The 72,089-nt window shown below is 43.0% G+C and overlaps 1 protein-coding gene across 2 annotated transcripts; it reads left to right on the top strand.

The window, feature by feature from the left end:
* The first annotated feature begins 36,926 nt into the window (after nucleotides 1-36,926).
* On the top strand, nucleotides 36,927-65,709 carry LOC109906048 (sodium channel subunit beta-2). Of its 2 annotated transcripts, XR_002257355.2 has the most exons (6): nucleotides 36,949-37,186; nucleotides 56,751-56,917; nucleotides 58,352-58,562; nucleotides 59,721-59,916; nucleotides 60,743-60,813; nucleotides 62,345-65,709. XR_002257355.2 is itself a non-coding variant. In XM_020503703.2 (5 exons), exons 1-5 carry the CDS (start codon nucleotides 37,102-37,104, stop codon nucleotides 62,370-62,372), a joined length of 687 nt encoding a protein of 228 aa, XP_020359292.1. In that variant the 5' UTR covers nucleotides 36,927-37,101; the 3' UTR covers nucleotides 62,373-65,709. The 2 variants fall into 2 exon arrangements, 1 of the variants encoding a protein (XP_020359292.1); XM_020503703.2 differs by lacking the exon at nucleotides 60,743-60,813 and having other exon boundaries at nucleotides 36,927-37,186.
* The last annotated feature ends 6,380 nt before the right edge of the window (nucleotides 65,710-72,089 follow it).

The raw sequence follows: 72,089 nt of genomic DNA, 5'->3' as shown, positions 1-72,089 counted from the left end.
TGATGATTATTGACAAATGAGGTATCGCTCTTCCTCCTCTCAACCACACTTGACAGTGATCACGCAACAAGAGGGTTTGAGTGGTTAATAATGTGTGTGCATATTACACACACACACACACACACACACACGATAATCATTAGTGTTTAACATACATTATCTCCCATTCACTAGGTCCTTATTCAGTGAATCAGTGTGTGTGGTTTATCTACACATAATCATCTATGCTCAGGGCTGTAATTGACACGACTTACACGCTTACACGTGGTACACAGCTCAGCCGTAAGTCGCGCGAACCGTGAGAACAGAGGAGGACAATGGGTGATGATGGATGGATGGCCCTTCAGAGGACACCATCATCCCCTTTCTTATTTCTCTGGGCGCGAGGCGAGGCTGAGACACGGTGGCAGAAGACAGAAATCATTACATAGGATCACATCTGGGTCAGGCACAAACACAAAGCCAGAGAGATGTCCTCCTCGTCTGGCCCGCCACAACCCTAATGCAAATATCTGTTCCTGAGATAAAACATATTTTTGGACAGTGATGGCTTTTTCCCATCAGGCCGCTTGGGATGCATTTAACATGGACTATTAGAGGGCATCTGCACTGCATAGTGGAGCTATAGGCTTGCGTGGACTTCACCTGGTTAAACCAACGGTCATTTGTGTTGCATTACATTCATATTCAGAAATAATTGTAATTAATTGCAAAATAAAGGAAATACGTTAATAAATGAGGGATACAAATATATTGAAAGGAGGTGCTTTGTTCCTGAGTTAATTAAGCAATTAACATCTCATCATGTTTAGGGTATAACAACGCCCAATTGCTCATAGATTTGTCCACCAGGGTTAGAAGAGGAGATCTCAGTGACTTTGAAAGAAAGGTCTCAAAGGAGCATATAGGGGCTTTAGAGTTCCTTTGTGCGTGTGCGTGCGTTACCTGTACTTATTTCAATGAATAGAACATTGTGTAATCACAAATGAATTGGTAACATTTCAGGACAAATGTTTGAATGTTTCAGGATTTCATAGCACATTTTCATATTGTCACGTTAAAGTCTTCTCCATTTATTGAAGAAAAGTGATGAAATGGAGACCGACATAGAGACTGTGATGTAACTGCTCCAAAGTGAGCACCCACGAAGGTGTAAAATTACTTCTGAGAGAGTCCACAGTGGGTGTGTATGAAAGTCCCTCAAATACTAGTCATCTACGTACATTCAGTGTACCCAGCCGATATAACAGGAACTCCGAAACACCACGCTGCATTATTTATTTAAAAAAAATATATATATTTCACCTTTATTTAACCAGGTAGGCTAGTTGAGAACAAGTTCTCATTTGCAACTGCGACCTGGCCAAGATAGAGCATAGCAGTGTGAGCAGACAACAAAGAGTTACACATGGAGTAAACAATTAACAAGTCAATAACACAGTAGAAACCAAAGGGGGAGTCTATATACAATGTGTGCAAAAGGCATGAGGAGGTAGGCAAATAATTACAATTTTGCAGATTAACACTGGAGCGATGAATGATCAGATGGTCATGTACAGGTAGAGATATTGGTGTGCAAAAGAGCAGAAAAGTAAATAAATAAAAACAGTATGGGGATGAGGTAGGTGAAAAAGGGTGGGCTATTTACCAATAGACTATGTACAGCTGCAGCGATCGGTTAGCTGCTCAGATAGCTGATGTTTGAAGTTGGTGAGGGAGATAAAAGTCTCCAACTTCAGCGATTTTTGCAATTCGTTCCAGTCACAGGCAGCAGAGTACTGGAACGAAAGGCGGCCAAATGAGGTGTTGGCTTTAGGGATGATCAGTGAGATACACCTGCTGGAGCGCGTGCTACAGATGGGTGTTGCCATCGTGACCAGTGAGCTGAGATAAGGCGGAGCTTTACCTAGCATGGACTTGTAGATGACCTGGAGCCAGTGGGTCTAGCGACGAATATGTAGCGAGGGCCAGCCGACTAGAGCATACAAGTCGCAGTGGTGGGTGGTATAAGGTGCTTTAGTGACGAAACGGATGGCACTGTGATAGACTGCATCCAGTTTGCTGAGTAGAGTGTTGGAAGCCATTTTGTAGATGACATCGCCGAAGTCGAGGATCGGTAGGATAGTCAGTTTTACTAGGGTAAGCTTGGCGGCGTGAGTGAAGGAGGCTTTGTTGCGGAATAGAAAGCCGACTCTTGATTTGATTTTCGATTGGAGATGTTTGATATGAGTCTGGAAGGAGAGTTTGCAGTCTAGCCAGACACCTAGGTACTTATAGACGTCCACATATTCTAGGTCGGAACCATCCAGGGTGGTGATGCTAGTCGGGCATGCGGGTGCAGGCAGCGACCGGTTGAAAAGCATGCATTTAGTTTTACTAGCGTTTAAGAGCAGTTGGAGGCCACGGAAGGAGTGTTGTATGGCATTGAAGCTTGTTTGGAGGTTAGATAGCACAGTGTCCAAAGACGGGCCGAAGGTATATAGAATGGTGTCGTCTGCGTAGAGGTGGATCAGGGAATCGCCCGCAGCAAGAGCAACATCATTGATATACACAGAGAAAAGAGTCGGCCCGAGAATTGAACCCTGTGGCACCCCCATAGAGACTGCCAGAGGACCAGATAGCATGCCCTCCGATTTGACGCACTGAACTCTGTCTGCAAAGTAATTGGTGAACCAGGCAAGGCAGTCATCCGAAAAACCGAGGCTCCTGAGTCTGCCGATAAGAATATGGTGATTGACATAACGAAACGACCTGTTTTGATTTGAAAAGCAACGTCTTCCAGACAACCCACGGGCAGTTGTTGTTAGCTCCATGCCAGCGCTCTCCAGACTGCCCTCCTCTCTCTGGGTTGTCTCAATATTAATCCATTCCGCTCTTTGACCTTATCTAAGACTCATTGACATTTGGATGTGCTCGGATGAGGTTCCAAAAATTTGGGTCACCAACCTGTGCGTTGCTAACGAACTGGGACCTCTTGAAACGGAGCGCTGCCATGCCACCTCATCAGTGGCCGTCTACATGGCATCGCCTGGAGCCCATTGCCCGGCGTGCACACTCTTCTGACTGGAGGGTATGCTGGCTGATCTCTAATAACCCGAGGAAAGCTGTTGATGTTACTCTTGCAAGCTAAGCATTCAAAGTAAGAAAATCTATTCTTCCTCTGAGACCAGATTTGTGTCCTCTAGATGAGATTTGGGTTAATTACAAGAAGTCGTGTCATGTTAGATGTTAACACAACAGTGCTCTAATGACCTGATGCCTCCACCAATCGTATCACTTTGCTAATCACTAAGGATGATTTAGTATCCATTTAATAAATTATTCATATTAATTCCCCTTAACCTTGGTCAGAGGCAGGTGTCTGAGGCTTTTCTGTTGTTCTCACAGGACTGATTATTCAAAACCAGAACAATGCCACGGCCCAAACTGACTTAGAGTCACAGCGGGCTGAGTTGTTCAGGGATGGTAATTCCATGTCCCACAAGACAACAGTGTCTGGAGGGCTCTGGGCCCTCATTAATTACTACAGTGTTGCTGCTGTAATCATTTAGGGCCAGCTACATTGAAACCATGTCTTCAACACCAATTTCCACTGAAATGCTTTGTGATTGAGTTGGACAGGTTTCAAAGTGCACAAACCAAACCTACGTTGGTACTTTCATCAGATCCTAATCATGGAGCAATATGGATAGATAACCGAGGAGTCTACAGTGGGCTGATGTGACTGTTAATGCTTTGAAGGCCAGCTTAGATGGAGTGGAGGCTTTCTCTTGCAGAGGGCACCTCTGTGAAGCTGGGATCAGACACTGGCTTTTACATTAGGAACCTCCATACCGCTCTTCCAGACCATCCAGGGGTGAGATAAATTGAGTGCCTCCACATTGACATGTAGGTTACACTGAGGTTACATATTTGAAGCAAGTTTCCACACTCAAATTACAGGTATCTGTAGCAATCTGTAGAAGAAATATATTAATCATAAAAAACAATGTTGTGTCATCTTTGGCTTATTTGCAACATTAAAACCTACCAGTGTCATTATTGTACAGCAAATACATCTCAACAGACTGTCAAACGTCAAATAACAAGATCATTTGAAAGAGCAGAAGAAACCATTTTTATTTTTATTTTTTATAGCAATTAAGATGGCCCTTTGAACTCTCGGGAGCTTATTTCTCACTTCCATCAAAGACGTTCTCATATGCAAATGAAAAGAAAAAGAGACTTCTCAGTCAGTTCAAACATCGTCAGACAAGTCTGAAGTTTTGTATATTTGTTCATTAGCAGAGCATCTTTCGCCTCAGGAAAGATTTGGGGAAACGCCATCGTTTTAAATATGTGGACAAAAGTCGTGCTGTCGTCAGGATTAAATGTGAATGTTATTTTGAATCTGATAGCCTCTAGTCCGCTGTGCACGGAGAGACACTGGCTGTTGAAGAGTCGAGTCCGAAAATCCGCTCATTGAGATTGCTAATCGCTGTGTTCAACAAGCTCACGACCGGCAATAGCTACCCACACTAGTGGATTTCAAATTTCTGCTACCACTTATCGATGGAGGTATTCTACCAGTTTAGGCAATACCGCCAGATCGTTACCTGCAGAAAGGTTAAAAAAATATATATGGAGGCTTGCAATTGATCTACAAAACAAAACCGGCACCACCGACCACTCCATTACGAATTTGCATTGCTTGAACACATGCTCTATTTATTGATTTAATAATGAGTGACTCAATATGCCCACCCATTATGAACAGCACATGTCCTTTCTGACCCCCACCATGAGGTCAGGCATTTTCCTGGTCATCCGCCAGAACCGTTATGTCACCATAGAAATATGCTGAACAATAAATATAAACGCAACATGTTAAGTGTTGGTCCCATGTTTCATGAGCTAAAATAAAAGATCACAGACATTCACCAAATGCACAGAAAAGTTATTTCTCTCAAATTGTGTGCACCCTGTTAGTGAGGATTTCTCATTTGCCAACATAATCCATCCACCTGACAGGTGTGGCATATCAAGAAGCTGATTAAACAGCATGATCATTACACAACTGCACCTTGTGCTGGGGATAATAAAGGCAGATCTAAAATGTGCAATTTTGTCACACAACACAATGCCACAGATGTCTGAAGTTTTGGGGGAGCATGCAATTGGTATGCTGACTGCAGGAATGTCAACCATAGCTGTTGCCAGATAATGTCATGTTAATTTCTCTAACATGGAGGTCAATGTCATTTTAGAGAATGAGTATGTCTAATCGGCCTCACAACTGCAGACCACATGTAACCACACCAGCCCAGGACCTCCACATCCAGCTTCTTCACCTGTGGGATCGTCTGTGACCAGCCACCCAGACAGCTCATGAAACCGAGGAGTCTGTAATAAAGCCCTATTTTGTGGAAAAACTCATTGTGATTGGCTGGGACTGGCTTCCCATTGGGTGTGCATGGCTTCCAAGTGGGTGGGCCTATGCACTCCCAGGCCCACCCACGCCTGTGCCCCTGCCCAGTCATGTGAAATCCAGAGATTAGGGTCTAATGAATGTATTTCAATGGACTGATTCCCTTATATGAACTGTAACACTGTAAAATCATAGAAATTGCTGTGTTTATATTTTTGTTCAGTATATTGTAGATAGAGGACTCTAGTGCCCAAAAGCCCATTTTAGCATGGGTAGAGCCATTGAGGACTTTAATCATTGTGAAGTAGTCAACTGGGTGGGCCTTCCTATAGATTAAGGGAGGATCACATGATTCCATCTGGGTCATCAGGAGGGAACAGCCAATGATTATACTCATGAGCAAACATTCAATAACTGCAGGTAGCAGTAAATCACCAACCTTGGCTTTGTGCCTGTTCAAACAACACACTCTATGTAGCAGTATGCAGCCTTTTCAGTTTGTTTGCCAACTCAAGTAGTAGAAGAAGAAGAAAATGTACTACTTCAAAAATGGAGATGACCTCAATGGTGCTGCCCATGCTCTCACAGATGCCAAATGGAACAGATACAATGAAGCGATGTCTATCTAAGTCTATGCCTGAAACTGACCTATCCCATCCTGTCATCCCCATAATGGTTCTTTCAAGACAACTGGTGCCGCGTTCACATGCTAGTCGGAACTCTGACATTTTCGACTTGCTAACTGGTTGAATATGGAACGTGTGTAACTACAACCAGTTAGCAAGTCTGACATTTTCGAGTTTCCTAGTTCCGACTACACCTTGAACGCGACATGGGAACTTGGGAAAAAAATCATAATGTCAGTGATCTTCAGGTCAGAAAGTCAGAGCTCTAGAAAGGCCCGAGTTTCCTACTTGGAATTCCAAGTTGGATGACCATTCAAAACGATTTTCCTGAGATTTCCCAGTTCCCAGTTGTTTTGAACGGTCATAATACCTGACAGATGTCTGATGTCCTTTCCTGACATTAAATCCTCCGTGGGTAACGACCGTCGACCACTCCATAGAAACTGTATACATGTTCTGTCCTCCTTTGTATGTAGAGACTTTGGAGATAGGACATCTGTTTGTCCTCGGGTTTATTGACTGGGAAATGGTGAAACTGAACAAAAGAGATAATCACTGAAATGTAACAAAGTACACCAAAATAATAATCTGGTAAGTAGTTAATAAATAACGTTACGTAACAATGATGCTATGAAAGACATAAGACACCTGCAGATTCATGGAGATTGCAAAGGTACTGTATATAGCAGTGGGAGCTGCTGAGGGGAGGACTGCTCATAATAATGGCTGGAGTGAAGTACAACGGAGTGAATGTAACGGTATCAAACATATGAAAACCATGTTTTGGATACCATTCCATTTACTCGATTACAGCCACTGTTATGAGCCGTTCTCCCCTCAGCAGCCTCCACAGGCACATAGAATGAAATGATAATCTTCCATTACTGCACACACATCCTGTTTACTATGGTCACATGACAGGTGAGGTCAAGGTCACATGACAGGAAGAAACTGCTGGTTGAAAATCCCCAGCAGGAGGACAGGAACGTGTCCAAAAAAAATGTAGACTCCTGTAACAGAACAATAGACGTGCCATTGCAAAGCACAGGCTGACAGGAAGAAAGGATATCCCTGCTCACATGGCACATACGGACAGATGAAGGGAATAGGAGATGAATGGGCGTGTTGATCGGCACCATGCGATAACCAAATCCCTGGATGGCGCAATTAGTGAAGAGTTTGTTTAAAGCTCTGCTTCAGTACTAAGTCTTTGGCATTTCACATGTTGAACGGGTGGAATGTGGTGATGAGAGTTGAAGATTCTTTGAAATCAATTATTATCCAGCGATTGAGCGGTGGCTTTCATATAATTGTTATGATGTTGATGGATGTTGACGGTGTAACACTGATGATGATGATGAAGATAGGTATGAAAATGATGACACAATGAAAACAATTAAAAAGAGGAAATGGTGGTGATGATGATGAGAAAGATGAAATGGTGATGATGCTAGTGTTGATGTCAAAGAGCAAGATGACTCCAACAACAACAACGATCCCTTTCCCTGCTCACAAAACAACTTCAGATGCTATGACATGAAACGGTGTTATGAGCCAGACTCCGACACACAATCGATAAGCCAGCCTCCATTTCTCAGCCCCGATATCATTTGAGAGGGTTAGAGGATGTGTCTGGCACGTTCTTGTATAATATATCAACCTGTTAAGTTCGTAGGAAGGGTGGCTGTGACACAAACACTCTGATGTCATTCCCAGACTTCCCTCTTCCACCGGGCCAAGAGGACCTGGCCTTGATGTCAGTGATCCTTCACAGAGACGAGGGAGAGACGGCTCACGCCAGCATCCTGCCGGACCAGGAGGCCAGGAGGCAACTGCATTCTCCCCATCCAGGAGACTGTTCAAAAAGGACGTTCCTCACTCATGTTTGGGTATCACTTTCTGACATTGTAGATAAGGTATTTGGTTACAGTGGTAAAACTCTAGAATATATATTTTTGAAACAGTACACTTATTGATGTTTTCCTCTCTTGGCTTTGTGATGTTACACACAACAGGGTCTAAATTGAGCGTCTCTTTTCATGTCCATCTTGAGAGATGTTATGCCACAGACATGGTATCAAATAGCTTGCCCATACTGCCAACACAGCACTTGTCTTTGAAGGTCTCATCCTCAGATTTGTCGCCTTAACAGGATTCATAAAGTCTTCACGGGAGACTCGAGGCAGACACTTTCAAAAGTCAAAAGAGAAAAGGGAAAAAAGGAAGTGGTACAAAATCCCACAATCCCTTGCTCTATCTCACTGCTCTGAACATCCACACCTGCTCTCTTACATAACACAGAATACAGTATCAGTCATCCTCCTCTGAGGCTTTTTCAAGTTGCAGTGGAGGTCTTAAACCACGTGCCGATCCATCCTTTCCACAGACAGACAGCTCAGCACAGGGTCAACCAGTGCACCCACCTCGGCCTCTCACAACTAGGTGGGAGGGTCCCTCTCCTCACCCTCTCCCTTTACAATGACCAATAAAGAGCAAGCAGCTTGAGCCACTGACCAATACGTTTTGAGAAGCATGACTACTATGCCCACCCCGGGCTGAGGCCAAAACCGATGGAGGATATATGCATATGAATGAGTTTTCTTTTACGATCCTCTCATAATCTAGGGTTAATTCTGAAGTGTAACCATAGTTAACCATAGTATATAGGCAAGACTTATTGCAGTTTGCCAGAGACTCACAGATTTATTTTAGAATATGGTTCCACATTTCTGCAATCTGCAGAATATTGAAACGACTGGCAGTAATGGCTGCTACACAGACAACTGAGCTGCAATCCAATCAGAGGAGGCTGGTGGGAGGAGCTTTAGGAGGAAGGGCTCATTGTATTGGCTGGAATGGCATAAATGGAGCATGTGGTTTCCATATGTTTGATGTGTTTGATACCATTCCATTTATTCCATTACAATGGGCCCGTCCTCCTATATCTCCCCCCACCAGCCTCCTCTGGTGCCAATAAGCATGAAAACCCTGTGTGTAATCCAATGCAGAACTGACAATCAGCGTTAGTGCATACACTGTTCAAAAGTATTCCACTACAGAATAGAGGAGGACTCACTGTATCAATAAACTGCTAAATAATCCCTTGACTGTGCCTCACAGCAAGTCCATAAGCCCTTGGGTTCTGTGCATGTCCAATATTTAGCCTTTACGATGATGAGCCTGCGACTAGGGGAATGGATGGCACTGAACACACACCTCAGTCTCACACTGACTACTTACATTATACAGACCTCAGTCTCACAGTGATTACTTACATTACACACACCGCAGTCTCAGACTGATTACTTACATTACACACACCGCAGTCTCAGACTGATTACTTACATGACACACACCGCGGTCGCACACTGATTACTTACATGACACACACCGCGGTCTCACACTGATTACTTACATTACACACACCGCGGTCTCAGACTGATTACTTACATGACACACACCTCGGTCTCAGACTGATTACTTACATGACACACACCGCGGTCTCAGACTGATTACTTACATTACACACACCGCGGTCTCAGACTGATTACTTACATTACACACACCGCGGTCTCAGACTGATTACTTACATTACACACACCGCGGTCTCAGACTGATTACTTACATGACACACACCGCGGTCTCAGACTGATTATTTACATGACACACACCGCGGTCTCAGACTGATTACTTACATGACACACACCGCGGTCTCAGACTGATTACTTACATGACACACACCGCGGTCTCAGACTGATTACTTACATGACACACACCGCGGTCTCAGACTGATTACTTACATGACACACACCTCGGTCTCAGACTGATTACTTACATGACACACACCTCGGTCTCAGACTGATTACTTACATGACACACACCTCAGACTCCCAACAAAAAATATACACCTTAATATCACTTCCTTTGAATCAATGAAAAATCCCCTGTTCCTACCTTCGGCGGCATTCTCCTGCAGACTGACGTCTCTAGTGTGGCCTGAGAAGGGGATCCTCCCGTAGGTCTGTTCTCTGATGTAGATGACCACCACCCCTAGAGAAAACTGGGCTGAGGTGCCCTGGTCCATAGCCTCTGCAATCAGAGTCCTCTGGCCCCGGGTCAGTGCCTGCAGCTTCTCTGTAGCCTGGGATGAATGAATGAAGGAAAAGTATTTTAGTCTGAAGTCGACCCTGAGCAAGCCATCCACCCTGATTAATAATGTTACAAAACCTGGATGTCCCCGGTCTAGAGAGAGTGAGAGCAGGGGAGGTAGGGAAAAGAGAGGCCTGGAAATGGACGGAGTGAAAGGCACTTGCAGAGTGAAAGGTTTTGGAGGGGGAGAGAGAGGAGAGTGGTGTGATGAGAAAGAGATGACTTGCGTAGAGAGCTGGAAGTGTTGAGGAGTGGAGAGGAGAGGGAGACGGAGGGCAGGGAAAGATGGCATGTAGCCTAGACAGATGATGGTGGGGGGGGGGGACTAAGTATAGACAATGAAAGATCCTGAACAGACAAATGGTTGCATTCACCAAGCAGCGTTTTCATGAATGATGTGGTATGGGAGAGAATTGTGCTGCTATGACTTCAGGATTTAACAAAAAAAAATATAAACTGAATTGTATTGATTATTGGTGTGATTGTGTTAATAATATGAAAATCATTTATTTGAACCTTTGGGGTTAATCATATTCAGATAGATCACCCTACTGAATAACCATGAGTACTGTTTAGAGAACTCAAGTAGCAAACACTGTGCTTTGAATCTATTGAGCATTGCATTTGCAACATGGAAAATCACTTTGTCAGCTTTCTCTCTCTCTCTCTCTCACCATGGAAGCTCAGAGAAAAAAAAAAGCTGATAAGAGTGATGTGTATCCTTGATGCCAACCTCATGTCTATTACAAGCTAGGACCTAACCTTACCCTGAGGCTATACTTAGAGACATATGGTCCAACCTGGGCAATGATAATGGGTGAAATTATAAAGTGGGACGGGCTTGATTTGCGACTCCTCCGACTGCGGTCTCATGGAATATTCATGAGGTGATTAGTGGAAAGCTTATTAATTCTTGATCAATTATTAACAAATTTATGACACATGGATGAGCTCTTCCGTTTTCTTTCCCTCCCAGAGTATGATATAATACCATACTGACATCTAGTGGAATTAAATCACTACTACGTCTCCAGAATGGGAAGGAATATACTGTGATGAACAAACACAGTTCCTTTGATGACCATTATTAGTTCACTTCCTGATTATGCTTTAATTGAGGGCTCGTTATTCAGAGTTACCCTCTCTTTATAGAGTTGTTTCTATGATCTGTCCAGTCCTTTGGATCCTATTGTTTTTCTGTCTCTACCTGGTAATTCATTGACCGGTTCATTTGAATGAGTTAAAGAATTGTATTTTATGTGCCAGAGATATCATAGTCCCTGGTTAGCAATATACAGATTCCATCTCTGATATTTGATTACAATTCTAGAATGGAACCAGTATAGGCCCGCACTGTTTGAGGGCCTTAGGTTTTGCATCTGCACTGTCCCATATCTACCTGCTCAGAGTATCTTCAATTGTACTGAACAAGAAAATAAATGCAACATGCAACAATTTTAAAGATTTTACTGGGTCACAGTTCATAGAAGGAATCAGTCAATAAAAATACATTTATAAGGCACTAATCTATGGATTTTACATGACTGGGCAGGGGTGCATTACAGACAGAAATACTCCTCAGCAATTTATTGGATTTTTTATTTCAGCTTATTAAAAATGGCACTAACACTTTACATGTTGCATTTATATATTGTTCAGTATATTTGACATACTGGAAAGAGTCAACCAATAAAACTGAGCAAATTGGAATTCTATGTGGCCCTGAATAGAGTACACTGTGGCATAATACCTGACCACTGTGACTTACCCAAAATTAATCAATTCCTTGACAATGTAGAGACTCAATGAGCATAGCCTTGCTATTGAGAGAGTCTGCCATAGGCACACCTGGCTCTCTAGAAAATACCCACAAAATGAGGTGGAAACCGAGCTGCACTTCCTAAACTCCTGCCAAATGTATGACCACCTGAGAGACACATTTTTTCCCGCAGATCACACAGACCCACAAAGAATTTGAAAACTAATCAAACATTGATGATAATCTTCCATACTATATCTGTTAGGCAAACTACCGCAGTGTGCAATCACAGCAGTAAGCCCTGTGGCCTGTTGCCGTGAGAAAAGGGCAACCCAATGCACAAACATTGTAAATACCACCAACATTTCTCTTTTAATTTACCTTCCCCTAGCTATTTGCACATTGCTAAAAAAAACTGTACACAGCTGATAAAATAACACTTGAAATGTCTTTAACTATTTCAAACCTGTGAGGGCAGTGTTTACTTTTCATTTCTTCAACATATATAAATGAATTGGCGAGGGCATTAGAACAGTCTGAAGTATCACCGTACTGGACACAGAATACAAATGTCTACTGTTTGCAGATGCTCTAGTGCTTCTGTCCCCAAACATGGTGCTGCTGTAGGCCTTGCATATCTTCTACACAGATTATGTCAGACTTGGGCCCTGACAGTGAATCTCAGTAAGACAAAAATGATGGTGTTCCAAAAAAAGGTCCAGTAGCCAAGACAGCAAATACACATTCCATCTAGACATGTTTCCCTAGAGCAGGCAAAGAATTACACCTACAGTACCTCAGCCTAAACATCAACACCACAGGTAACTTCTAGAAGGCTGTGAATGATCTAAGAGACAAGGTAAGAAAAGCCTTCTATGCCATCAAAAGGAATATAAAATTCAACATCCCCAATTTGGATCTGTCTAAAAATACTTAAATCAGTTATCGAACCCATTGCCCTGTATGGTTATGAGATCTGGGGTCCACTCACCAACCAAGAGTTCACAGAATGGGACAAACACTGAATTGAGTCGACATGCAGAATTCTACAAAAATATGCTTAGTGTACAACGCATAACCCCAAACAATGCATGCAGAGTAGAATTAGGACTATAACGCTAGTGATCAAAATTCAGAAATGAGATGTTAAAATTCTACAACTACCTTAAAGGAAGCGATACCCAGACATTCCACCACAAAGCCCTCACCTACAGAGAGATGAACCTAGAGAAGAGTCCCCTCAGCCAGCTGGTTCTGAGGCTCTGCTCAAAAACACAAACAGACCTCACAGAGCCCCAGGACAGAAACACATTTAGACTCAAACAAATCGTGAGAAAGCAAAAATAAAACTATTTGGCACACTAGAAAGAATCTATGACGACACAAGGCAGGACCCAGAGGCAGACACGGGAGGCAGATGGTTTGAGCTCTGACATTTATTATAGTCCAAGGGGTAGGCAGAAGGCAGGTCGGGGACAGGCGAGAGTTCATAACCAGGTCAGAATCCAAAACGGTACAGGGTGGCAGGCAGGCTCGGGGTTATGGGCAGGCAGAGTGGTTAAGCAGGTGGGCTCAGAGTCAGGGCAGCCAATGGAGGGGGGACCAGGCGCTAGGTGAAAACCACTGGTTGACTTAGCAAACAAGACGAACTGGTCGACAGAAAACGCAGGGGAAGATGGACGTGGAGACAAGCACAGGGACAGGTGAAACAGATCAGGGTGTGACAGAATCAACCAAAAAACAGAACTCTGAATTTTATCTGGCCCAAGACAGAGAGTACACAGTCTGTCATAGCAGCAAGATTTTTGGACAGTTGCCATGAGAAAAGGGCAACGAGTGTCGGAACGAAAGCAATATCGTAAATACAACCTATATGTGTCTGTTGATTTTTTTTAAACCTTTACTACTGTACATAGTAACACTGTACATAGCCAATAATGTCTATATTTTTTTTAAACTTTTGTGAATATAATGTTTGCTAATATTTCCTTTGTTCTTTTCCCTTTTGTTTATTGTCTATTCCCATTGCTTTGGTAATGTAAGCATATGTTTTCCCTGCTAATAAAGCCCTTTGAATTGAACTGAAATGAATTGCGAGAGCGAAACCTTTCACTGTGCAAGTCATGCATCCATCTCCAGCCTTGTCTTTCTACTCCCCACCTCCCCTTCTCTCGCTCTCTCTCTTTTCCACCGGTTCCATGTGCTATTTTTCCACTCAACTCCTCTAAACTCTCCTCCTCTGATTCACTCACCGCTCTCATCCTCTCCCTCTGTAACTCTCTCCCTCCCTTCCTCCTTATCTTGCTCACTCTGACTATACTTTTTCAGTGCCATCCATTCCCCTAGTCTCAGGCTCATCATCGTAAAGGCTAAATATTGTACACGCACAAAACACAGGGGCTTATAGGCTTGCTGTGAGGCACAGTCAAGGGATTATTTTGCAGTTTATTGGTACAATGAGTCCACCTCTACTCTGCAGTGTCTGCATCGGATTATACTCAGTCTTTTCGCGTTTATTGGCACATGCACGGCTTTCTGCTCGGTTGGATTTCAGAGACTCACAGATGTATTTTAGAATAATGTTTCCACACTTCAGCAATCTACACTCTTGCAACAACTGGTAGTAATGACAGCTGCACAAACTGTGATATCCCTTGCTCATACCCTTTGGTAAAGTTTATGTACAACTTCCAAATGAACCCTAGGTTACGAGAGGATTGTGAAAGAAAAGTTGTTCACATGCATATCCTCCATCATGCATATCCTCCATCATGCATATCCTCCATCATGCATATCCTCCATCATGCATATCCTCCATCATGCATATCCTCCATCAGTGTTGGACTCGGCCTGTGCTCGGATTGGTCGTTACGCTTCAAACTGCAGTGGTTTAAGCTACTTGCTCTTTTTTGGTTGAGATCTCAGGCGCCATGTGCTTTGTAGGTTGGGTGTAATTGTAGCGAGTGAGAGGGTGGTAGTAGTAGTACTACTTCCACCCTTGTTGTGACGGGGCCGGTGTGGGTGGGTGCACTGGTTGACCCTGTGCTGAGGGAAAAAGATGGATCGGCAAATGGCTTAAGCACTCCCCTGCACCTTGAAAAGGCCTCAGAGGAGGACCGCTGATACGGTATCTGTTTGATGTATGAGAGCAGGTGTGGATGTTCAGCCCAGCGGGAGATAGAGCTTGTAGGATTGTGGGATTTTCTTCTTTCACATTCCTAGAGCAGTTTAACCAATTGGATCCAAGCACCGTGGTTCTTTTTTCTTTGTAATCTGCAAGGTGTCTGTCTCAAGTCCTCCGTCAGACTTTAGGAATCCTGTTGAGATGACAAATCTGAGGATGAAACTTTCAAAGAGCTTTGACACTATGGGCAAGATATATGATAGCCTACCATGTCTTTGCCTGTAAGCCAATTCTGAATTGCATTGAATCAGGAAAGTTTCCTCCCACAACCTCTACAAGCAAGAATGTTGAATTGAATTATATTTTAACGTACTTCACCGGTTGTCCGTGCGCTTGGTCCTTTTGGCGGTCGTAATGTGAGCCAATATATCAAACGCTCATTTCTGCCCGACGTAGAATTCAATTCAAACGAACCACCTGCAGTTGGACACTGACATTGTAGAAGATACATGTTCGGCCGAATCGACAATGAAGATAGTATCGCCAATACTAGGTTAGTTGAAATATCTATGGCAACGTTTTGTATAGGCAAACCTGTAATGCCCAGTAATGGATACCAACAAATCTTTGGTTATATCTCATTACCTGGTGTATAATCTGTGGCTACTTTTTGAACAGTCTCCTGGATGGGGAGAATGCAGTTGCCTCCTGGCCTCCTGGTCCGGCAGGATGCTGGCGTGAGCCGTCTCTCCCTCGTCTCTGTGAAGGATCACTGACATCAAGGCAAGGTCTTCTTGGCCCTGCAGAAGAGGGAAGTCTGGGAATGACTTCAGAGTGTTTGTGTCACAGCCACCCTTCCTACAAACATAACAGAAATGATATATTATACAAGAACGTGCCAGACACATCCTCTAACCCTCTCAAAGGATATCGGGGCTGAGAAATGGAGGCTGGCTTATCGATTGTGTGTCGGAGTCTGGCTCATAACACCGTTTCATGTCATAGCATCTGAAGTTGTTTTTGTGAGCAGGGAAAGGGACCGTTGTTGTTGTTGGAGTCATCTTGCTCTTTGACATCAACACTAGCATCATCACCATTTCATCTTTCTCATCATCATCACCACCATTTCCTCTTTTTCATTGTTTTAATTGTGTCATCATTTTCATACCTATCTTCATCATCATCATCAGTGTTACACCGTCAACATCCATCAACATCAGAACAATTATATGAAAGCCACCGCTCAATCGCTGGATAATAATTGATTTCAAAGAATCTTCGACTCTCATCACCACATTCCACCCGTTCAACATGTGAAATGTCAAAGACTTAGCACTGAAGCAGAGCTTTAAACAAACTCTTCATGTTTGTTTGTCATTCGTTTTATTGTAGCCTATCATTACCTTTGTCCTATATTTCTGCGCCTCTAAAATAGGCATATCTTGTGTGTGTTTCCTGACTATACTCTCTCCCTGTCTTCTTCTTTCTTTCATGCCCACCTGTTGGTTTCTCTCAGCATTGTCTCACCGCTGTGACCTCCTACGACATGCCCACATTCCCGGTGTGACTCAGCCCACCAGGCACAGCAAAACCAGCACACGCCAGAGGCAACAGCCAATCAGGATGGGTTACATCAGGTTTATGGAAATCACCTGGGAAACTCCTGTGGCGCCCTGGGAAATTAAGATGCTAAGACAAAAGACAATCTGTCATTTCGATTTGCATAGCCCGACTCCTTTTTGGCAGATAAGCATTGATTTGTATACATTTTATATAATATATTTCCATTCTATATAATTACGGTAAATTCTTTGAAAATCCAACTGTTATCTTTTGAAAAATAAAGAATGCATCTGATCTCTCCACCACTCTGAGCTGTGTGTGACTCTCATGGATGTCTGGATTGCCGGGTGGAGGACACAGGCGATACATGTAAGTGCCACTGTTTTGGACTGTCACTGACAGCAGCAGGAACGGAGAAGTCACATTCCCACATGTCCCTGACCAGAATCATTCTGGCATCAACAGGCACAGTCCGGTTTTAGTAATGGTAGATGAGAGGGTGCAGCTCTTTATTCAGCCAGCACTGTTATTGCATACGGGTGAGCACATTTCTAGTACAAATACATAGATTACTCCAGGTATGTAATTTATATCTATAAATCCATTTTTGGCAATACATTTTTTATTGCAAAATATTAATGTAGAAAATCCTGCATGTCAAATTTGCTGTGACATAGTATTGTTTGAGGGGTTTACCTTGTCAGTGAACTCCCACTCCACAAGGAGATGGTGATGTTCCAGACTTCTCAAACACTGAGTGAGGAGGCAGGACAGATGGACGTTAGAGCCTGCTTCGACTGTCTGGTTTGGGCTGCTACCCACACAACCTGGAGTGCTACACACTGTGAATACTACTACTACTACTACTACTACTAATACTACTGATACTACACACACACAAAAACAATAAACATGCATAGCAGAAACCACAATCAATAATATTCCTTATTTACATTGTAACATGAACATGATGTTACCTGTATATTAATGTTCATTTCTCTATTCTGAATTAAGGCAGTCCACTCTGATACGTCTCTATTGTCAATGTGCCTCTTCACTTTGCTTACAGCTACAAGGTGCAACAAGTTACAACAACATACTGGTGGTTCACCTTTACAAAACAGTCTGTGGGTGTGTCTGTGGGTGTGTCTGTGGGCGTGTCTGTGTCTGTGGGTGTGTCTGTGGGTGTGCCTGTGTCTGTGGGTGTGTCTGTGGCTGTGCCTGTGGGTGTGTCTGTGTCTGTGGGTGTCTCTGTGGGTGTGGTGTGTCTGTAGGTGTGTTGGGAGGGGGCAGTTGTGCATGTCAATTTGTGGTCAACAAATCTCTTTAGTGAAACCTGAGATGCACACTGAGTGTACAAAACATTAAGAACATCTGCTCTACCTAGCTGAAAGCTATGATCTTTTATTGATGTCCCTTGATAAATAAAATTTAATCAAATCAAATGTTATGGGTCACATATTTAGCAGATGTTATTGCGGGTGTTGCGAAATGCTTGTGTTCCTAGCGCCAACAGTGCAGTAGTATCTAACACTTCACAACAATACACACAAATCTAAAATAAAATAATGGAATTAAGAAACATCTAAATATTAGGATGAGCAATGTTGGAGTGGCATTGACTAAAATACAGTACATACATATGAAATGAGTAAAACAGAATGTAAAAATGATTAAAGTGACTCGTGTTCCGTTATTAATGTGACCAGCGAGTCCATGTCTGTGTACATAGGGCAGCAGCCTCTAAGGTGCAGGGTTGAGTAACCGGGTGGTAGGTGGCTTATAATGGCTATTTAAACTCTACGGGAACGGTGGGACGGTTGAGCTAATGTAGGCTAATGTGATTAGCATGAGGTTGTAAGTAACAACAACAATTCCCAGGACATAGACATATTGGATATGGGCAGAAAGCTTAAAATTGTGTTAATCAATCTGCACTGTCCAATTTACAGTAGCTGTTAAAGTGAAATAATACCATGCTATTGTTTTAGGAGAGTGCACAGTTATGAACTTGAGCATGTATCAATAAACCAATTCGGCACATTTGGGCAGTCTTGATACAACATTTTGAACATACATGCAATGGTTCATTGGATCAGTCTAAAACTTTGCACATACACTGCTGCCATCTAGTGGACAAAATCTAAATTGTGCCTGGGCTGAAATAATACATTATGGCATTTCTCTTGCATTTCAAAGATTTAAAAAATCTGCATGTTTTTTCTTTGTATTATCTTTTACCAGATCTAATGTGTTATATTCTCCTACATGTATTTCACAGTTCTACAAACTTCAAAGTGTTTCCTTTAAAATGGTATCAAGAATATGCATATCCTTGCTTCAGGTCCTGAGCTACAGGCAGTTAGATTTGGGTATGTCATTTGTCATTTTTTAAAAAGGGTCTGATCCTAAAGAGGCAGTCTTATGGCCTTGAGATAGAAGCTGTTTTTCAATCTCTCGGTCCCAGCTTTGATGCACCTGTACTGACCCCGCCTTCTGGATGATAGTGGGGTGAACAGGCCGTGGCTCGGGTGGTTGATGTCCTTGATGATCTTTTTGGCCTTCCTGTGACATTGGGTACACTAGATGTACTGGAGGGCAAGCAGTGTGCACCACCCTCTGGCAGTTCAGTTGCCGTACCAGGTGGTGATCCAACCTGACAGGATGCTCTCAATTGTGCATCTGTAAAGGTTTGTGAGGGGCTTAGGGCCAAGCCGAATTTCTTCAACCTCCTGTTGCGCCTATATCACCCCTAACTTGCCACAACACAACTGATTGGCTGAAACACAGAACAAACAACTCCAGTACCGAAAGTCAGTGAGAGGGATGTTGTTGCGTGTGTGTGTGTCTGACTCTACTTGACCTGCTGTAACTATATACAGCGTGTGAGTGAGATGTTAGTAAATTCCTGAACTAAGTGTTTTCTTCATTCTAGATCGCAGCCAGTAGCAACAAGAAGAAGCGCTGCAATGTGTGTGGACCCAAGAAGGACAGGAAGACGCAGTACACAAGCATCAAATGCAAGAAATACATTTGCAACACACACACGGTAACACTCTGTCCCTTATGTGATACACATAGAAAGTATGAAAAAATAAGAATAGTAGATATAATACTAATGAAAGAAGTACAAATATAACAACTAAAACAAAAATAAATGTAATAATAGTCAATGTTCGGATTAATTCAACAAACAAAGATGACTGGTCCACTTATACAGTCTATTAATTATAACACATGAAGAGAAGAGTACATTTTATTTTATAGTAGGCTAAGGCAATCTGTGACATACTATGCTGCCAACTCTAACCTCAGACATTTGCCCCAAAAATATATAAAGTTAATCTTTGTTTGAATGTTCTGTGAATGGAAAAAAAAATGAATTTGGGGAAGGAGTCTCTTCCCAGCACATTCGGGAAGTATTCAGACACCTTAACTTTTTCCACATTTTGTTACATTACAGCCTTATTCTAAAATGTATTACATTAATTATACACACACAATACCCCGTAATGAAGAAGTGAAAACAGTTTTTTTAAATCTTAGCAAATTTATTTAAAAAAATCAAAAACAGAAATACCATATTTACATAAATATTCTGACCCTTTTCTACGAGACTCAAAATTGAGCTAAGGTGCATCCTGTTTCCATCGATCATCCTTGAGATGTTTCCACAACATGATTGGAGTCCACCTGTGGTCAATTCAATTGATTGGACATGATTTGAAAAGGCACACACCTGTCTATATAAGGTTCCACAGTTGACAGTGCATGTCAGGGCAAAAACCAAGCCATGAGGTCAAAGGAGCTCAGGTGGTAACGTCTGATAGAATCATGGCCCAGGTGGTAGCTTCTGATGGAAACATGGCCCAGGTGCTAGCTTCTGATCAGTACCCAGAACATGGTTGCCACATTCTCAGAATCCCAGAAATGTGTATATTTACAGTAGCATGTCTGTACTTTCTCACATTTGCCATTTAAGTATTGATGATGCCAGTTATACCAAAACAAGACAGGGGAAAAAAATAGACAAATTGCAACAGAATCACTTGGGTCCAGTGTTGTGGGTAATAATATTACTGACAGAGATATTGAGAGCTTCTGTCTGTAGTTTTGTCAAAATCATGTTGATAAGATAGCCTTGTTCTTTCAATGTCCTGTACCTACATAGTACTCTAAATACCCCTAATTCATGTTGATAAGATAGCCTTGTTCTTTCAATGTCCTGTACCTACATAGTACTCTAAATACCCCCAATTCATTTTGATAAGATAGCCTTGTTTCTTCAATGTCCTGTACCTACATAGTACTCTAAATACCCCCAATTCATGTTGATAAGATAGCCTTGTTCTTTCAATGTCCTGTACCTACATAGTACTCTAAATACCCCCAATTCATGATGATAAGATAGCCTTGTTCTTTCAATGTCCTGTACCGACATAGTACTCTAAATACCCCAATTCAAGTTGATAAGTTCACTTACAATAGTTAGTGCACATATCCTCATACTTTTTGTACTATATACACACATCACAGGAGGCTGGTAGGAGGATACATAGGAGGACAGGCTCATTGTAATGGCAGGAATGGAATAAAATGAACTGAGTCAAACGTGGTTGGTTTGATACTGTTCCATTTATTCCATTTCAGCCATTACAATGAGCCCGTCCTCCTATAGCTTCACCCACCAGCCTCCACTGACGCACATCCTTCCCTGATCAGTTAAGGCCAAAGTGCTATGGGATGAACAGCTTCTCCACACTTTGGGTAGGCTGCTTTTGCATTGAAAGGTTCCTCCGTTTTTTTTTTTGCATGAGCTGGACCACAGACCTGGGTCTGGGGTCTTTGGGTGAACTCCAGGTAAAAGACCTCCGGGAATAGCGCCATCTGAAGCCCTCACTTCCCTCACTGATAGACAGCTTCAGAATCTTGTGCAGCTCCTCATAGGAGTCACGGATGGGAAGGCACAGCTGGTTCAAACAGCTGTGCAGTGGCTAGGGTGCTGTGTGTAGGAGCAGCAATGACCTGGAATGAGGGGCCAGAGGGTGGGTGTCAAAACTCCCGGTGGGCAGCCGAGAGGAGCACGGGGTAAACTGCAGCAGGCGGGCAAACTCCTCCCGGGTAAAGCTGGACAGATCACCTTCTCTCTGAAGTGCCACAACCCCCCGACGATCACAGCAGGGGCCTTGAAGTCCGACTCGTTGATGTCCCCTGTGACTACACATCAACAGCTCATTCTCACAAGTTCATTCAAACCTTTGAAAAAGTGCTCCACCTTGCCTCATACTTTGAGCCCCTCCAGATATCAGCTCCACCCCTTTTTCCAGCTGTCCTAAGAGAAGATATGGGGTGTATTCACAACAGTATGATTGAATCGGAAGCAAATAGAAGCAAACAGAATGAAACGGGAGTGACTGAATTTGTAGAATTAGAAACTCTTGTTTTTATTGCAAAACATTTTCCACGGCAAAACGTTTTGCTACGGTGTGCAATAATGGAATACATCCCTGGCGGTGTCCACTATCTGTCTCAGGTGAGAGGAAGAATGTCCTTTTCTCTGGCTATGATGGATGGGGCTCATGATGCATACCTCACAGCAATAAATCAAGGCTCTCTCCTTCACAAACTCTCTCCGAATGATCTATACTGAATATAAATATTAACGCAACATGTAAAGGATCGGCCACATGTTTCATGAGCTAGAATAAAATATCCCAGAAATGTTTCATATGCACAAAAACCTTATTTCTTTCTCTCAAATGTTTTGAACAAATTTGTTGACATTCCTGTTAGTGAAAATTTCTCCTCTGCCTATATAATCTAAAGTCTAAAGTACTTAAGTAAAAATACTTGAAAGTACAATTTAAGTCATTTTCGGGGGTATCTGTACTTTACTTTACTATTTATATTATTCCCAACTTGTACTTTTACTTCACTACATTCCTAAAGAAAAGTATGTACTTTTAACTCCATACATTTTCCCTGATACCCAAAAGTACATGTTACATTTTGACAATAAAAGGGTCCAATTCACATGCTCATCAAGAGAACATCCCTGGTTATCCCTACTGCCTTTGATCTGGCGGACTCACAAATCACATGCTTTGTTCGTAAATTATGTCTGAGTGTTGGAGTGTGCCCACGGTTATGTGTAAATGGTGTCGTCTGTTTTGCTTAATATAATGATTTATACTTTTGATACTTCATTATATTTTAGCAATTACATTTACTTTTGATGCTTAAATATATTTAAAACCAAATACTTTTAGACTTTTACTCAAGTAGTATTTTACTGGGTGACTTTCACTTTTACTTGAGTCATTTTCTATTATGGAATCTTTACTCTTACTCAAGTGTGACAAGTGATACTTTTTCCAGCACTATCATGAAGCTGATTAAACAGCATGATCATTACACAGGTGTACCTTCAGCAGGGGACAATCAAAGGCTACTCTAAAAGGAGCAGTTTTGTCACACAACACAATGCCACAGATGTCTCAAGTTTTGAGGGAGCGTGCAATTGGCATGTTGACTGCGGGAATGTCCACCAGAGCTGTTGCCAAAGAATTGTACTTTCATTTCTCTACCATAAGCCACCTCCATCGTTTTTTTTTGAGAATGTGGCAGTACGTCCAACCAGCCTCATGACCGCACACCTTGTGTAACCACGCCAGCCCAGGACCTCAACATCCGGCATCTTCGTCTGGGACCAGCCACCCGGGCAGCTGATATTTCTGCCTGTGGGGAAAAACAGATTCTGATTGGCATAGATTATGGCCTAATGAATTTATTTAAATTGACTGATTTCCTTATAACTGTCACGGAGCTGTAGCAAGGATCGGACCAAAATGCAACGTAGTTGGTGTTCATGTTCTTTAATAAAGGAAAAACTCAAACATGAACATAATACAAAAAACAAACAACGTGAAAAACCGAAACAGCCCTATCTGGTGCAAACAAACACAGAGACAGGAACAATCACTCACGAAACACTCAAAGAATATGGCTGCCTAAATATGGTTCCCAATCAGAGACAACGATAATCACCTGCCTCTGATTGAGAACCACTTCAGGCAACCATAGACTTTACTAGATAACCCTACTAAGCCACAATACCAATACCCACTAAAACCCCAAGACAAAACACACCACATAATAAACCCATGTCACACCCTGGCCTGACCAAAATAATAAAGAAAACACAAAATACTAAGACCAGGGCGTGACAATAACTCTGTAAAATCATTGTTACATGTTCTTATCATATTCTTTTTCAGTATATGTGTGTGCTCTAAGGCAACAGTATCTAAATGTAATTTGTATTTGTTGTCCTGGCTACTGGATTCTTTTTTGGAACACCATTATTTTTGTCTTACTGAGATTCACTGTCAGGGCCCAAGTCTAACATAATCTGTGCAGAAGATCTAGGTGCTGCTGTAGGCCCTCTTTGGTTGGGAACAGAAGCACCAGATCATCTGCAAACAGTAGACATCTGATTTCTGAGTCGAGTAAGGTGAGGCCGGGTGCTGCAGATTGTTCAAGTGCCCTTGCCAAATCATTGATGTCGAGGAGGGTGGAGCTCAAGCTGCATTCCTTTCTCACCCCATGGCCCCGAGGAAATAAATATGTGATTATTTTAACTGCACACTTGTTTGTTTTTTTGTATATCGATTTTAGAATGTCGCATGCTCCTCCCTCCCCAACACCGCTTTTCATCAATTTGTATAGCAGACCCTGAAAATCAACCAAGCATGAGACTTTGCTTTTGTTTTGTTTGTTTGTCAATAAGTGTCATGGTTTGTCGTACGGTATTTCGGTAGAAAGCCAATTTGACATTTGCTCCGGACATTGTTTTCACTGGGGAAATGTTGGAGTCTGCCGTTGTGCAGGGGATTTTTCAGAGACTGCCGTTAACGCAGATTCCACTGTAATTATTGGGGTCAAATTTGTCTCCAATTTTGTGGATTGGTGTGATCAGACCTCGGTTCCAAATATTGGGGATGATATCAGAGTTGAGGATAGTGTTGAAGAGTTTTAAGAACAGCCCATTTTAATTTGTGCTCTGTGTATTTTATCATTTTGTTTAGTATACCATCAACACCACAGGCCTTTTTGGGTTGGAGGGTTTGTATTTGGTCCTGTACTCATCCAATGTAATTGGAGAATCCAGTGGGTTCTGGTAGTCTTTAATAGCTGATTTAAAGTTTGGTAAATTATCATCTAAAAGTTGTTGTTCTTGATTCTTTGTTACGTGGCCAAAAAGATTGGATAAGTACTTTATCAGTACATCTCCATTTTGGATAGTTAGCTCTTCGTGTTGTTCTTTGTTTAGTGTGTTCCAAAAGCTGATAAGTGTGATCTGTATCCTTGATGCCATCCCAGTGCCCATTACAAGCTTGGATCCAACCTTACCCTGAGGCTATAGAGACATTAGACACATGATGAAGTGGAATGGCCCGGTGTGCGGCTCCTCTCTCCTATCTCCTGACTGTGGCGTATCTCAGATTTCATGAGTGTGTGTGGTCTCAATGAATATTCATGAGATGATTAGAGGAAAGCGCATGAATTCTTGATTAATTATTAACACATTTACGACACATTGAGGTGCTCGTCTGTTTTTGGCCTCCCAGAGGAGTGTGATATGAGTGGAATTACATCAGCACCACGCTGCCAGCGTGGGGAGGGATTTACTGTGATCGGCAAATATAGTCCCTCTGAAGACAATATCAGTTCACTTCCTGATTATGCTTTTTTTGAGGGCTCATGATTCAGCTGTACCTTTTTTTATGGTTGTTTGATCCTGTTGTTTTTCCTGTGTCTGCTAGGTGATGAATCTACCAGTTAGTGTGTTTGGTGTGCAAATGACAGATTCCGTCTCTGTTTGATTAAAATGCTACAGTGTAACCAGCATAGGACTACTCTGAGGGCCATGGGTTTTGCAGCTGCTCTATCCCATATCTATCTGCTCGGAGTATCTTAAATTAGATCATTCAGAGAGTCTGTGAAGGAGAGAGATGTGATTTACCTCTGTGAGGTGTGCATCATGAGCCTCATTCATCACAGTCAGAGAAGAGGACAGGCCTCTCACCTGAGGCAGATTGTAGTCATTAGTGAACACCATAGCAAAATGTTCCGCAACAAGGGTTTCTATTGGACAAGTTCAAGTAGGGTCACTCCCCATTTCATTACGTTTGACTCTATTTGCTTCTGTTTGGATCCTAGTGAATACACCCCAGATCTGTGGAACAGAAAGTCAAAGGGGATGCTTCATCTCCATGGAAACAGCAGCTCTACTTCACTTCCTCATAGCCAGAGGGCGCTAAAGGCTACTCTACAGTCTGCAGGAGCCCCACTGAAGGAAGAGTTTGAATGATTTGAGAGTATTATCAAAGGAACTACACATGGTGAGAAGATATTACTACTTTGTTTTATCCTTCTAACTGGAACAAAAAAAGATGTGTTTAAAACAGCCTTTAAAATGCCCATGAATTGAATCAGAAGACTGAGAACACACAATGTGGTTTCGTCAGTGGGTCTTCTGGGGAAGGGGAAACTGTGAGGGACAGAGGGACAGAGAGAGCGAGAGAGAGAGAGAGAGAGAGAGAGAGAATGAGAGAGAGAGAGAGAGTGAGAGTAAATTGACATTTAAATGTTATTTGTCCACATAACAGAGTGTGTGACTAACCTTGTGAAACTGTCCTGTTCAAATCTCCTCTTCTTGGGAGTATCATCCCGTGTTGCAAACCAGCTAGCACCTGTGTCATCATATATGTGTATTTGTATTTGTTATGGATCCCCTACTCTTTCAGGGTTCCAGCTAAATTAAGGCAGTTATACAATTTTAAAAACAATACAATCATTACATAATTCTCAACACACTAAGTGTGTGCCCTCAGGCCCATTCTTCACTACCACATATCTACAACACAAAATCAATGTGTACGTGTGTGTATAGTACGTATGTTATCGTGTGTGTGTATGCATGTGTCTGTGCCTATATGTGTGTTACTTCACAGTTCCTGCTGTTCTATAAGGTGTATTTTTGCCTTCTTTGTAAATCGGATTCCACCGCTTGCATCAGTTAGCTGATGTGGAAGAGTGTTCCATGTAGTCATGGCTCTATGTAGTACTGTGCGCCTCCGATAGTCTGTTCTGGACTTTGGGACTGTGAAGAGACCTCTGGTGGCATGTCTTGTGGGGTATGCATGGGTGTCCGAGCTGTGTGCTAGTATTTTAAACAGACAGCTCTGTACATTCAGCTTGTCAACACTGCTTAAAAAAACAAGTAATCAGGAAGTCAATCTCTCTTCCACTTCGAGCCATGAGAGATTGACATGCATGTCATTAATGTTAGCTCTCTGTGTACTTTTAAGGGCCAGCCGTGCTGCCCTGTTCTGAGCCAACTGCAATTTTCCAAAAGTCCCTCTTTGTGCCACCTTACCACACAACTGAACAGTAGTCCAGGTGCGACAAAACTAGTCCTGTAGGACCTGACTTATTGATAGTGTTGTTAAGAAGGCAGAGCAACACCTTATTATGGACAGACTTCTCCCCATCGTAACTACTGTCGTATCAACATGTTTTGACTATGACAGTTTACCATACAGGGTTACTCCAATCAGTTTAGCCACCTCAACTTGCTCAATTTCCACATTATTCATTACGAGACGTAGTTGAGGTTTAGTGTTTAGTGAATTATTTGTCCCAAATACAATGCTTTAAGTTTTGGAAATATTTCAGACTAACTTATTCCTTGCTACCCATTCTGCTCTTTGTTAAGTCTTGCAGTTATTTCAGTCACTGTAACTAGCTGACGTGTACAGTGTTGAGTCACCCACATACATAGACACACTGGCCTTACTCAAAGCCCGTGGCATGTCGTTAGTAAAGATAGAAAAAAGCACGTGGCCTAAAACAGGGGAATTCCTGCTTCTACCTGGATTATGTTTGAGAGGCTTCCTTTAAAGAACAAACTCTGTGTTCTGTTAGACAAGTAACTCTTCATCCACATTATAGCAGGGGGTATAAAGCCATAATACATACTGTATGTTTTTACAGCAGCAGACTATGATTGATAATGTCAAAGCTGCACCAAAGTCTAACAAGTCAGCCCCTACAATACATTTCTCTCAGCCAATCATCAATCATGTCTGTAAGTGCTGTCTGTGCTTGTTAAGTGTCCTTCCCTATATGCGTGCTGAAAATCTGTTGTCAATTTGTTTACTGTGAAATAACATTGTATTTGGTCAAACACTATTTTTTACAGAAGTTTACTAACATGGAACTCAAACCGGCTGTGCGCGTGTGCCATCGTGCGCTGTAGTGCATACATGTATTTTGTCCCCCAACACCAAACGCGATCACGACACGCAGGATAAAATATCAAAACAAACTCTGAAGCAATGACATTAATTTGGGGACAAGTCAAAAAGAATTAAACATGTATGGCAATTTAGCTAGTTAACTTGCACTTGCAAGCTAATGGGCCTAGCTTGCTGTTGCTAGCTAATTTATCCTGGGATATAAACATAGAGTTTTTTTTACCTGAAATATTTTTCATATTTTATTTAACCTGGAAAATATTTTATTTGACCTGAAATGCACGGTCCTCTACTCCGACAATTAATCCACACATAAGACGGCAAACCGAATCGTTTCTAGTCATCTCTACTCCTTCCAGGCTTTTTCATCTTTGAACTTATATGGTGATTGGCGTCTACACTGTCATAGTGTTACCACGACAACCGGCAAAGCATTTCGTCTTTCAATCACCCACGTGGGTATAACCAATGAGGAGATGGCACGTGGGTACCTGCTTCTATAAACCGATGAGGAGATGGGAGAGGCAGGACTTGCAGCGCGATCTGCGTCAGAAATAGGAATGACTTCTATTTTAGCCCTTGGGGCGTGCGAGCAGTGTGGGTGCAATAATTGAATAACATGGATTTCTACTTTATTTTGCGACCATCTGCACGTAAGGGTTGGTAACAGGCTAATTGTTTGGCTATTTGAGCCATTAAAGGGGGCTTTACTATTCTTGGGTAACGGAATGACTTTAGCTTCCCTCCAGGCCTGAGGGCACACGCTTTCTAGTATAGATAAAGTCCCGCCAAAGAACAGGAAACTATAAAGAGATGTGCTTATCACCCAATGCTTCAGAATTCAGACTGTCTCCACTGCGCTGTGTATGTTGGTTTGACTTGGAGTCCAGCAGATCCTTATGTTATATACCCACCACAATAGAGAGAATTCTGACAAGTAATATGTTTGCTCTTTGAGTTTCCAACACAGTACACATGTGATTTAATACATACACAGTACCAGTCAAAAGTTTGGACACACCTACTCATTCAAGGGTTTTTCTTTATTTGTACTATTTTCTACATTGTATAATAATAGTGAAGACATCAAAACTATGAAAGGGCACATATGGAATCATGTAGTAACCAAAAAAGTGTTAAACACATCCAAATATATTTTAGATTTGGAGATTCCCTGTGCCTTGATGACAGCGTCTTTCGTAACAGCACGCGTGGGTGTACCAGAGGAATGACCATGACACATCTCAGACACTTTATTGAGGGGTGTGTTTTGACTTTTCTCCAAAATGAAAGAGCTCTGTTGACCACGGACAGATGTGCCAAACCCCCCCACCCCCTTCCAATCCACACACACATACGCACTGTTTAGTGAAGGGGAACCACCCGTATGTTGCTGTTACTTGTAGCTGTAAGCATGTCCACAGTGACAAAGTGAAGAGGCACATTGACCATAGAGACCAGGCCTTTCATCGTCATGAGCCAAACCAGATAAATCCATATGTAATGCATCGCAGAGTCAAGAATAGGTAAGATAATGGTCATGTTCAAATGTAAGTGAGGAACATTGTTGAAACTGTTGGTCACCCAAGAACATGGAAATATAATGGTTTGCACATTGGCAACATGGCTGTTCTATCTGTGAAGGAGACATACTTATATGGCTGGCAGACTGGTGCAATTGACATGTTGAATCACACACAATACCCCATAATGACAAAGAAAACACAGGTTTGTAAATATTTTTTCGCTAATTGATAAAACATACAAAAATGGAAATATCACATTTACATAAGTAATTTAGACCCTTTAAACGGTACTTTGTTTTAGCACCTTTGGCGGTGATTACAGCCTCGAGTCCTCTTGGGTATGACGCTCCAAGCTTAGCGCACCTGTATTCTTCTCTGCAGATCCTCTAAAAATCTGCCAGGTTGGATGGGGAGTGTTGCTCCACAGCTGTATATCCAGAGATGTTCGATCGGGTTCAAGTCCGGGCTCTGGATGGACCACTCAAGGACATACAGAGACTTGTCCCGAACCACTCCTGCGTTGTCTTGACTGTTTGCTTAGGGTCGGTGTCCTGCTGGAAGGTAAACCTTCACCCCAGTCTGAGGTCCTGAGCACTCTGGAGCAGGTTTTCATCAAGGATCTCTGTACTTTGCTCTGTTCATCTTTGCCTCGACCCTGACTAGTCTCCCAGTCCCTGCCGCTGAAAAATATCCCTACAGCATGATGGTTCCACCACCATTCTTCACCGTAGGGATGGTGCCAGGTTTCCTCCAGAAGTGACGCTTGGCATTCAGGCCAAATAGTTCAATCTTGGTTTCATCAGACCAGAGAATGTTCTGAGAGTTTTTAGGTGCCTTTTGTTAAACTCCAAGCTAGCTGGAGTTTTTACTGAAGAGTGGCTTCCGTCTGGCCACTCTACCATAATGGCCTGATTGAAGCTGCAGAAATGGCTTGGTTTTTGCTCTGTCAACTGTGGGACCTTGTATAGACCAGTATGTGCCTTTTCAAATCATGTCCAATCAATTGAATTTACCACAGGTGAACTCCAATCAAGTTGTAGAAACATCTCAAGGATAACGAATGGAAACAGGATGCACCTGAGCCTTATTTCAGGTAGCAAAGAGTCAGGTAGCAAAGGGGCTGAATACTGTACTTAATGTAAATAAGGTATTTTTATTTTTAATTTTTCTAAATGTGCAAACATTTCTAAAAACCTGTTTTTGCTTTGTCATTATGGGGTATTGTGTTGTAGATTGCTGAGGATTTGTTATTTATTTAATCCATTTAAGATTAAACGTAACAAAATGTGGAAAAAGTCAAGGGGTCTGAATACTTCCCGAAGGCACTGTATGTTTGCAATTATATGCTAGTTGCATTCTACTGCGGTACAAGTCTAAATGAAGAGTGTATTTTTAAAATGCTATACCCACAACTTTTTCACATTTGTGTTTTTTCATCAGAAATGATTGCCTATGTTTACATGTTTTAATACTGTTCTCAGTTTTTTTTATAAAAAATGTTTTGTGTGTGTGTGTGTCTGCGTGTGTGTGTGTGTGTGTGTGTGTGTGTGTGTGTGTGTGTGTGTGTGTGTGTGTGCGTGCGTGCGTGCGTGCGTGTGTGTGTGTGTGTGTGCGTGCGTGCGTGCGTGCGTGCGTGCGTGCGTGCGTGCGTGCGTGCGTGCGTGCGTGTGTGTGTGTGTGTGTGTGTGTGTGTGTGTGTGTGTGTGTGTAAAATGCCATATGTCCATTGTTTTGCTGGAATGCAAGGTTCGATTCCTATATATTTTACTGTGATATGTGGTTGTCTCATCTTACTAAGATGAATGCACTAACTGTAAGTTGCTCTGAATAAGATCGTCTGCTAAATTGTCAAATCTAAATGGTTTACATACAGATCGCATCTGCATTGATTATCTTTAATAACATTTTTTAAATATTGACGTCTCAAATGTATCATTTGTACTATTCTTTATTAAAAATGTAGTTGTTTGTTATATTCGGACTGGTCTCTGAGAGTGAGGCGGGTATATAGCATTTTGCTAATAAAACCATGATTATTTGTCTCTCTGAAATGAAACCAGTGACAGACTTGAAACAAATACATGTCTGTCATTGAACAACCACATGCCATGATTAGATAATGACCAAATCCATAAGAAAAGGGCTTAATGGATAAAACCGTCACCATATCATATACCACTACCAAGACCGAATTGTCACCGTTGAACCAAGAGTGTTTCTGGTTCGGAAACATCTCTGAAGGTGACTTCTCGGTCCTGCTGCTGTCGGTGACAGTCCAACGTAGTGGCACCTACCTGTGTCTCCTATGTCCTCCACCTGGCAATCCAGACATCCATGAGAGTCACACACAGCTCAGAGTGGTGAAGAGATCAGGTATATACTTTATTTTACAAAGATAACAGTTTGACTAAGCATTAAATACAAATATATGTAAAAAACGAATAATAATAATCAACGTGTATACGCGGGTAAAGGAGTTGTGCTATTCAAGTCAGATTGACAGATTATCTTTCGCCTTTACACCTTGATTTCCCAGGGCGGCACAGGAGTTTCCCAGGAGATTCCCATTAACCTGATGTAACCCATCCGGAGACAGACTGTACCTGCTCGCTCTAACGCAACACAGGACACAAACTGCTATGTCACACTCCAGAGGCTCAGGGCCCCGCCCCCTCCCACACCATCTAGAGGAGAGGGCATCCATGTTACCATGGTGAGCACACTGTGTACAGAACAGAGGCTTTAATTCCTCTATTTTGAGATGATCATACAGCCATTTCTTACACTCAATACAGTCCTTGATAATACACAGGTTTTTTGTTTGGCCACTTGACTGAATGAATGTGTGTGTGTGTGTGTGTGTGTGTGTGTGTGTGTGTGTGTGTGTGTGTGTGTGTGTGTGTGTGTGTGTGTGTGTGTGTGTGTGTGTGTGTGTGTGTGTGTGTGTGTGTGTGTGTGTGTGTGTGTGTGTGTGTGTGTGTGCCTGTGTGTGTGTGTGTGCCTGTGTGCCTGTGTGTGTGTGAGCTCATGTGCATAAATGCGTGTTTGTGATGTATCAGAGTAATCCCCTACGTATCTCTCTCCTCCCTGCATCTAGCACGGCACTCCCGCTGGGCCTCCAGGTGTTCCTTCCCAGCCCAAGACTCACCCCAGCAGAAAGACTCTCCCAGATGAGATAATAACAGTAGTGTTTTTTGTCCTTTAATCAATGCAAGTATTTCCACTGGGATAGAGTCAAGAACCTACCCAACCCTCCCTAAAGACTCAGACACAGGGAACTGCTGTGTTGAGGCTAATAGCTTGGCCTTTTCCACTTATATCCACATTCATCTCTGACACTATAATCAGAGTGGTAATTGATTAAGATTCCTATAATTTAGCTATATAAATATAATGTATTAGTATTACGTAGAAGATCCATCCCTCTTGCTAATGGTCCCCTGGGTGCCGAGGAGTCCTCTCAGCTCTTAAGTGTAACCCTAACAGAGATGGACAGTTATTATGTTTGACAGGTAGGGTTTTAAAAAAACAGGAAGTGGGTAAGGGATTATCTTGCACATGGTTTCATCCACCAGCTGGCTCTCTCTGCAGCAATTATCCTGGGGACATTCCACAGGATATGTACAGAACATTCACAGACCAATGCACAGGACAATCCATTACATGTGGCCTTTAAGGTACTTTGGCAAAAGGATGTGATTTGTTTTTGTTGTTGTTGTTGTTGTTGTCTTGGTGTGAAGTATTCTAGTTGAAAATAAATAAACAATTATTTTGCTAAAACTGGCTAAAACTGTTCTTCAAAACGGTCTTGCCCGTCTTGCACATGACAGTTAGAGAAATAGGTAGATACTTCTGTTGAGATGCTAGATTGCTTTTGTTTGATTATTCAACAAGCATACTAGCTCTGTTATTGGTAAGCTGATTTGCTTTTTTATCTGATTGGGGAGCAACATTTTGATGTAGCCTTTAGAAATAGGTCATGTCCCGTCTGGAATGACTTGACCGTTACACAATGTGTCCTTATCCCTTAATCCCAGAGTGCTCCTCTCTCAGAGGTGTGGCTGAATGCTTGTTGCTCAACATTATTGGGCAGCTCAGTTTCAATACAGATCAATGTCATCGATGACCATCGACAGCAGACTTTAAAAAGACAACTTTGGAATGTATATCATCACACCGTGATAACTTATACAAAAAAATGTATTATATTGCTTAATCTTCCCATCAATCTCCTCCACTGTTTATCTAATGCCTACTGTTCCCTCTCTTGTTTTGTCTCTCTATCTCTCTGCCCTTTTCCAGTGTGATGTGTGAACATCCTTGTCTATTTATTTGTTTCTGCTCTAAAGCCTCTCGACTCATCCCCTGAATCCCCCAGAATGATTGCGTTCTCATCTATGTGAAGGTTTATGCCAAATGGCACTGCCTGCTGTCAAATGATGCCTTCTCCCAGGGGGCACACACAAACACCACACACACACACACACACACATAAACACACACACAGCAATCTGTTGGAAAGGCCAAACTAGAGCCGTGGAGTCCTTTACACTCATGATCTCCACTGGAGTTGCATACCCGAGTACCCTGTGGGTTCTGCTGCTGTTCTACAAAGAAGGCTATTGTTGTACTTGGCAAGATTATATCCAGTCTCACAATATTTCCATGAGGAATTGCTCAACCCTTTTTTATATTTGTCACACTTTATTTATTTCATCCTCTTATCTTTAGCATTTCCCACTATGTTCCTCTGCGTTAGCTATTCGTGTGTAGCTCCATTGTGCTTGACTGACCAGCGAGGGCTTTGATACCGAAATCTCTCTTTTGTCGGTATTGATCTTTTCATCCCCATCCGTTCATCTGGAGCTCACAGTACATCCCACTCTTTCCCTGTTATCTATCTCTTCCACCCATCCCCCCCCGATCACCCCACCCCTTAACATCCATATTAGAGCCCCCTTCCTCCCTTGTTTTCTTCCTAGGTACCTCTTTATTCCTGCACTTGCTATTGATGAACAGAAAGGGAGGGGTCGGGTCTTGCTGCGAGCAGGTTGAATTTTTTGTTTGTTTGGCTACCACGACTCCTTCGTTCTTCGTATTCTCTTTCCACAGACTTCCCAAACTCCTCCTCCCCGGAAACTGAGAGACGGTGCTCATTAAACATCTTCATCCTTTGTCTTTGGATTTCTCTGTTAAGTCTATGACCCTTTGCAGAGATTACATTACCTTCAAGATCATCTATCATTTATCATCTATCATCTATCATATCAGCTTTTCTGATACCTTTTATAATCCCATTCAGTTCAGTCTAAAAAGCCAGGAGGCCTGTTGTCCACAGGCTATGTTAGAAGATGGCCAATATCCATTCAAATCGTGTTCTACCACTGCGAAAGTGCATTCTACCACTGGACACTGAACTTCCAACAATACCTTTTAAAAGGGAATTTCCCCCAACGTTCGTGGAGATGTTAAACGCTGTGAATGTCAGCTCAAGTGTCAATTACCACCCGTGCGTCAATCTCATTAAAACAAAACAAAAACAAAAATATCCATAAAATGTGTCTGTTGAAGATAGACGTAGCAGTTTTATGCGTGGGCTGCGTCTCAATCCGCCACGTCCACCTACTTTGACCTTCCGCATCTGCTGCGTAAAGTGGCAGAGCTACAGCGCCGTTTGTCAGACCTGGAGACATCCCCCAAAAATCGGTCTTCTCATGAAAATGTCTGTAGTGTCCGAACGCTTTGGCCTACTAACTATTACCACTCGATGGAAAGATGGGACTATCATTCATGAACACGGTGGTGTTCTCTATTTTGCTCCATGACCCCCACAAGTGTCACGGGACTTGTCTGAAGGTGACCCATACCTCCATGGAAGTATGGAGGTAGTTCTGTGCCAAGTCTTAAATATGTGTCCAAAAATATTTCCTGAGCTTATATCTCCTAGATCTAGGACAAACACCTCAAAACCTTATACCTTATGATAAAAAATGTTTTTTTTATAAATGTGTCATTCAATGACTTTCTATGGGCTATAGTAGTAAACGTCAAAGGGCTTTGACTTTCAGAGATTAAAAGGCACCTCAGACAACACCTAAACAAGAGCAATGCATTTGTCGGTCAACGCGCTACAGATTAAATCCCAGACCGTTTCTGTCTGTGTTATAGGGTATTGTTTATGTGTACGGCAGTCCAACTGCTCAGTAATTAATCAGGACATCAATTATTGACAACTAACATCCTTTACTCATGAAAATGCCCAGGGTATTTCGTTAAGTGGAAATTCTATAAACAAATACACACACACACACACACACACACACACAAAGCAGGGCCGTAACTTTGATTTAAAATAAGGGGGGAACAACATTCGACTTGCTATTCAAAGCTCAATTTGTGCCCGACTGCCCTGCACCCTCATTTGAGACACACTTGTCAAAAACAGTGCAAATATACAATTCAGAATTCTATTTCCATGACCGCAATCAAACAATGTTTTTTATTCATTCGTCTCAGGATGATGTCATGAAAATATTCCTGTCCTTTACTCAATGGGAGATTCCCATCTCCCTCACTAGCTCACAGATCACTGCACCTGTTCATAGTCCATCTGTATACAGCCCATCTATCTACCTCATTCCCATACTGTATTTATTTACTTTGCTCCTTTTGCACCACAGTATCTCTACTTGCACATCCATCTTTTGCACATCTACCATTCCAGTGTTTAATTGCCATATTGTAATTACTTCGCCACCATGTCCTATTTTTTGCCTTAACTCCCTTATTTGACCTTATTTGCACTCATTGTATATAGACTTTGATTTCTTACAGACAGACAGACAAACAGTGTTTTTCAAACCTCTGGGCCCCCAGACATTTCACAATTATGCTGACCTGATTGACCTATTTAAGTGCTTGATGATTAGTTGACAAGTTGAATCAGGTGTGTTAATAACTGTGGAATAGGTCAAATACATGGAACGGTTTTACGTCCCCCAAGGAAAGGTTGGAAAATCCCTGGTCTAGGACACACAGAGATAATTAGAGATCAATATAATTGATTCCGTTAGCTAGCCTATAGCCTATTTATATTCCACATTTATATGTATCACCTATACTGACAGCACAATACACACACATAGTCTACTGCATGGGAAAATGATAGTCAACACATGTGATGTGATTCTATTTTGAGCCTGATCAAACAAACAATAAAAGACACTATTATATGATTAAATCTCATTAGTTTATCTAAGGGCATCCGTGAATTATGAAATTCAAGTGCTTTTCCATGATTGTTAAGTTGATACTGCAGATCGTTGCGAGTAAATGTAATGTAATAATTGTACATTAAAATATAAGATATGAAAAGGGTAAATGGAGGGATAGAGAGGGAGGGAGCTAAGAGTGGAGGGTTTTATTCCATTTCCAACCTCCCCGCCTTCTTTGGAGAGACACCCACAACCATATAATCAACTATTTCTACAGCTACAGTCACTGCCAGCCATATCATAGCACTGAAAAAATAACACATATTTTAAGCTTTTTTTAAAGTACAACAGAAGATTTGACGATATTTGTATTTTAATCATATAGCGTGACGTTTTACTACAAGGAGATACAATGCATTTTACATTACAAGAGCGAAATAAGACGTGGATGCCAGCTATCAACTTGAGCATCGTGGGATTGGTGGTTTATATTATGGGTAAGTAGGCTATAACGGAAACGTCTCATGTAACAGCGGATCGTAATTTTGAAAGATGAGTGACAGAGACGCGAGACGACAGAGATTTTACTATCTTGGATCAAATGTGCACCGTTTCCTCGCGCGTTGTGTAAGTGTGTGTGTGTGTGTGTGTGTGCGTGTTTGTAAATGAGCAAAATTAAGATATTCCTGAAACGCTGTATGATTATTGTAGGCTACCTAGTTAATAGACTGGTGGCCCACGAAAATCGCCGCTTGCCATCACTGTAAATGGCCAACTTCATCACCTCTAAGCCTAACACTTTAGGCTATGTCAACAGACTCAGTCAAGGATCCAAAACAGTTGGCTAAACGATGTGCGGTTGTTTTAAATCCAGATATAAAGTGCAGTGAATCACAAAAAGCATAATTCCAGCGTCCCAACGCCTGATCTAAACTGAAACAACGTGGGGATTTATTATTGGCCCGCTCTCTACCTATAGAATGTGGAACAGTCGTTTAAGTATCAGGGCTCAGGCAGGTCCAGTGATGCTCTCTCTACTGATGCAGGTGCGGAGTGGAGTGGATGGACGCTGACGCACGGACACCACGTATCTCCATCATCTCTGCACTAGAGACGCATCGCTAGCAACATCGCCTTGCGTACAGGCTATTTGTAAACAGGCCTTGAATCTGAAATAAATGCTCGTTTCTCCTCAATTACAAATAAAGAAATCGGCATAGTGTTTGCTTTCTCACAATAGCGGTTCGAAGCGTGACTGGCAGCTTGCTTTGCCTCGGTCGGCTGGCTATGACGAAGCCAAACTATACTGAGTTTAGCGCATCTGGGTGGATACACTTATCAATTCACATTTCCTCACTAGTGTAGGTTATATTTCCCGTTTATTCACATAGCCAACACTTTATTATTCGTATCCCAAAGAACAGTCAGATAAAGATGGATAGTGAGAGCGCTGTTTTGTGCTAAGCAAAGGCCTGCTTGGCAACAGGCTACTGGTGCGTAATGACAGCTCATGAGATGAATTTCCCGATCTGTGATTTTGATGCCATGACACCATTAAGCCTATACAGTAGCTTAAACCTGTATTTTCCACATATGTCTGTTCATATCTGTGTTATCGTAATGTCGTATAGGATATTACAATAAAAGGTAGAATGTAGAAAATATATATTGGAAAAAATATAATTGCCATGTAGTGTCTATAGTCTATCACTTTCAAACTGTTGTGATGACGCCTAGTTCACACTGTCTGGTCACCGTGCAGTCTGCAGCAGAAGAGATGACTAATACCAAACCAGCCTCTGAAACCTTCACCATTTTAGAACAATCATGTATTGTCATGATGCTGCACCTCCTAGACGTTTACACTAGGGGGAGACAGTGCCACGCAGACGGTCTACTTTTTAGACCAGCAGCGATGATGTCTAATGGGCAATGCTGACAAGCTCACATACATCCTCTTACTATTTCAAGGAGCAGTTGGTAATAGTAGACGTTTAGGAGCTCACAAATGCTATTTAACATCAGTATGGATGATATAGAGGACTAGTATTGATATAGAGGACTAGGCTACACTCGATGACCACCGGGTGCTGACGAACAACCAACAGTATTTGTGATTTGGTATCGGGACCTTTGAGTATACTTTTTTCTATCCACAAGGGGGCAGGCTAATCCACATCCACTGCCACTGTATAGCCCGCACTGCAGTCTGTAGACTACTGTGGCTATGCAGTAGTTAAGCTCAGAGCTGGCAGCATTGATTTCATGGGATAGATCATCAATTCCCATTCTCCGGATGGTGTAACCAGGCTGCTCCTTTTGAATGTGAGGAAGTAGAGAGGAGGAGTAGCTGCTTCCTCGTGGAAGGGACACTGTAGGGTACATGTTTAGATTGAGCTGTGAGGTAGAGGCTACTGTGTGTAGTCTGTAGTCCCATAGCCTGCATAATGACCTTGCCTGTCAGCAGGTTTACCGAATCATGTGCAATGTGTCATATCAAAGGCACATATCTCAGTCATCAGACAGAGATCCAGTATATTTGACCAGTCTTGAACACTGTTACCTCCATATAGCCAAACGTAATAACATTATGATCACCCATATTAAGGTCCCTCAGTAAGGTATTATACTACATTATCCTTCCCCTATAGAACCCACTAGTCATTAAGTATGCTGAGCCACTGCCCACAGCAAAACAAACACACACTCACACTCACACTGAACACACACAGGACCATGGACATTGGCAATCACCTTTATTCAAGGCTATGGATCATTGGCTGAATGGGCCCAGACGTTACAGGCGGTCAAGGTCTATGAGAAGGCCTGTCCATCAACCACCTGGGTCGGCCTATCCATCAGCCAGTCAACACCTGCCCCGTCAGCAGGCAACCCAGCTATGAACCGTCCTGGGCTGCAATCACCCACCTACAGGATGAGAAATGGAATCGACATGGGGGTGAGATGACATCTATGCCACTGGTAGAGAAGGAGACAACAGCTTCTGGCCCAAACCAGAGCCATGTGTCTAGAGACTTTTGCCATTGAGTTTTCTGCATTATGATTAATTCACATGACACTTAAAAATGATACGTCAGCCATGTTAGACCTAACGCCCCATTACTTTACATGGTCAAATATTGAAATAAGACTACAGTTGAAGTCAGAATTTTACAGACACCTTAGCCAAATACATTTAAACTCAGTTTTTCACAAATCCTGAAATGTAATCCTAGTAAAAATTCCCTGTCTTAGGTTAGGTAGGATCACCACTTTATTTTAAGAATGTGAGAATTATTTATTTCAGCTTTTATTTCTTTCATCACATTCCCAATGGGTCAGAAGTTCACATACACTCAATTAGTATTTGGTAGCATTGCCTTTAAATTGTTTAACTTGGGTCAAACGTTTCGGGTAGCCTTCCACAAGCTTCCACAATAAGTTGGGTGAATTTTGGCCCCTTCCTCCTGACAGAGCTGGTGTAACTGAGTCAGGTTTGTAGGCCTCCTTGCTCGCACACGCTTTTTCAGTTCTGCCCACAAATTTTCTATAGGATTGAAGTCAGGGCTTTGTGATGGCCACTCCAAGACCCATTTGCGACCAAGCTTTAAATTCCTGACTGATGTCTTGAGGTGTTGCTTCAATATATCCACAACATTTTCCTTTATCATGATGCCACCTATTTTGTGAAGTGCACAAGACCCTCCTGCAGAAAAGCACTCTTACAACATGATGCTGCCACCCCCGTACTTCACGGTTGGGATGGTGTTCTTCTGCTTGCAAGCCTCCCCCTTTTTCCTCCAAACATAACGATGGTCATTATGGCCAAACAGTTATATTTTTGTTTCATCAGACCAGAGGACATTTCTCCAAAAAGTATGATATTTGTCCCCATGTGCAGTTGCAAACCGTAGTCTGGCTTTTTTATGGCGGTTTTGGAGCAGTGGAGTATTTCAGGTTATGTTGATATAGGACTCATTTTACTGTGGATATAGATACTTTTGTACCTGTTTCCTCCGGCATTTTCACATGGTCCTTTGCTGTTCTGGGATTGATTTGCACTTTTTGCATCAAAGTACGTTCATCTCTAGGAGACAGAATGCATCTCCTTCCTGGGCGGTTTGATGGCTGCGTTGTCCCATGGTGTTTATACTTGTGTACTATTGTTTGTACAGATGAACATGGTCCCTTCAGGCGTTTGGAAATTGCCCCCAAGGTTGAACCAGACTTGTGGAGGTCTACAATTTTTTTCTGAGGTCTTGACTGATTTCTTTTGATTTTCACACGATGTCATGCAAAGAGGCACTGAGTTTGAAGGTAGGCCTTGAAATACATCCACAGGTACACCTCCAATTGACTCAAATTATGTAAATTAGCCTATCAGAAGCTTCTAAAGCCATGAGATAATTTTCAGGAATTTTCCAAGCTGTTTAAAGGCACAGTCAACTTAGTGTATGTAAACTTCTGACCCACTGCAATTGTGATACAGTGAATAATAAGTGAAATAATCTGTCTGTAAACAATTGTTGGAAAAATGACTTGCGTCACGCACAAAGTAGATGTCCTAACCGACTTACCAAAACTACACTTTGTTACCAAGAAGTGGTTGAAAAAATAGTTTTAATAACTCCATCCCAAGTGTATGTAAACTTCCAACTGTATGTAACTGAATGTGTAGAATTAGAACAATTATTCCAAATTCTAAAAGTTGGCCCAACTCTCAAAATACATGTCTCTGGTCCAAACTAGTCTTGAACCAGATGAAAGGGTACCAAGCCACAAACACAGTCTCAGTGGATTGCTGTTGTTTGTTAGTTTCCCAATACTGATCTACCACCTTAAAGTCCTTTGCACACAATTATACTCGTACAAGCACACACACGCACGCACAAATGCACACATACTTATTGAACCATTAAGTCTGGTCTTTGTATACACACTGCACAAACATTCTGCTGACAATGTCCTGTTGGCTAAGAAACCACAGGAAACTACAACCCCACTCTCCCCACAAAACACTCCGAGATTAGTAAAGGAAGTATGGTAGACACTCAATAAAAGCTTCCAGTCTCTTCCATGCTATTAGTGTCTGAAATGATATGTGTAGTACTGTAGTACAGTATTGTATCTACACTCTTAGAAAAAAATGTGCTATCTAGAACCTAAAATTTTTATTCGGCTGTCCACATAGGAGAACCCTTTTAATAACCCTTTTTGGTTCTAGGTAGAACCATTTTGGTTCCAGGTAGAACCATTTTGGTTCCAGCTAGAACCTTTTTTTACATTCTACTCCATAGCAACTGGACATTAAGAACTGTAATATCTTATGTGTCACCGAGTCGTGGCTGAACGACGACACAGATAATATAAAGCTGGCGGGATTGTCCATGCACTGGCAGAACAGAGATGCTACGTCTGGTAAGATGAGGGGTGGGGGTGTGTGTCTTTTTGTCAAAAACAGCTGGATCGCGATGTCTAATATTAAAGAAGTATCTAGGTATTGCTCGCCTGAGGTAGAGTACCTTATGATAAGCTGTAGACCACACATTTACCAAGAGAGATCTCATCTATATTATTCCAAGCCGTCTATTTACCACCACAGACCGATGCTGGCACTAAGACCGCACTCAACCAACTCTATAGGGCCATAAGCAAACAACAAAATCCTCATCCAGAATCGGTGCTCCTAGTTGCCGGGGACTTTAATGCTTGTAAACTTAAATCAGTTTTACCACATTTTTACCAGTATGTCACATGTGCAACCAGAGGGAAAAAACTATACACCACCTTTACTCCACATACAGAGATGCATACAAATCCCTCTTACCCTCCATTTGGCAAATCTGACCATAATTCTATTCTCCTGATTCCTGCTTACCAGCAAAAACTAAAGCAGGAAGAACCAGTGACTTGCTCAATACAGAAGTGGGCAGACGACACGGATGCTGCTCTACAGGACTGTTTTGCTAGCACAGACTGGAATATTTTTCCGGGATGAATCCAATGGCATTGAGGAGTATACCACCTCAGTCATCGGCTTCATTAATAAGTGCATTGACGACGTCGTCCCCACAGTGACCGTACGTACATATCCCAACCAGAAGCCATAGATTACAGGCAACATCCTCATCGAGCTAAAGGCTAGAGCTGCTGCATTCAAGGAGTGGGGACACTAATCCGGACGCTTATAAGAAATCCCGCTATGCGCTCAGATGAACCATCAAACAAGCAAAGCGTCAATACAGGATTAAGATTGAATCTTACTACACCGGCTCTGACGCTCGTTGGACGTGAAGGGCTTGAAAACTATTACGGACTACAAAGGGAAACCCAGACGCGAGCTGCCCAGTGACGCGAGCCTACCAGATGAGCTAAATGCCTTTTATGCTCGCTTCGAGGCAAGCAACACTGAAGCATGCACGAGAGCACCAGCTGTTCTGGATGACAGTGTGACAACCCTCTCGGGAAGCCGATGTGAGCAAGACCTTTGAGCAAGACCTTTAAACAGGTCAACATTCACAAAGCCGCGGGGCCAGAGGGATTACCGGGACATGTACTCAAAGCATGCGCAGACCAACTGGAAAGTGTCTTCACTGACATTTTTAACCTCTCACTGACTGAGTCTGTAATACCTACATATTTCAAGCAGACCACCATAGTCCCTGCGCCCAAGGAAGCAAAGGTAACCTGCCTAAATGATTACCGCCCCATGGCACTCATGTCGGTAGCCATGAAGTGCTTTGAAAGGCTGGTCATGGCTCACATCAACAGCATCCTCCCGGATACCCTAGACCCACTCCAATTCGCATACCGCCCCAACAGATCCACAGATGACGCAATCTCAATTCCACTCCACACTGCCCTTTCCCACCTGGACAAAAGGAACGCCTATCTGAGAATGCTGTTCATTGACTACAGCTTAGCGTTCAACACCATAGTGCACACAAAGCTAAGGACCCTGGGACTAGACACCTCCCTCTGCAACTGCATCATGGACTTCCTGACGGCCACCCCCAGGTGGTAAGGGTAGGCAACAACACGTCTGCCATGCTGATCCTCAACACTTTGCTCCCTGTTCACCCACAACTGTGTCGCCAAGCATGACTCCAGCACCATCATTAAGTTTGCTGATGACACAACATGAGAGAGGCTATAGGGAGGAGGTCAGAGAACTGGCAGTGTGGTGCCAGGACAACAACCTCTCCCTCAATGTGAGCAAGACAAAGGAGCTGATCGTGGTCTACAGGAAAAGGATGGCGGAACAGGCCCCTATTAACATCAACGGGGCTGTTGTGGAGCGGGTCGAGAGTTTCAAGTTCCTTGTTGTCCACATCACCAACGAACTATCATAGTCCAAACACACCAAGACAGTTGTGAAGAGGGCACGACAAAACCTTTTCCCCCTCGGGAGATTGAAAAGATTTGGCATTGGTCTCCAGACTGTATTTCCGACATCATACACCCTGACCAGACAGGTTTTATCCAGGGCCGACATATATACTACAATTTGAGATGTCTTTTCAAAGTAATGTATCACAATCATAAGGTTGAGGCAGTGGTAATAGCTCTTGATGGAGAGAAGGCGTTTGATCGGATTGAGTGGAAGTATATGATGTCGGTTCTGGAGCACTTCGGGTTTGGAAAGGAATTTATTAATTGGATAAGAATTATTTATGCACACCCAATGGCGCCCGTGGTAACCAATCAAGAAACGTCGCAGTCATTCCGCTTGTTCAAGGGGTGCCGACAGGGGGGCCCTATTTCGCCTGCTCTCTTCGCTATAGACATGGAACCCCTTGCTACTCGCATTCGGGCATGTGCCGATATAGCTTCTGTTAAAATAAAGGACACACAGCACAAAATTTCCCTATATGCAGACGATGTTCTTTTGTTTTTGTCCAAGCCTAAAACTTCTATTCCACCCTTACTTAACTTGATAAACACATTTGGCTCCTTCTCTGGCTACAAGATAAACTGGCAAAAAAGTGGGTTGATGCCAATATCCCGGCCTGTGGATATGCAATATCTGCAATCTACCCCGTTTAGAACAGTGATGGACATGTTCACAAGCCTTGGCATTGTAGTGACAAGAGACCTTGATCAGCTATTGAAAGCGAATTGGGACATGAAAATATATCAGTTTAAACAAAAAATAGATTTTTGGAAAACTCTGCCTATCTCCTTGGTTGGTCGTATAAACGCTATTAAAATGGTTGTCCTACCCAGGTTTCTTTACCTCTTCCAATGTCTACCCAATTTCATACCACAAAGCTATTTTAAGAAACTGGATTCAATAGTAACTCCATTTTTATGGGATAACAAGGCAGCCAGAATTTCAAAGAAGCATTTATGCAAGCGCAAGATAGAGGGGGGCTTTGGCCTTCCTCACTTTAAACTGTATTATTGGGCTGCTAATCTGAACATTGTGTCTTTCTGGAGGAAAAGTTTACCTGCGATGAGACAGAAGGATATGCCTTCATGGCTTTTGATTGAGCAGGCCTCCTGTCAACGTTCCTCACTCCCTGCACTTGTTAATAGCCCATCATATGTGAAAAAATCCACTTATGACTCTCACCCAGTTATTTGTCATACGCTTAGGATCTGGAAACAGATTAGGTATTTTCTTAACATACCCACTGTTTACATAGACAGCCCAATTTGCCTGAATGATGCTTTCCACCCTGCAATGGATGATATAGTGTTTTCACAGTAGAGGGAGAAAGGGGCTCACAACAACAGGTAATCTAAACATAGATGGTCAGTTAGCTTCATTTCAACAATTACAGGGAAAGTTCAACATGCCAACAACACATGTTTTCAGATTCCTCCAAATCAGGAATTTCGTAAGGACACATATCCCACAGTATGGCATGAAGCCAAATAGTCCTACATTAGTCCTACATTAGATCCTTGTCAAACCCCATTCAAAAGGGTCGCTCTCTAGACTGCCCACATAGAGGTATCCATAGACACCATTAAAAGGGCTTGGGAGCAAGAACTTGGTTCAGAAATCTCAGATGAGGACTGGGTAGAAGCTCTCAGGAACATAAACCACAGTTCAGTGAATGCCAGACATGACCTTGTACAGTTTAAGGTGATACACAGGTTACATTACTCAAAGGTTAAACTGCATACAATATTCCCAGACCCCTCACCACTGTGTGAGAGGTGCAAACAGGATGAGGGGACATTGACCCACTTATTCTGGACATGTCCTAAGTTACATGCTTACTGGTCTCTCATTTTTTATTACATATCTAGAGCCTTTGATAGAGTACTAGCCCCAGACCCATTGATCGCTCTGTTTGTTACAGTTTATGGGAATAACCAGGAAGGGAAAGCTGTCTCTCTTTGAACTCTATTAGCCAAAAGGCTCATATTGCAATTTTGGAAATTGGAGACTGTACCTACCTTTGAAATGTGGTTGCGGAATTTAGGGAATGTAATACATATGGAAAAGATTCGATACAATACCTCTAATAGAAATCCAATGTTTTACAAAATATGGCAGCCGATACTGGATAAATGGTCTAGTCCCGCTTCATAACTGGGTTGACGATCTGCTGCTACTCTGTGCTGTACTCCACTCAATATTTATTTTGGGTTTAACTACACTGCTTGTAGTGACTATATACTGTCTTCTTATACATGTACCACCTAATAGGATGTTGTTTTATTCTGTATATATGTGAGTTAAGTTTTGTCCTCTAAATGGGCCATCCCATTCAACAGTACAATGAATGTCCTGGTTAGTAATGCTGTCTTTTTTATTAGATTTTTTTATTGGAAAATAATAAACATATATATTTTTTTAAAGAATAATCTAATGGGTGACAATATTAGCCTATCACTTGTGAATGATGCCCAGTGTATCTGGTTTGTGAAATGTTTTCTAATCATAGTCGCACATCTCATCTAGCCTAGCCCATAGGCCTGTATGCTTTGATAAGGTTTGTATCACAAGTAAAGTGGCCAAATAACTTAAAATTAAGCACGTTAATCCACTTTACGAGGGGTGTAGAGCCTAACTGGCATACATAAACAGGGCGTGAGTTTGAGCCTAACTGGCATACATAAACAGGGCGTGAGTTTGGGGATCATTTTCACCAGAAAAATGCACCTTTATAATACAAGCATTAAATGCCTAATCGCATTTGCAGTCACTTTTGATAATGGTGTTTTCCCGCCAATGGAACTTTTGCACTTATAGTCTAGTGCCGTGTGCACATTGTGTGCTTATAATGTGAAAAAAAATAGCCTTATAGTTAATCAACATTTTAAGCTAAACGTTCTGATCTGTTGCGTCAGCCACATTTGTCACGTTCTGAATGTAGTTTCTTTATTTGGTCTTTGTGTTAGTTTGGTCAGTGCGTGAGTTGGGGTGGGTAGTCTATGTCCTTTTTTCTTTGTTGTCTTTCTGTGTTCGGCCTGGTGTGGTTCTCAATCAGAGGCAGCTGTCGATCGTTGTCTCTGATTGAGAATCATACTTAGGTAGGCTTTTCCCACCTGTGTTTTGTGGGTGATTATTTTCTGTTTAGTGTATGTCACCTTACAGAACTGTTTCGTTTCGTTTCATTCTCTTTGTTATTTTGTTTAGTGTTCTGAGTTTAAATAAATATGAACATGGACACTTACCGCACTGCGCATTGGTCCGATATTTCATACTCGTCGTCAGACGACGAAGACAACCTTTACAACATTGCCTTAAAACGTTGTTTTGATGCTAGTGGATGTATTATTTTGGGATCTATCGCATCCTACTACTGTCCCAGAGTATGTTTATTTATTTCTAGCACATAACAGCATAGGCTAGTGCTTTTGCTGTTCATTAGGCCTACTCATCTTGTTGGCTGACAAAAAGTACATGTGGACAGTGCTTCCAATATCTTCAACATGCACCTAGGAATTGGATAAGGATGCACGCAGTTGCGTCCCTGATGTGTCGAGAACCAATCACGTGATGGAGAGCCATGTGAGTGAGAGGTGCTTCGAACCATACAGCACAACGCAGCACCCCCGGGCCAAGGGCCCCACGGCCACTGGCCGCAAAAGGCATGGATTTTTTTAGTGTGCATTAAAGACACACAAAGAGGATGCCACCATGAAATTCAAGGCATTGTCAAGTGCTTGTCAAAAATTGTGAATGAGAGACTGATGAAGTGTGTACAGCCTGAAGTGTGTACATGCCTTTCAAGCTACTTTTTCAAATCATTATTAGATTCGCATTATGCAGCCTTACAATGTATTAAAAATCAGAACATATAGCCCAGCGTTTGTAGAACAACTAAAGTTACATTAATAACTCTAAATTAAGCATATAGGTGTACCTATTTTTTTGTTAGCTGCTCAACACAGAACTGCTCAACACAGTATTCTTCATACTATAAAATAATGCCACAGAATTCTATGCAAATCTTGTCTGCTAAATGAACTGGTGTACTCCACAGCCACTTGGCATAGCCAGATCGGGATCTAACATAAGGACAACGCAGAGTATGCTATTCTGTTTTTCTGAAATAGATGACATTTTCTTCGTATCATGCTTATTTCGACCTGTCTAAAATAAATCATGGATTTACTGTGAAGGTGTAAGCTGTATTACATGGATTCTTTAGAATTTTTCAAATGTAGACGTTCCAAAGGTCTGCATCATTGACTTGCAGGCTATGTGTGGAAGCTAGGAGATCCAGGCTGTGTTACATCCGGCCGCGTTTGGGAGTCCCATAGGGCGGCGCACAATTGGCCCAGCGTTGTCCAGGTTTGGCCGGGGTAGGCCGTCGTTGTAAATACGAATTTGTTATTAACTGACTTGCCTAGTTAAATAAAGGTTCAATAAATGTTTTAAAAAAATGCTAAATATGCTTATGTTAATTGACTATAAATTACATTGAGACCGACAGTAATTTACTTGACAATCACCAGCTGACAAAATGTTGTGACCCCCACAACCCTAGTCTTTACCTTCTCTTTTACAATGACCTTGAGCCTCAGAAAAAAAACCTGAAAGACAGAGAGAGGAGGGAGATATCGGGTGTGCTGAGGGAGGGAGGGAGTGAGGGAGAGGAGAGTAAGGGAGAGTAAAGAAGGACGGAGGGAGGGAGAGGGCGGTACACTGCAGTATTTCCTGCCTTGAAATAGCGGATCGAGTGGTGCAGAAAAAGCTTTGGCTCATATGTTGGTGTTTAAAACCATTTACAGACTTGCCTTATAGGATGAGAGAGATTCTGAATGCTACACCTATTGTACTAGTATAGTTCAGTACATGTGTTTATAGGCCTATAGTTCGAGACAATGATCTTAGCATCAGACATATTCTTAACTCCCAGTAACATGTACAGATAGCATACATGTACACTATTTTTCACATATTACCAGAGATTACAGTAGCTTCAGCAGTGTAGAAGTGGGTAAAAAGTAGCTCAAGGCAATGTTCATGTGTGATAAACGTCGACTCATCATGCGTGGTCGCTACTGACGTGATGTAACATTCCCAACCAAAGCCTCTTGCACAAAAGATAGAGGGGACATTCATTGGACTCCCCCTGCAGAACCAGATGCTACTCAGGTTAGGTTAGTTAGTCTCTTAGTATTGGCAGGGAGCCACAGTAGCTACCAATTGCTTCCCATTACATTGGAGATGTAGACTTTGATTGTCATTAAGACATTTCAGCTGATTAAGTGTGAATGGGATTAGCTGATTGTGTATTAAAGGATGTGATAGACATACTGTCAAGTAACCCCCTCCTCAGTGTGGGAATGTACTCACCCTACAGATGCACTAGATGCAGTACAGATGTAGGATCTTAATTTGATCACTCTTTTGTTGCTGAGAATTTCCTGCACGTCAGGAAATACAAACTTGTAAGGTTTGGGTAAGGTTTAAAAAGGCTTCTAAAGTTTGTAATTTCCTCTTTAAAATGTTGGCCTTGATTCTTCTGTTGCTGCAGGATAACCTTTCTTCTGTAGCAAACTAGTTCAAATTAAGATCCTACATCTGTATATAGATAAATGGGAATAGGCATGGGCTGTGAAGACATTGACATAGCATCAGTAAAGAATAGTGCGCTTGGCTGAGTGCGTGCGTGTGTGTGTGTGACATACAGGGTGTGCATATGTTTGCCAATGTGTAGCTATAGGTCTATATGTGAGCACACATATGTGTGTGTGTGTGGGGGATGCGTCATGCTTGTATGTATATTGTGGGATGTCAGCCTATTTGTCCCTACCTCCCTCCCTCCTCTCTAAGCAGGTGCTGTAATGCGGTACTTCCAGATGACACCTGATTCAGAGAGAGGAAGGGAGGGGAGGGAGGGATGAGAAGAGAGGAGAGGGAGGAAGTGAGTGATCTGAAGGACTCTAACTGCACCACTACAGCACACAAACAGAGAGAGAGAGAACGAGAGAGGGAGATATGAGGGTATGATTAGAGGGTCTAGCTGCTGCAGAGACCCGGTACGATGAAGAGTGATTGCAGCAGCAGGAGGAGCTTGTCCAGTAACACAAAACTCGGCAGACTGGTGCAGAGCCGAGCAAACGCACCCGTCCCACCCCGGCCATCACGCACGTGCTTGTACTCACTAACTGCCACACTCAGACCAATACACACACACATCCCACTGAGGCACTCACACACAGGGCCGTCGTTTAAGGGCGGGTCTTAGGGGGCGTGTCCCATCCTCCTTGCCCATCCAAATAAAACATTGAAATATCGATCATTTATTTGACCAAGACGTGCGCTGAGAGAAAAATGCATCAATTTCAGATTAAGCATCCGAGCGAACAAAACACTGCCACTCTGTTTCAGTATGTGTAGACCATGTATCTGATGCTGTCTGGAAAGAAATAGTATGACCTGCCATACTGTTTTGGTCCAGACAGCATCAGATACATGGGCTACATATAGTGAGACAGAGGGGCGCTGCTTTGCTCATTCTGATTTTTTATCCGGTGGAGATTCAGCAGAGAGGAAGAGGTGAAGCGAGAGGGCTCACTCTCGCCAAAATCTGTCCAGAGTAAGCCCAATGCATTTCTATGCGCATAATATGCAGACCTAAGCTTGTCGCCTGCCTTACCGCCTTTGGGACAACGACTCCCATGGTTAGGGGGGAGACATGAGCATCTTGTCATTATATACTAATCTCTGGTTTCAGCCTCTTGAGAATTGGAAAGGAATGTTTGGCGGGTGCACAGTGCACTGTTAGGATAATGGCTTCCCTTAAAATAAAATGTATGTTTTGCAAAATTACATATTTACTCCTGTCTAAAAAAAAGCATTCAAAGAACTTCACCAGACTTAGCCACAGAGGATCATTAGCTTCTTTGATAAAAAAATATAATTTAAAATGTTGCAACCAGAAGAAGGGGAGGGGTGTGCAGGAAATATATGGCTCATCTCTCTCCAGAATGCATGCACTCAACTCTCCAGAATGCGCTCAGTTGTCTCCTGCCTATTCTTGCGCATTCATTGACACATTGTGTGAATTGTTTGCCCTTTGATTGTTTCTTTTTTATCAGTTTCCCATGACATACTGTACAGTTGTGGCCAAAAGTTTTGAGAATGACACAAAAATAATTTTCACAAAGTCTGCTGCCTCAATTTGTATGATGGCAATTTGCATATACTCCAGAATGTTATGAAGAGTGATCAGATGAATTGCAATTCATTGCAAAGTTCCTCTTTGCCATACAAATGAACTGAATCCCCCCCAAAAAAATTCCGCTGCATTTCAGCCCTGCCACAAAAGGACCAGCTGACATCATGTCAGTGATTCTCTCGTTAACACAGGTGTGAGTGTTGATGAGGACAAGGCTGGAGATCACTCTGTCATGCTGATTGAGTTTGAATAACAGACTGGAAGCTTCAAAAGGCGGGTGGTGCTTGGAATCATTGTTCCTCCTCTGTCAACCATGGTTACCTGCAAGGAAACACGTGCCGTCATCATTGCTTTGCACAAAAAGTGCTTCACAGGCAAGGATATTGCTGCCAGTAAGAAATCAACCATTTATCGGATCATCAAGAACTTCAAGGAGAGCGGTTCAATTGTTGTGAAGAAGGCTTCAGGGTGCCCAAGAAAGTCCAGCAAGTGCCAGGACCATCTCCTAAAGTTGATTCAGCTGCGGGATCAGGGCACCACCAGTACAGAGCTTGCTCAGAAATGGCAGCAGGCAGGTGTGAGTGCATCTGCATGCACAGTGAGGCAAAGATTTTTTGGAGGATGGCCTGGTGTCAAGAAGGGCAGTAAAGAAGCCACTTCTCTCCAGGAAAAACAGCAGGGACAGACTGATATTCTGCAAAAGGCACAGGAATGCTGAGGACTGGGGTAAAGTCATTTTCTCTGATGAATACCCTTTCCGATTGTTTGGGGCATCCAGAAAAAAACTTTTCCAGAGAAGACAAGGTGAGCGCTACCATCAGTCCTGTGTCATGCCAACAGTAAAGCATCCTGAGACCATTCATGTGTGGGGTTGCTTCTCGGTCAAGGGAGTGGGCTCACTCACAATTTTGCCTAAGAACACGGCCATGAATATAGAATGGTTCCAACACATCCACCGAGAGCAACTTCTCCCAACCATGCAGGAACAGTTTGGTGAATAACAATGCCTTTTTCCAGCATGATGGAGCACCTTGCCATAAGGCAAAAATGATAACTAAGTGGCTTGCGGAAAAAAACATCGTTATTTTGAGTCCATGGCCAGGAAACTCCCCAGACCACAATCCCATTGAGAACTTGTGGTCAATCCTCAAGAGGCGAGTGGACAAACGAAAACCCACAAATTCTGACAAACTCCAAGCATTGATTATAAAAGAATGGGCTGCCATCAGTCAGGATGTGTCCCAGAAGTTAATTGACAGCAGTTAATTGACGGCATGCCAGGCGGATTGCAGAGGTCTTGAAAAAGAAGGGTCAACACTGCAAATATTGACTCTTTGCATCAACTTCATGTAATTGTCAATAAAAGCCTTTGACACTTATGAAATGCTTGTAATTATACTTCAGTATTCCATAGTAACATCTGACAAAAATATCTAAAGACACTGAAGCAGCAAACTTGGTGAAAATTAATATTTGTGTACTTCTCAAAACTTTTGGCCACGACTGTATGTCACCAGTAGGCCAACAAATGTAATGTTAATCCCCCGTCATTTGATTACAAGCATTTCTATTAATGCATGTATTAGTTACAGTAACTTACCTGGCCTGGTCCATTCTGATTGTCTTAACTCACCATTTCCACCACGAATAAGCTGATCTTCTCAGTAATTCTTTCTTCACCTCACGCGTTGTAAACTAAGTCCGTTTTTTACATTTATTATTTAACATCCATTGCGAATGATACTTCCTCAGTATTTGAAACATCTTTCCAACACGACTGTCGTTGATCACCAAGCCTCGGTGTGAAAGAGCAAAATATGATCATGATCTGATGATACAGTGGAAACTTCGTAAAAACTGCTGTCTGTCCCAAGCGCACTGGTGCGGGAAATAGGCTATGGCCTGAAATAGGCTTGTTGATACAATGTTACAAGTTCGTAGCCGGACCCAGTTGATGATTTTATACAATGTTACAAGTCACTAGCAATAACTCAAGTCAAAGAAAGGCGTAGTAGAGAGATGAATGTGATTGAAAGAACCGGCATTTTCAGCCTGGATATTTTCTATTCGTTTTATTTTGTAGGGTGTCCTATGTATTTTCTTTTAGTCGACGGTGGAAGTTATAGGCCTACTGCTGCATTGGCCTATAGGCTATCTCTGAGTTCTATGCCCTCGTTTCTTTACCCGCCAATGGACCACAGTGTATCAATGTGTCCATGTGGCAGAGACTGGTGCTCTCGCCTTGTATTTGTATTTATTATGGATCTCCATTATCTGCTGCCAATACTTCTCACAAATACAAGTGTGATGAAGACTATCTCTCCTCCACTTTGAGACAGGAGAGATTGACCTGCATATTATTAATGATAGCTCTCTGTGTATTTCTAAGGGCCAGCCGTGCTGCCCTGTTCTGAGCCAATTGCAATTTTCCTAAGTCTCCTGACCACACGATTGAACAGTAGTCCAGGTGCGACAAAACTAGTCCTGTAGGACCTGCCTTGTTGATAGTGTTGTTAAGAAGGCAGAGCAGCGCTTTATTATGGACAGACTTCTCCCCATCTCAGCTACAATATGTTTTGACCATGACAGTTTACAATCCAGGGTTACTCTAAGTAGTTTAGTCACCTCAACTTGCTCAATTTCCACATGATTCATTACGAGATTTGGTTGAGGTTTAGGGTTTAGGGTCATTTGTCCGATGGCATCATCGGACAAGTAACTGCAGGTCTTTGTTAAGTGTTGCAGTCATTTCAGTCGCTGTCGCAGCTGACGTGTACAGTGTTGAGTCAGTAGTGTTCCTCAGTATTTGAAAAATCTTTCCAACACAAGCGTGTGCACAAATAGGAGGTCCAGTGAAAGAACATGCCCACCTATGGATGTCAAAGGCCCATCCAACTGATTTGTTCTGGTGCCGGCCCTGCACACACACACAACACACACAAACACAAACGCACACACACATACACACACACACAAACAGATAATACTGTGCAACGTCTTCATACGCAGATCACAGACACAACACTATAGGCACGCACAGGTATACAGCACAGTTCTGCCTCAGTGCCTCAATGAGTTACACATTCCGGAGATCCAGACTCCTTTTTCTGACGCTTTAGCCCGTTCCCGTGGATAAGCCATCGCCGCAATAACCGCCAATCTCCAAACAACGATTACCGTCACAAATATGAGTGGAATGATTACGGGGCAGAATTACCGGGTTTAATTCCTCTGTGCCTACAGCCGAACCACCGCTTCAACCGCTCTGGCTGTTCAAAGTGCTGTCTAAGCATTGCAGCTCCTTCAGTATGGTTCAGGGCACCTGCAGAGGGGGAAGTGCTGTACAGGGTGTGTCTAGAGCTGCGTTAAGAGTAACCGGTGCAGGAATGAGTCACTGCGAGGTGTTACTACAGTACGGTTCTATCTACGTACTATTGTACTATTGTCACCTTCTGCTGATGGTGGTTGCTTTACAGAGGACTTCACTGACCCAGAAACAAATGACCTTTGAAATAGATAGCAGTTTGTTTAAGTGGCGATCTCCGTACATATGTGTGTAATCAGAATGATCTTTCTTGTGAATGAACTCACTACTTTTAATTTTTTTAATGTAATTTTATTTCACCTTTATTTAACCAGGTAGGCTAGTTGAGAACAAGTTCTCATTTACAACTGTGTCCTGGCCAAGATAAAGCATAGCAGTGTGAACAGACAACAACAGAGTTACACATGGAGTAAACAATAAACAAGTCAATAACACAGTAGGAAAAAAAAGAGTCTATATACATTGTGTGCAAAAGGCATGAGGAGGTAGGCGAATAATTAAAGTTTTGCAGATTAACACTAGAGTGATAAATGATCAGATGAACATGTGCAGGTAGAGATACTGGTGTGCAAAAGAGCAGAAAGGTACATAAATAAAAACAGTATGGGGATGAGGTAGGTAAATTGGGTGGGCTATTTACCGATGGACTATGTACAGCTGCAGCGATCGGGTTAGCTGCTCAGATAGCAGATGTTTAAAGTTGGTGAGGGAGATAAAAGTCTCCAACTTCAGCGATTTTCGCAATTCGTTCCAGTCACAGGCAGCAGAGAACTGGAAGGAAAGGCGGCCAAATGAGGTCTTGGCTTTAGGGATGATCAGTGAGATACACCTGCTGGAGCGCGTGCTACGGGTGGGTGTTGCCATCGTGACCAGTGAACTGAGATAAGGCGGAGCTTTACCTAGCATGGACTTGTGATAAATTGCATCCAGTTTGCTGAGTAGATGACATCGCCGAAGTCGAGGATCAGTAGGATAGTCAGTTTTACTAGGGTAAGTTTGGCAGCGTGAGTGAAGGAGGCTTTGTTGCGGAATAGAAAGCCAACTCTAGATTTGATTTTAGATTGGAGATGTTTGATATGAGTCTGGAAGGAGAGTTTACAGTCTAGCCAGACACCTAGGTACTTATAGATGTCCACATATTCTAGGTCGGAACTATCCAGGGTGGTGATGCTAGTTGGGCATGCGGGTGCAGGCAGCGAACGGTTGAAAAGCATGCATTTGGTTTTACTAGCGTTTAAGAGCAGTTGGAGGCCACGGAAGGAGTGTTGTATGGCATTGAAGCTCATTTGGAGGTTAGATAGCACAGTGTCCAAGGAAGGGCCAGAAGTATACAGAATGGTGTCATCTGCGTAGAGGTGGATCAGGGAATCGCAAGAGCACATCATTGATATATACAGAGAAAAGAGTCGGCCCAAGAATTGAACCCTGTGGCACCCCCATAGAGACTGCCAGAGGACCGGACAACATGCCCTCCGATTTGACTAAGTAGTAGGTGAACCAGGCAAGGCAGTCATTAAAAAAACTGAGGCTACTGAGTCTGCCGATAAGAATATGGTGATTGACAGAGTCGAAAGCCTTGGCCAGGTCGATGAAGACGGCTGCACAGTACTGTCTTTTATCGGTTATGATATCGTTTAGTACCTTGAGCGTGGCTGAGGTGCACCCGTGACCGGCTCGTAAACCAGATTGCACAGCGGAGAAGGTACAGTGGGATTCGAGATGGTCAGTGATCTGTTTGTTGACTTGGCTTTCGAAAACCTTAGATAGGCAGGGCAGGATGGATATAGGTCTGTAACAGTTTGGGTCCAGGGTGTCTCCCCCTTTGAAGAGGGGGATGACTGCGGCAGCTTTCCAATCCTTGGGGCCATCGTGACCAGACGATATGAAAGAGAGGTTGAACAGGCTGGTAATAGGGGTTGCGACAATGGCGGCGTATAGTTTCAGAAATAGAGGGTCCAGATTGTCAAGCCCAGCTGATTTGTACGGGTCCAGGTTTTGCAGCTCTTTCAGAACATCTGCTATCTGGATTTGGGTCAAGGAGAAGCTGGGGAGGCTTGGGCGAGTAGCTGCGGGGGGGGCATCTATGTTTAGCACATCTATGTTTCTTGACCAATCCCCTCCATCCATCCCTCCCTCTCCTAGCCTGGCCTGTGTCCAGTATGGATGTCCTGGTCCATAACCAGATCAACGTCCTGAACGGCACCATGGTGAGGATCCAGTGCATCTTCACTTCCTGCTACAAGATGGACGTCAACAAGTTTGCCATGAACTGGACCTACCAGGAGAACACCAATGAGACTGAGGAGATGGTGAGAGAGATTCTTCAAAGTAGCCACCCTTTACCTTGATAACAGCTTTACAGACTCTTGGCATTCTCTCAACCAGCTTCAACTGGAATGCTTTTCCAACAGTCTTGAAGGAGTTCCCACATATGTTGAGCACTTGTTAGCTGCTTTTCCTTCACTCTGTGGTCCAACTCATCCCAAACCATCTCAATTGGGTTGAGGTCGGGTGATTGTGGGGGCTAGGTCATCTCATGCAGCCCTCCATCACTCTCCTTCTTAGTGATATAGCCCTTACACAGCCTGGAGGTATGTTGGGTAATTGTCCTGTTTAAAAACAAAGGATAGTCCCACTAAGCGCAAACCAGATGGTATGGCGTATCGCTGCAGAATGCTGTAGTGCCTAAGTGTGCTTTGAATTCTAAATAAATCACAGACAGCGTCACCAGCTAAGCACCCCCACACCATCATATCTCCTCCTCCATGCTTCACAGTGGGAATCACACATGCGGAGGTCATCTGTTCACCTACTCTGCGTCTCACAAAGATATAGCAGTCGGAACCAAAAATCAAAAATTTGGACTCATCAGACCAAAGGACAGATTTCCACTGGTCTAATGTTCATTGCTCATGTTTCTTGGCCCAAGCAAGTCTCTACTTCACATCTGTGTCCTTTGTAGTGGTTTCTTTGCAGCAATTTGACCATGAAGGCCTGATTCACACAGTCTCCTCTGAACAGTTGATGTTGAGATGTGTCTGTTACTCTGTGAAGCATTTATTTGGACTGCAATCTGAGGTGCAGTTAACTCTAATGAACGTATCCTCGGGAGCAGAGGTCTTCCTTTCCTGTGGCGGTCCACATGAGAGCCAGTTTCATCATAGCGCATTATGTTTTTTTGCGACTGCACTTGAAGAAACTTTCAAAGTTTCCGGATTGACACACCTTCATGTTTTAAAGTTGATAGGCTCAAACGCATACATTTTTTTACATTTAACAAGGCACACCTGTTAATTGAAATGCATTCCTGATGACTACCTCATGGAGCTGGTTGAGAGAATGCCAAGCGTGTGCAACGCTGTCATCAAGGCAAAAGGTGGCTACTTCGAAGAATTTCAAATTTAATATATACTCAGATTTTTTTTTTAACACTTTTTTGCTTCCAACATGATTCCATATGTGTTATTTCATAGTTTTGATGTCTTCACTATTAATCTACAATGTAGAAAATAGTCACAATAAAGCAAAACCCTGGAATGTGTCCATGTTTTTGACACAAAGCTCATCTGCATTTCCTGCAGTGCAGGAAAATTCTCAGCAACAAAAGAGTGATCAAATTAAGGTCCTACATCTGTACTCAGTAACAATTGCCACTGTTTTCCAGGGAGTCCTGGGTTAAATAAAAACAACATGTTTTCTATCTATCTTTCTACTAATCCCCCTCTTCCTCCTCTCTCTTCCAGTTCATGACCTATAAGAAGGGGATGATGCCCCTGCGGACAGACCGGTTCAGTGACCGAGTGCAGTTTGTGGGTAACCTGGAAAAGAACGACTTGTCCATCACCCTCTCTGATGTCCAGCTGTCGGACGAGGGCGTCTATAACTGCTACGTCCGTAACCCCCCCGACCGCATCCAGGGCCACGGAATCATCAACATGTTTGTCGTCACAGAATGTAAGGGCAGGGGGAAAGGCAGGGAGCAAGCAATAGCAGGGACAGGGGGCAAGTTACTGAGCAGTCTCTTCGCGAGCCTGAAAATAGTTGATCTCAGTGATTGATCGTTGGCATTCAGCGGTCATAAAAGTACGTCTTGTATGCTTTGAAAATCTACGAGCATTGTGATTTCATCAGACCGCATAGGCAGCAGCTCTATAGAGATGAGGTGGTAACTTGGAGTATAATAAAGTAAAGTAATGTGAATAAATGATGGTTAATAAGTGAAAAGCAGTAATGGGCGGTCACTAACATCATAGGATTTTTATTGGCCGTTTTATTCTGTGTTAGAGCATTCAACCCACATAAAGCATTGTGTAGTTATTGTTAAAAAAAAGTTGAAACCGAAAACCGGGATAATTCTTTTTAGAATAAAACCTAATCCGAACCGACCTCAAAAAGCACTGATCGCTCAGCACTAATCTGTGGTCAACTGGTCCATCCATCCACCCTTTCCAGCTCATCTCTGGCCTTGTGTGCTAGCATGTCATCAATAAATGTACCCTGGTCTTGCCATTCATCCATACATCAATCCATTCACTCACCAATCCATCCCTCCATCCTTCAGTTCCTCATCTGCTTGTGTTTCTGTTCTCCCTTGGTCTCAACTACCTTCCTTCAGCCCAGGACGTGATGACTCAACACTGTACAGCTTTTTACTTATTTACTTCCCGAGTGGCGCAGTGGTCTAAGTTACTGCATTGCAGTGCTAGAGGCGTCATTGCAGAACCTGGTTCATTCCCAGGCTGTATCACAACCGGCTGTGATCTGGAGTCCCATAGGGTGTCGCACAGTTGGCCCTGCATCGTCGGGGTTAGGGGAGGAATTGGCTAGGGGGGTAGGCCATCGTTGTAAATATGAACTGACGTGCCTAGTTAAAAAAATTAAATGTAATACAAATATTGATGGGCGTGCCAACCCAGCTCACCTCAGAATCATTGCCTCTCACAAATGCTGGTCTCACACACATGTATGCATGATGACACACTCACATAAAAGGGCATTGCTGTCCTTTTTTTTGTTTCCACACACTGTGGTTTAATCAGCCCTTTGCCAACGATACACTCCATCTACAGAACTGTCTCACCTCCTCTTCCCTCCTCCTCTCCCCCTCCACAGTGCCTCCCCCGCGGGACTCGACCATAGCGGTTGCGATCGGGGCGTCAGTCGGCGGTGCGCTGGCTCTGCTCATCCTGTCCATGGTGGTGGTGAAGTGCATACGGCGTCACAAGAAACAGGAGCTCATCTCTGACGAGCAGAAGATGGAGGAAGAGGGCAAGCTGGATGCAGAGGGGGGCCCCGAGGAGGGAACCAAGTGAGATCCCCTCTTTGTTTTAACTTACCCATCCTACTCTAGAACGTCTATCTCTTCCTTGACACCTCTACAGATGTCGGATCTTAATTTCAGCCAGTTTGCTACAGCTGGAAAGTAAATCCTGCAGCAACATGAAATGTGAATTATTTTGTGTGTTATAATTAATGGACATTTTTCTTGGATTTTCCACATTTGTAAGGAAAAATCAATTCAGAAATTTCGAAGTAGAAATTGCAAACTTCAGATACAGTTTTTAAACCTCAAATAAGTGTAACATATCCTGCAACAGGGTGATCACGTTAAGATCCTACATCTGTATATTGTTTTACTCTTTCTCAAGGTTGTGAAATTATAATAATGTGTCCCCTGATTTAGGCTATTCTCCTTCTCTTTGTTTTCTCTTTGGTGCTTGTCCTTTTCTCTCTCTCTCATTTTCTGTCATCTACTCGAGGCAATGCTCCTGAGGCAAAAGTCTTGAATTCCACTCTTTCTCTTTCAGCTGTCCATAGTATGTGCACTGACAGGGTGGTCCATACTTTACACCTAACAGGCCACAACATTCTGGAATAACCCCAGAAACCTCACAAAATATAGATGTTATGGAAACACATTCCAGAAATATGTCCGGTGTAATGTATAAGGGGATTCATACATTTCTTTTGAAACCACCCTGGCTGTGGTTGAACAAAGCTGACAAATATCCCCTCTTCCCCTTCTTTTCTTCTTCTTTTTTTAATTTGTGTGTATTTTTGAATGTGTGTTCCTGCGGGTATGTGTGTGTGTGCATGTGCGTGTATGTTTGTGTGTTTATATTGCCATGAGCCAGGCAGCTATAACCGGCCTGCATGGTCCTGGAGGCCCAAGGTTCGCTGGAGCCCAACCTCCTCCCTCACGCTGGTAACAATCTGCGATTGGTGTTTTGTGCTGGTCATGTGACCCCAGTTAGCCAAGAAGAAGTGGCCACTTATGGCCTTCATCCTTTTTCCTTTGTCCCAAACCTTGCTGTTCATCCCTCTCTCTCATTACCATGTAATGGGAACTTCAAATTCTGTTTGATATTTAAATATGAGGCTCTGTCCTGACAATCTCAAAATAATAGTCTATCCTTGGCTCATTTCCTGTATGACCACTGATGTGAAAGGACGATAGATTAAATCAACGTGATCTCATGTGTCAGTGGTCATGAAGGACAGGAGACATGGAAAGGACTGTTGAGACACATTCTCACTCTCAACCTCAGTCCTGATCTCATCCAGTACAATGGTCAATCCTATCCTGCCTTTCCCCCTCTGGTCTGCTCTCCCTTCTACCTCTTTTCTACCTGATTATCTCTCTTCCGGGCCTTAGATCTGATCAGTTCTGATTCTGAAAGCCTGTAGGGCTCAAGCCTTCAGACACAAACACAGAACTTGTCTGCACAAATCTGTCGTCTAACATGATTCGCGGAGAAGGAAAAGTTACACGTGCTCACTGCATCTCAAGTTAGAGTTTGTCCATTAGTTTGCACTCGTGTTTGTTTGACCTGACACATGGCTAGGTTCCAAGATGAATTTGGGTCCCGCTTGATTTGGATTGTCCGGATTTTCATGGTCATTCTATCAACAAACTGTCTGTTGATAAGAAACCTCTCGCTAAGGTTACGTTTAGGGTTAGGGTTAGGTTTAGGTTTAGAATACGGGTGAGGGTTAAGGTTAGATCTACGATTGGGGTAAGCAGTTAAGTTTAGGGTTACGATAAGAGCTACGGTTAGAGTTAGAGATAGGGTTAGCGTTAATTTGAAATGTCTATAGATAGTATGTAGAGCGTCTACAAAGAGACTATCCAAATGTGTGTGTCATAGCTTCTTCTTTTTTAAGCTATAGCAATCTACAGCCATGTCTCAGGTCAATGTGTTTGTGCGTTTTAACTAGGTTTTGAGTTACTAGTAGCTAACACATTTTCCACACTAACTCTATGAGATATCAACCCCTTCCTGTTTCTGCACAGTAGCTATTGATGTGCTTACATTGTGGTCCTAGCCAATGTGATACGGTGATGTGTGTGTGTGTTGCAGTCTGTGTTTTGATGTATGGGATTGTACAAGTTAGTATATGTCCCAACATTTCCCCCTGGTCCGACAGTGGGATGTAAATACTGTACAACAACAGTAGCATGGAAATCAGCTTAAAAACAAGTCACTGGTTGGCAAGACAACCAGTGCCTACTTTAGGAAGCACTGACCTAGATGTTTCAACTATCTTGTCTTCTACTCTTATGTGACTTTAATTCTGTGAGACATCTCTTTAGTGTGTTGGTATTAGGGGTGTTGTTTCCTTGTTAGGTGGATTTAATGTACTGTATGTACTGTATCGCTGAGCTCATATATATATATATATCTCTGCTCTCTTCTTTCCCTGCCTCTCTGTTTCCGATGAACCATAACCTTCAGGAAAGCATTCCTGCCTGAAGATGTATAGTGACCCTTGCTTGAATCCTCGTCCAGCATCTGCCTCAGCCCACGCCGCCTCCCTTCCTTCCTCTTGTCCATCCAAACAAGATTGCAGTTATGGGAAGCCCCAGCCACCAGCCACGCAACCCACGCCACCCCTGCCTCTATCTTCAGTCAGTCTTATCTCCTCTCTTCTTCGACGGGGGGCCACAAAAGGTGTAGGAGACTAGTAGACGGCAGTCTCCAAACGACATTCCTCTTTCCCCTTTTTCTCGCTTTTGGTTTAGCTTAAGATAGAGATGTAAGACCTTAATTTGATCCCCCTCTAGCAGCATAACTTTCCTACAATGCAGTATGTTTAAAATGTGTATTGTATTGGAGGTTTTAAAAGGCTTCTGAAGTTTTCCCTAATGGAAAATGCATCAACTCTTAGAAAAAGATAAATTCATTCTAATCCACATAATCATTCACATTTCCTGTTGCTGCAGGACTATTTTCCTGCTGTAGAAAACTGGCTCAAATTAAGATCCTACATCTGTAGAGTAAATGGATGGTTTGACATCCGTGATTACTGGGAAAGATCCTGCTCTCTCTTTCTCTCTCTCTCTCTCTCTCGCTTTCTCTGTATCGCTCTCTTAAATTGTTGTCTTCTAACTTGCCACACCATTGGATAACAAATGATTTACTTCCAAATCATATAATTCTCTCTCGCTCTTGCTCGCTCACTCTCTCTCGCTCTAATTTTCTTTCTCTATCACATTACTTAGCGATGCATAATGGCTGGGGCAAAAAAGTTCCCTTTTTTTCTGACAGCTCGTGTGTGTGTGTGTGTGTGTCCAAATTCTACCTTTCTGTGTGAGAATGGTGTGGGTGGATTTTTGGCTGTGTGTGTTAGTTTTTATGTACAGGGTATAAGCTGAATGACCTTCAGACGTAACTACGAGCAGTGTGGGTGTATACACATGTGTGAATACGTGTGGGTTTGTGTGTGTGTGTGTGTGTGTGTGTGTGTGTGTGTGTGTGTGTGTGTGTGTGTGTGTGTGTGTGTGTGTGTGTGTGTGTGTGTGTGTGTGTGTGTGTGTGTGTGTGTGTGTGTGTGTGTGTGTGTGTGTGTGTGTGTGTGTGTGTGTGTGTGTGTGTGTGTGTGTGTGTGTGTGTATTTGAGAATGTGTTTTAGTGTCCTTAGTGTCCGAGTGTCTTTCCTTCAAACTCAGAGTCTCCCTTAATGGAGAAGCCAGGCATGATTTTATCAGTAGTCAACTCTTCTGAACCCTTGCTTCAATATGATATTTTAGCCTGTGTTGCTTGCTCATACATCGAAACAAAACACACTTGTATCGCTATGAATGAAGCTAGTACAATATCATACATAAGCATGACATTTTTTTGCACACATTAAGACAGGCACAATTCTGTCTACAGTGGATGGATCATTAATGGTCTGACATTATATACTAACTGACATTGTACAAAAAACCCAATCTCCAAATGATGTCCCCCTTTTGTCCACGTGCAGTAACCCTTACACAACACCTGAATGTCCGGCCCTAGTTGGTCGTTGACACTCAAATGAGCACACAGACACATTGACTATACGTGATCCAACACATAAGCTTCAAACACCACATGCAGCCGTGTAGCTGTTTTGCACACCAGAAGTCCACACGCCGAGGCCTACACATACATAAAAGCTGAGCACTTTCAGGGAAAACAGAAAAAAAGTACAATAGAGAAACATTTATATCGGATACATATATTTATACGTTTTGACCAAATACCAAGCTGTACTCTAGAGGTGTGCTTTGATTGTTGTCGCTATTTACGTGTGGTCCTCACTGTCTTAAACTATCAATGTTGGAATGTATGAGGCCTCTCTCCTCTGAGGTAATTGATATTGGATGTTCTATGGATGTTACATATTTAGCTATATTAGTATTGCACTGGTTGTGAATGTATTTGGGAGACAACGTGAGATGTCCAAGTTGACGTAGCAACTATATACAATCAATCATTCCACTTCTCGCCCATTGAATTTCAAACTACCTTCACAGATGTAGGGCTTACAAGTATTGTAATGTATGTAAGTCTGTGAAGGATCACACAAAGTATAAACTGTGGATTTGCTAAACAATATCACAACCTTAAAATAGTAACATTTATTTATTTTAGTGAAAATGTTACCTTCATTTGCTCCTTGTGTTTAAAAGTCTTGGCTTTGTATTTTCCAACAGACAGTGTTGGGGGAGCAGATAGCCTATGGGAGTGTGACTTTAGGTTGGCAGAATATGACTGGGTGCCTCAGGTGTTGTCTGATGTGGTTTTAAGGCCTAAAGCCGGGGGCCACGCTGATTCTGTGCCCAGGAGTGCCCTACCTCATCTGGAGACAGTCTCTCCCTGTATCTGCAATGGGCACTGCATTCATAGTCTGCCTTTACATTATTCACTGCTAAAGCTTCTTTCTTGCACACTTTGTTTCTTATTATTTGTCTCCTCAGATCCGTCCTAGCTTAGATTTCATTTGATTGAGTATTGTATTTTGACATTGTTGAATTTTGTACCACGCAGTTATGTAATTTGTACTTTATGATGTGACTTTGTGGTTGTCCTAGCTGTTGACGTTGTGGTAGCCATCATTACTTGGTCTTGGTAAGTTGGCCTAAGTTTGGGGAGCTCACGTCTGAAAGATCATTAATTTAACAGTGGAAGGTCAATGCTGATCTCCACTTGTAGGGTTTACACGCTCCCTTTCTAGAATGACTTCATTACTAATTACTATATGAATTAATTCAACTTCTGTGCAATTGTGACTGTGGTGTTAATCAGTTTGTATGGAGTCTGAGACATCAGCTAGATGCATGGTTAGAAGTCTGGGAAGCGTGTTCTCCTAACCAGAGAATATATCTCTAGGTCACAATCAGACTTAATTTCCAAAGTAATGATGGTACCTCAAGAATTAACCCCCCCAAAATTATAATTTAGATTGTACTGTATTTTATACACGAACACACACACACACTCACACAGTGCTACCGATGGGTAGGGGACAAAGCACATGATCCGGAAAAAAAAAGGGGCCGCCTAATGAAATCAACACGACCTCCATTTCTCCTGTCACTCACTCTGACATCTCCGCTGGAGTCCTGAATGCTGGGTAGCTAGCTGGGATAGTAGTGGAGGTCCCGGAGTTTCCCCTGTCTGTCTCTGTGTGATCATGCATGTTTTTACTGCAGTCTTCCTCTGTGACGCATGGCTCTAACCAGGCCCTCTCGCACCGGACACCCGAAATGCTTGCACTGCACTGTGTCTCTAAGAATGAGCTGTAATCAATATTGTATTTTGAAATAAAAATGAGTACATAAATATTACAGTGTGCATTTTATTGTCAGCAAATTAGCTTCTTTTTTTTCTTTTTTTACTAAGCCCTGGCAAATTAGCTCTAAAACTGCACCGTGGAATTACTACTGGTGAGAAGGGGTGATTAATGATAGCAGGTGAAGTGTGGAGGCTGTGTAAGGAGGCTGGGTTATGGCCAATGCACCAGCGTGCTGCGTGTAGCTACTACCATTGGGCAGTACTGTAGAAACATCCAAAGACTTAATCTTGCTGGGCAGAGGGGGGGGGGGGGGGGGGGGGACTGTGACTCAAGCTGCAGATAGATTTTCTCTCTCTCGCTCTACACTTCCATTTTTCTCTCCCTCTGGCTCTCTTAAAGTGAGACAAATAGAGGGAGGAAGGTCAGCTTGTCCGCTGGAGCCTGGAGAAGAAGGGAGGGGGGAAGGCGGAGGGACAGAGGAGGAGAGGGACAGAGGATGAATGTGTAATACTCGTCGTGCAGGTATCTGGGTCTCAGTGGGAGGGTTCTTAATAAATAGGCCTGGCGGGGGTTTAGATCACAGCAAGGTCAAAAGGTCACTGCAGATTGTGGCTTAATAAGCCAACTGAGGGGTCTCCGGCACAGACAGGATTGAAGGGGACAAATGAATGCTCACAAACTCAGTTATAGACACACAAATACTCCGTTGCACAGGTCAAATCCTACTCAGACGTACTAGGTCAAAAATGCCGCAGCTGCTGTCCAGTGCCAGCAATTATATCACCTCAGCCGTTTGCCCTAGAGTCAGTTAGGTATATGTGTGTGTGTGTGTGTGTGTGTGTGTGTGTGTGTGTGTGTGTGTGTGTGTGTGTGTGTGTGTGTGTGTGTGTGTGTGTGTGTGTGTGTGTGTGTGTGTGTGTGTGTGTGTGTGTGTGCATGCATGCGTGCACGTGCATGTGTGTTGGAGATGTGTATTTGTGGAAGGAGAGGGAGCTGCCAACACTAATAGCTGGAGTATTTTGCCAGGAGTGTATTACTGAAACAGTTAAAACTCCTAAATAGCCGTCAGTAAATCTGGTCTCAGAATATACAACTCGGAAGACCATAGCCAAGCTATTTATTGGTTTCTCTATTGGGATCTTAACTGCATTACATAACACAATACTTCTAATTCCTCCAGCTCTCCAGTCTTCAGCTCTTAAGTCATCATCCCATTGGAGTTATTCGCTCTTTCTCCTTCCTCCGCTCTCCTTTAAAACACCTCCTCTCAATTCCGTGAAATCCCGATCAAGAGAAATCGAGCTCATCTGAAAATCGGTCTCCCTCTCTGAAGCCTGTATTTAGTTCCTGTTAGTCATGCTGATTATAAAAGACATACCTCAACAGAACTGGGTCTGATGAGAGCCACATACTGAATACTAAGCCCAATAACAAACTGAAAAAATATATGTACTTTTCAGTCTCAGAGGAAAGTACTATTTCCTTTTAAAGTTAGATGGAATAGTTCCAAACCGCTCTTGAGAAATATTAACAATGAGCGTCAAAACATTTAATAGTTACAAACTTACCCAGACACGCAGCGCCAGATACATGACTGTTGCTTCTCAGTGCTAGACCAGATTAGTCTTACCCACTTGAGAGAACTCCATGTTGTGGCCTATTGAGAGGTTCAGCTCCGTTGTGGATTGCTCTGGCTGGTTCGTGAAGAAATAGCCCAGTCGCAATTGATCATGAAAATAGTCAACCCCACATGAGTCCTAGCCTCCTCTTCCCCAGAGTACCAAGGCCCTGGGCAGGTCTGAAGAAGCCTCCCTAGAGAACATGGTGGTGGATGCTGGAACTGTCGACAGAGGACACATAACCACCTGGATCCCAGCCATTTCAAAACAGATATCTGACTGCAGTGTTTAAGCAAAGCCAGCAACCTGGACTTCCGAACACCTCCTGAATGATACTGTTAAACTGATTTTAAAAACAACCACGGCAGTGTATCTCTACTTGTCTAATCTTGATGATTACGGTGTTATCAAATTGTTAGTGGGGTTAGCCATCAATGCACATAACAACTTACCCATCACAAGCATAAAAGCTCGAATCCACCATGATGACCTGACAGGACACCTAGTGGTACATCCTGTCTTGCAAAAAAAAAGATTATGTCTACTCCCCAAAATGCATTGTGCCCATGCGACGATTGCGTCCAAATTGCGGCGGATCGTGTCCATCAGAAAAAAAAGCTGCGACTCTTACAGCCCAGATGTTTTCATTTTCGTGCCGTGCCAAGATAGATCAAACATGTTGATCCTGGCATTAAATCAGGCACCGGTCAGATTTACTCCATTTGTACTCCATTTGCTTGACTACAGTCATACTGACTCCAACGTTGAAACACACCAACGTGAACGCCGCAGTCCATCTCACTGAACGGTACGTTTCTCGGGCTCTTAGCAGCCATACTCGTCACTCTCACTTGAGACAGGTCTTTTCAATGATGCACGCCACAAACAGAGGTTATCGGCTGAATGCTGTTTACATACATTGCACTGTGGTAATAACATTCCATGCAAATTCTTACTATCCCGCATAAAAGCACACCACATGGTGCTGAAAATGAAGATGCTGAAGTTATCTTGAGAGGTCACCTGAGAAGACTCAGTTTACAGTTGTTTACCGTAAGAATACAAAGTTGATGTTTTTTGGGGCCTAATTCACAATATACTGCAATACTGCCCTTTCAACAGCTAACTGCAATAAAGCAAGTAATACCTCTATCAGAACTTATAAGTACACACAGTATTGCTCCTTACCCAATGATGCCACTGCCAGCCGGTACACAAGAACATATCATTTGGATAAACTACCTCCAGAACCGGTCATCATTTTATTTTACTCCACACGCATAGCAATCGCCCATACACACACACACACACACACACACACACACACACACACACACACACACACACACACACACACACACACACACACACACACACACACACACACACACACACACAATGATCACCATCACACAATGCAAAACACTGAACGTACAGCAGTGGAACTACAATTAGGAATGTGTGGCTACAACACCTTTCACCTTTGCCATAACATAGTGGTTCAGAACTTCAGACAAGACAGTCACTCACCTTGTCAAGGTCCCCATGGCGGAAAACAAAGAAATAAAACAACCTCACGGACACCACACGTGCAAAACAAAGAGTAAACCAAGGAGCAAAAATGAGAACTACGGCCCAACCTATCTTCATCCGTGTCCTCGCATATAGGCCTTACTCTGAGCTCTGTACATGCACTGGCTGCTACGAGGAAGAGAGAACGTGTGTGTGTGTGATAGAGAGAGGGAGGGGGAGAAGCAGAGGGTGGACGGGAGGAAGGCAGGGAGAGAGGGATGGTGAGGGGGGGGGGAGCAGCTCTGTCCTCCTTTCCTTTCTATGTCTCTCTGAGTTCTTACTGGGATGGCTAAGGTCACACTTCTAAATCTCAGGTAGGCGAGGCTCGATGCACCATTTTACCTTTGCAAAGGGAGGGGACATAGTGAAGGCAGAGACCGAGAGGGACGGAATGATCGAGAGAGACTAAGGAGCGTGAATGCTAGGTCAGGGCTGAGCATTCTATATGCGTAAATGTCTCTGAAGACTTTCCCTCCTCTGTCTCCCCTCCAGCTGTCCTCCAATCATGTCCTCCCTCGCTTCCCCTCCCCTCCCCTCTGCATCCGTCCGCTGCCCAACCCTCCCCTCCTCTCTCACTCTGCCAAAGAGTGTTGCTTCATCATGCTCCCCTCAGTCACAGTAGTAGAGGGAAGCAAATCCCTTTCTTGTCCGTCCCACCACCATGTTGTTCCGTCCATAGAATTACAGACAGTCATTTCCTAGGATCACTATGGTTCCCTCTCCTCAGCACCCAGTGCTTTACTCTTCGCTCAGTCTCCAGGTGAGGGGCATCTGTCAGCGATTTGGTGCAGAGTTATAGCGGAGTCAGGCGCAGGGCACAGGTATTGAGTAACACAACTGAGTTTACTCAAAGAATCAAAATTCCAAATAGGAACATACAAAATACACTCGCACAAAACACAACCACTATTGACAAAAAACAATCGCGGACAGAACAGAAATGTATGCCAGAGGGTTAAATAAGGAACGTGATATGAGAATGGAAACCAGGTGTGTGTGTAATACAGACAAAACAAAACGAAACTGAAAGATGGATCGGTGGTGACTAGAAAGCCGGGGACGTCAACCGCCGAACACCACCCAAACAAGGAGAAGGGCCGACTTCGGCGGAAGTCGTGACAGCACCTCTATGCGTTTCTTTCTCATACTCCATAGGGCTCCATTGTGTGCTTCAGAAATCCAAATGTTACTTTTGTCCCGTTTAAGTCCAGCGACAGCGCACAAGGACAGAGTTCTGAATCCCGGGAACTCCCTAAACTGTTTTCATTTATACCCTATCGCCATTCCAACCATCCCGCCACACGCCATGGTCTCACCTATCCCGTCTCGACCGGCCGACTCCCCTCCCTCCTTCCCTTCCTCTCTCCCCTATCTCACATCTCTCTGAGTTGATAGCAGTCACACCCGCCCTCCGTCCTCTACCCAGCGCTATACTGCAGACTACATAATGGGAATGACTTCCCTTCCCAATTCCCCCCGCCCCTCTTCCTCAACACACATGATGCTGCAACATCTAGCCCAAGGTCACATCGTCATGAATTCAGAAGGACTGCGTGTGTGTGTGTGTGTATACACGTGTACGTGCACATGTGTTTTATGTGTGTGTGGTGGGAAGGTGCAGACTCATGAATCCGTCAATCCCACCAGGAACGTGTCACTGCCTCAGTGAAGATACCCCTATCAAACCACTCATGAAGCTCCTTACGTCCGTCATCAGTGAAAACTATTTCATTGTGGTGAACATGGTGGTTTTATTTACATGGGATGATGAATAATTCAAGAAGATGATCCACTGCTGATGTGCTAATGTAATGTGTTATGTGAGGAATGTGCGAGTGTTTTCATAATAATCAATTCAATTAACACACACACACAGTTATATTCATAATTGCTGTGAATTCTGCTCTATTATTGGACTGCACCTGGCAAAGTTTCCTCTATATATTAATCATCAAAAGATTTATTTACAAACTAATTATGGAGTCACCTTCCCCGGGAGACCCCTGCATTGCGTGCTACAGACACGCAAGCACGGAAGCATGCACGCAAGCACACGTGCACTGACAAACTCACACACACACTTCCCATGCCAGGGTGAAAGCTGTTCTCAGATCAAGGTTGACATCATGTTGAATGACAAGCATCAATCACCTCATATAGAGCAGCTCTCACACACACACAGACACACACACGCACACACACACACACACACACACACACACACACACACACACACACACACACACACACACACACACACACACACACACACACACACACACACACACACAGCCCTTTACACACTCAAGACTAGTAGTCGGAAGGACTGTTGGAGTGTATGGGAGTGCCTTTATCAAAGTGGGGATGTTCGGCTACAATATTACTCAATATTTAGCGTTTTTTCATCCCCATTTACATGACCTTTGACCCTTGCCCCTCTGGATTCTGTCATGTGAACCCTCATAGGTCAATTACAGAGACTTTTTTTAAGGGGTCTCTGTACCTCTCACCTTGCTGCACCCCTCATCTCCACACCCCTCTCACACACCCACACCCCTCATCTCACACACCCTCCCCAGGCATCAAGCACCCACTGCCATGGGAATGGGTGACCCGACACCTACTCCCACTCAACCGGTGACAGGTGGTGGAGGTCACGCATTCAGGGCCCTCAATCATATGGGTGACAGGGTGGGGGTGGGAGAGAGGCAGAGCGCGAGGCATGGGCAGTCAAGTTCAAAGCAACATGTACAGGACATTTTGTGCGTGCACACGGAAATCAGTCAACGTGATTGCGATTACGACAGCCTTTCTTAAACGTTGGTTATTTTAGTGGTATTTTCTGATTTCGTCATTGTTTGGAGAGTTTGTTGATAGAGTGAAACGCGTGTTTTAGCAGGACTATGAAGACCCATACAATCTGAACATGTGTCAATAATGGCATGTTACTGTGCATGCATGCGCATCAATTATCTGGCATGGCATCTGATCTGGTAGTTGACCTCAGTGACTTCACTGGTCACAGCCTGCATTGCAGGAACCCCTCCGTTTTTAAAACTCACAGAGAGAAAAAACGAACTCTCTTTGTTCGAAATCCAACTGGATTGAACAAGAACTGATTGAATGGTACATGTAGGGGGAATTAGATGAGTCATGGAATGGTACATGGAGGGGGAATTAGATGAGTCATGGAGACAAAACACAAGTGTGTGTGGCTAGGTGAAATAACAACAGCTTTCAA

Source organism: Oncorhynchus kisutch, linkage group LG15 (genome assembly GCF_002021735.2).
Source record: "Oncorhynchus kisutch isolate 150728-3 linkage group LG15, Okis_V2, whole genome shotgun sequence".
Lineage (NCBI taxonomy): Eukaryota > Metazoa > Chordata > Actinopteri > Salmoniformes > Salmonidae > Oncorhynchus > Oncorhynchus kisutch.
The sequence above is the reverse complement of the archived record's forward strand: the minus strand, read 5'-3'. Positions and strand labels throughout refer to the sequence as shown.

Bases quoted from the DNA above. Each gene is read 5' to 3' on its own strand.
- LOC109906048 (XM_020503703.2), top strand. From the start codon at position 37,102: ATGCATTTTACATTACAAGAGCGAAATAAGACGTGGATGCCAGCTATC. The intron at 37,187-56,750 runs GTAAGTAGGCTA...TCCCTCTCCTAG, and splicing joins ATTGGTGGTTTATATTATGG to CCTGGCCTGTGTCCAGTATG. The intron at 58,563-59,720 runs GTAAGGGCAGGG...CCCCCTCCACAG, and splicing joins CATGTTTGTCGTCACAGAAT to TGCCTCCCCCGCGGGACTCG.